This window comes from Leopardus geoffroyi, chromosome B3 (genome assembly GCF_018350155.1).
Source record: "Leopardus geoffroyi isolate Oge1 chromosome B3, O.geoffroyi_Oge1_pat1.0, whole genome shotgun sequence".
NCBI classification, from domain to species: domain Eukaryota; kingdom Metazoa; phylum Chordata; class Mammalia; order Carnivora; family Felidae; genus Leopardus; species Leopardus geoffroyi.
Genome location: NC_059337.1, coordinates 3,911,909 through 3,982,488, shown reverse-complemented (window position 1 = coordinate 3,982,488; position 70,580 = coordinate 3,911,909). Strand labels below are relative to the sequence as shown.

Here is a 70,580-nt window from a genome sequence, read left to right as displayed (position 1 = left end):
TCACAGCCTCTTCTTCCCCCAGATTGGCAGTCTTTCCCCCTTCTGTGATTTCCTCAATGATACCAACTGGCTTCTAGGGGCAGTAGTAAAACTCAGGGGTGCCTGAGTGGCTCGGTTGGTTGAATGTCAAGCCCCGATTTCAGGCCAGATCATAATCTCACGACTTGTAAGATAGAGCCCACACCGGGCTCTGTGCTGACAGCACGGAGCCTGCTTGGGATTCTCTCTCTTCCGCTGTCCCTCCCTCTCTCTCAGAATACATAAATAAACATTGAAAAAATATTTTAAGGGGTGCCTGGGTCACTCGCTCGGTTAAGCATCCAACTTTGGCTCAGGTCTCATGATTCATGGGTTCGAGCCCCACATCAGGCTCTGTGCTGTCAGCTCGGAGCCTGGAACCTGCTTCAGATTCTGTATGTCTCTCTCTCTGCCCCTCTCCATTCATTCTCTGTCTCTCTCTCACTCAAAAATAAATAAACATTAAAAAAAAATTGTAAAATATTTTAAAACTCAGGTAGCAAACAAACATTGGCTCGCTCCCTACCCCCCACAGAAAAAGTCCCCTACACAAAGGACTTGTCACATGGGAGGGGGACACTGAGGGGCGGAACTGCATTAGGATCTTGTCATCTCTGATCAGAACAATTCTGTGTAATTAAAGCCACAGGGCTACAGATGTGAATCTGAACCGATGCCTCATATAACCTGAAATGTTTTCTTGGAGCTTAAACATTTATGTAACATATAATAACTGTCACTAGCATCCACATAGCATCTTTCTTCACTTGAGCCTAAAGCACTTTATACATGCTAATTAATTCTTATCATAACCTCATGAGGAAGAGAAGCAGTGAGGACTATTATTCCCATTTTGCAGAGGATAAAGTCAGGGCAGGGAAACATGCTGACGTTCCCCCAGGTCTGAAAAAGTGAGCAGAAGGCAATCATAATTTAATTCTTGTTTAGGAACTTATTTATTGGGTTTCATTCATATGCTCGGCTCTGTGCAAGATGGTCAGTGTGCTTACGGATGGGGTGGGGAGGTTTGGAGTGCGGCAGGGAAAGGTCGTTTAAATAACACACTATAGGGGCGCCTGGGTGGCGCAGTCGGTTAAGCGTCCGACTTCAGCCAGGTCACGATCTCGCGGTCCGTGAGTTCGAGCCCCGCGTCGGGCTCTGGGCTGATGGCTCAGAGCCTGGAGCCTGTTTCCGATTCTGTCTCCCTCTCTCTCTGCCCCTCCCCCGTTCATGCTCTGTCTCTCTCTGTCCCAAAAATAAATAAACGTTGAAAAATTAAAAAAAAAAAAAATAACACACTATAAAGATAGAAAGACACAGGCGCCTAGGTGGCTCAGTGGCTAGTGGCTAGTGGCTCAGTGGCTAGGTGGCTCCCTGGTGTTTACTTTTTCACTTGTTCATCTTCCCCATGAGAATGGAAGCCCCCTGAGGGCAGGGCTTTTATCCTGATTCATGAATGTTTTCAGGGCCCAGAACAGTACCTGGCATCTAGTGTGTACTGAAAAGATATTTGTTAAACCAACGAAGAATGCCTGAGGTTCACAGTTCCAGTTCTGCCACTGACCAGTTTGAGCTTGGAGAAGTCATTTCATCTTCCAGGGCATTAGTTAAAAAAAAAAAAGTGGGGTGCTTGGGTGGCTCAGTCAGTTGAGCATCCAACTCCTGATGTCAGCCCAGGGCATGATCCCAGGGTTGTGGGATCGAGCCCCGAGTCAGGCTCTGTGCTGAGTGTGGAGCCTACTTAGGATTCTCTCTCTGTCCCTCTGCCCGTCTCTCTGCTCGTACGCTCTCTAAAAATAAAAATAAATTTAAAAATAAAAATAAATTCTTTAAACGGTGAGGAATGTGAGGAAATAGGTATGTAGCCCTGGCTGCACTTTTTGGTGTGGAGGCCGCAGGGGCAGAGTCCTGTCTTCCGCGGCTCCACATCCGTCTTGGAGCAGAAGAGTCTGGGCAGTGGCTCATGATGTGCGGAGTATGGAACGAAAAGAAAACTGTGTTTCACTGTGGAAAGAGCAGCAAGGCTTTCTGAATCATCACTGACTTGATCCAAATCCTGCTGCCACTTACAGCTGTGGCCTTGAACCAATTACATAACCTCTGGAGCCTCAGTTTTGTCATCTTTAAAGTGGCCATTGTCCCCAAACAGCCAAAGCAATCTTGAAAAAGAAAACCAAAGCAGGAGGCATCACAATCCCGGACTTCAAGCTACACTACAAAGCTATAATCATCAAGACAGTATGGTACTGGCACAAGAACAGACACTCAGATCAATGGAAAAGAATGGAGAACCCAGAAATGGACCCACAAACGTATGGCCAACTAATCTTTGACAAAGAAGGAAAGAATATCCAATGGAATCAAGACAGTCTCTTCAGCAAGTGGTGCTGGGAGAACTGGACAGCGACATGCATAAGAATGAACCTGGACCACTTTCTTATACCGTACACAAAAATACACTCAAAATGGATCAAAGACCTAAATGTAAGACAGGAAGCCATCAAAATCCTCGAGGAGAAAGCAGGCAAAAACCTCTTTGATCTTGGCCGCAGTAACTTCTTACTCAACACGTCTCCGGAGGCAAGGGAAACAAAAGCAAAAATGAACTTTTGGGACCTCATCAAAATAAAAAGCTTCTGCACAGCGAAGGAAACAATCAGCAAAACTAAAAGGCAAACGACGGAACGGGAGAAGACAGTTGCAAATGACACATCAGATAAAGGGTTAGCATCCAAAATCTATAAAGAACTTATCAAACTCAACACCCAAAAAACAAATAATCCAGTGAAGAAATGGGCAAAAGACGTGAACAGACACTTCTCCAAGGAAGACATCCAGATGGCCAACCGACACATGAAAAAATGCTCCACATCACTCATCATCAGGGAAATACAAATCAAAACCACAGTGAGATACCACCTCACACCTGTCAGAATGGCTCACATGAACAACTCAGGCAACAACAGATGTTGGCGAGGATGCGGAGAAAGAGATCTCTTTTGCACTGCTGGTGGGAATGCAAGCTGGAGCAGCCGCTCTGGAAAACAGTATGGAAATTCCTCAAAAAATTAGAAATAGAACTACCCTACAGTCCAGCAATTGCACTACTAGGTATTTATCCAAGTGATACAGGTGTGCTGTTTTGAAGGGACACATGCACCCCAATGTTTATAGCAGCACTACTGACAACAGCCAAAGTATGGAAAGAGCCCAATGACCATTGATGAATGAATAGATAAAGAAGATGTGGTATATGTGTGTGTATGTGTATGTATACATATATATATACATACATATATATATACACATACACATACACACACAATGGAGTATTACTTGGCAATCAAAAAGAATGAAATCTTGCCATTTGCAACTATGTGGATGGAACTGGAGGGTATTGTGCTAAGTGAAATTAGTCAGAGAAAGACAAACATCATATGACTTCACTTATATGAGGACTTTAAGACACAGAACAGATGAACAGAAGGGAAGAGAAGCAAAATAACAGAAAAACAGGGAGGGGGACAAAACATAAAAGATTCTTAAATATGGAGAACAAACAGAGGGTTACTGGGGGGGTTGTGGGAGGGGGGATGGGCTAAATGGGTAAGGGGCATTAAGGAATCTGCTCCTGAAATTATTGCTGCACTATAAGCTAACTAATTTGGATGTAAATTAAAAAAGTAAAATTAAAATAAAAAAAATACAGTGGTCATTGTCCAAGGTCACTCACAGCCTCTGAATGAAGGACTCTTTAGCTGCCAGGATTCCCCAGGGACGTCTGCTGGTGTATTTTGCCTCCAGATCACTGGGTCAACGTGAGGCTTAAAATTATGGGTAAATGAGGTTAATTTACAGAGCTGCTTGAGGAAAAGCCATTGAGATATAACACTAATAACAGAGACAACAAAAACGTCAATTAACATAGGAGAGTCTTTTCCAGATGTGTCAACAGGGCCAAGGACTTTACTACCCGGCAGAGCATAATAACGGATGCTGTGACAGTAAGCTTTAGTTGCCAAGCGTAGTTTAAGTCATGTCCCATTTGCTGTGTTCATGGCAGAGAAGTACTACGTTTTATGTACATTTCTATCAAAAGTGGTTCCAGTGAGGCGCACCTGGGTGGCTCAATCGGTTAAGCGCCCAACCTCGGCTCAGGTTATGATCTGACAGCTCGTGGGTTTCAGCCTCGCAACAGGCTCTGTGCTGATGGCTCAGAGCCTGGAGCCTGCTTAGGATTCTGTGTCTCCCTCTTTCTCTGCCCCTCCCCTGCTCACGCTCATGCTCTCTCTCTGTCAAAAATTAAAAAAAAAAAAAAAAAAAACTAAAAAAAAATTTTTTTAAGTGGTTCCAGAGAAAACATTTTAATGCTTAAAGGCTAAATGTCCGTTATCTGAAAAATTTCTTTTCATGGAAGAGATTATGCCCCAATGATGCCAGAAAATGAGGTATAAAACTGATAAAATATCAGACAGAATATAAGAAGACATTATGGGCAGAAATAGTCTCACTTGAAATTGGTCAGAATTATCTACAGTTCTTCCCAGAAACTCTCAGAAGCTTGGAGCTCCTAAGCGCTTACGAAATTAAAGAAATCACGCTCTTTCCGGTGCGAGTCCTCATTACCTAGAAGTAATGCCCTAATAAAGTCAGAAGGAAGGCAGCAAACTGCTCAACAGCCCTCTTTTTCCCAAATATCCTCCCTGCCTCCTGATACCAGGTGGGGAAGCAGTTTTCTGAGTTTTCCAACTGTGACATTGCTACCATGTATTTATTCTCATCTTTTCTTCCAAGTTTATATTTCCTATTCCTGCCTCCTAAATAGGAGTATTTCCTGAGGCGTAGGCCTTGGCCTTCTGCTCTTCTCTATAAATACTTTCTCTTTTGGAAAGATCATATACACTGAGGAGTTCAACTGTTGTTTCTTCACGGATGACTCACACACTCACATACTGTGCCATAACCTCTCTGTCTTCAGCCATCTCATAGTCTCCAAATCTGTTTGAGATCTGAGCTCATTTTCTGCCTTGAAACCAACTCACCCGAGGGGCACCTGAGTGGCTCAGTCAGTTGAGCATCAGACTTCAACTCAGATCATGATCACACGCTGTTCACAAGTTCAAGCCCCACGTCTGGCTCACTGCTGTCAGCGCAGAGCCCACTTCAGATCCTACGTCCCCCTCTCACTCCCCCTCACCCGCTTGCGCTCTCCCCCAAATAAACATATATTAAAAAAATTCAGGGGCGCCTGGGTGGCGCAGTCGGTTAAGCGTCCGACTTCAGCCAGGTCACGATCTCGCGGTCCGTGAGTTCGAGCCCCGCGTCAGGCTCTGGGCTGATGGCTCGGAGCCTGGAGCCTGTTTCCGATTCTGTGTCTCCCTCTCTCTCTGCCCCTCCCCCGTTCGTGCTCTGTCTCTCTCTGTCCCAGAAATAAATAAACGTTGAAAAAAAAATTAAAAAAAAAAAAATTCACCCTGTGGGCATTCAGTCTGGATTTCTTGGCTTACGGAACTGGAGTCCTCCCTGGTTGCTCCTAATCCTTTCCCCCCACCATCCACTCGGTCACTAAGGAGAGCGCTACTCAATTATTGCAACCTTGCTCTTTCCCCTCTCACCTTTACTATCCAAGGCGAGTAATGACTATCAGAGCTCCTCATCCATGCTGTCCTAGTCACTTTTACTAGGTCGGTGCTTCTAAAACATGGCCTGGAACGCTGGCAGCTCCACATTTGTTCTGCATTTACAGAGTGCTCGCTTTATACGAAGCACAGCGTCACACATTCCAGGATGCAGAAGTGATGGAGGTCTGTTTACAGTCTAGGAGGGGGAGGAATTGTACACACCGTTTTAATTCGAAACTACGAAGTGGTTAATAACTGAATGAATACGTGAAGAATGGTTTGGAAAGTATGATGGACATTCCAAAGAAAGGAAATTTATTTCTAGACGGCGAGGTCACTATGTGGCTTTAAACAACGGGCAGAATTTCAACAGTGTACGAAGATAGGGAAGGAAGAGTATTCCTAAGGAGAAAGAGCCAGGGGCAATCCTTAGAAGGTAAAGGGAGGTCGGGAGAGATTCATACGGTCTGGTTTCCCATCGACAAGGGAGGAGGAAAGGCGAACAGCAGAAAATCGTTCGTTTTGCATCCAAGTTCACAAATTAGGTCCTTAACCTACAGGCAACAGGGAGCCCATGACGATTTCTGATCACAGCTGTGCTTGAAAAGGACTACAGGGTTGGCAGGTGAGTGACGCTAGAGGAAAAGTACTGCGCTTGCTCCGTTGAGGGGACGAGACCCTCGAGGAGGTGCGGGCAGTGTGTACGCAGAGTGGCTGGATGCCACAATTACTGCGGACGTAGAATCGATGGCACCTGTCAACTGACGGGAGCAAGTACAGGGGGAAAAGGGCATCAATTGTGGACGTCAAAGTTTCCAAGGAGAAACGGGAGGTAATCCTGACAAAAGCGGGGCGCACAATTCCGAAAGCCAGTCGCGAGGGCGGGGGCGGGTCACGTCTGGGACACCCGGCACTGATGGAACCGCAGGGCCTCCGAGAAGAAAAGGTCACGGCGCCCGGAGGTAGCTGGGCCCTGACGACTTCACTGCTGCGGGGGAGGGGGGGGGGGGGTAGGTGTCGGGAAAAAACGGGCACCAACGGACTGCGGACACCTTACTACCGGCGCCTGGCCAGGCAGAGGTGAAAGCTGTGGCCTCGCCGCGGCGCCGCCCTCGCCTCGCCGGACCCCGGGAACAGGTGGCCGGAAGGGGCCTCTCCCTCTCCTCCCCGCACATTTCCTCAGCGTCCCCGCCCGCCACCGGCCCCTCGCTAAGGAGGCCTCACGCACAGCGGTGTCCTGTCCAGGGAGAGCGGGCCGAAAGCGCACGCGGGACACCGCCACCTCCGGCGCGACACCCGCCGCCCTCCGCGCGGGGCTGGGGAGATCGAGGAACCAGGAGAAACCTGCACGACGGTCCCGAGATCTCGCGAGACTTGGCAGGCCGGCCCCCCGCGCGGGCCCGCCGGAAGCGGAAGTCGGCTTGTGGCCCGAGTGGCTCCGTTACCTTGGAGAGCTGAAGTAGTGGGAGATCCCGTGGCCGCGCTGTGGGCCGGAGGTGGGTGCTCCTGCGCGTGTGGCCGGCGGGGTGCGGCCCGAGCTGGGCAGACGCAGCCCTCGGCGGGCGATCGTGGCCCCGGGGAGCAAGGAGCCGGGCGGGCCGCGCCGAGTGGCCTTCCCTCGCCCTCGCATCTGGGGAGGGAGCAGGCCTGCCAGGGCCGCGGGAGACCAGCCCAGTGCGCTCCGACAGCGGACTGGGAAGCCGGTGCGCGTCCCCCCGGGCAGCAGAAGCCCCCAGTGGTCATTCATCCCCAACGTCGCTCGCCTGCACCACTGCGCCGCGCGGTTTTACTTGTGCTCGAGACCGGTCCGAAAGGCTGAGCCCCTGCCTTCCACCGAGGGGCACGTACCTTGTGCCGGTCGTGCCCGAACCGGCTTCTGGGTCCTGAAGGCCCCGCGCTCTCCGCCGCCACTTGAGCGCTCGCGCTCGCTTTCCAGCCAGCGTGGCAAGTCTCCGGAGCGCTTTTAGGACAGCCCCTTCACTCACTGAGGCCCTTGTGTTCCTCGCCCTCCCCACCACCTTTTGAGGGTTTCCTTCCAGGGAATCAAGCGTTTTTCTCCCTTCCCCCAGATCGAAACAACATAAACATTAGACAGTACAACTGCCTCAAAGTGCTGGGGTAAGTAAAGCTCAGATCGATTAAAATTATATTTAAATTTCATTGTGAGTGACAATAGAGATTTTTGTTTACTTGTGAGAAGGGGACCGTAGGAGAACCTGGAAATAGAGTGGCATTTTTGCCTTGTCTTTTAGTTTCTACTCCCCATCTGGTTGGGTATGGGTCATCCTTCTGGTGGTTTCTGTGATTCCTATAGAAACCCAGGCATGATGGTCATTGGCTGAACTTATTATTACAAATCGTACCTTGGGTTTGCGAATTTGACATCTGAGAAAGTGGAAAGTCTGAGAGCAGCAGCCTAAGAAAGATTAAAACGTCTAGGTATTGCTTCTTGCATCCACACAGTAGTCTTGGTTTAATGTTGCTGGGATGAGGGTAGAATTATAAATATTTGCATATGTTTTGGGGGATTTGGATGAGAAACAAACTAATGAAGAAATTGTCTTCCACTAACACATGTCTTTGTCAAAAAGTTTTATTGTAAGTTGAAGTAATACAGTAAGAAAAATAATTGCAGGATGTCCAATTTGAAAGTTTTCGTATGATGTCACATATATCCCAAGTCATAAAACAGGTGTTAGGAGTCTTGAGGCAAAGAGTAGAAAGATGAAGTCTGGGTTAGGAAAGACAGGGATGGGAGTCCTGACCAGTATGTGGTCAAGGAAGACTGGGAAGGGGGCAGCTCCCTACAGCACGCTGATTGGCTGGCTTCCAGGTCTTGGATAAAGTTTAAAAGAAGCGAAGTCTTTGTCCCTTGGCGTCTCGAGGATGAGGCCTTTTGTCACCTAAGCCAAATCTTTTCTTAGAGGTAGAGGGCTCCCGGAGAATGTGGGTAAGGAAATACTACTTGAACGAGTCCAGAATGGGCCTGGGAAACCCAACTAATACAGATTTGTTAGACAGTGTCTATAGTAGTTTTCATTTGGTCACAGTACAGGAGCGCATTGGATGCCATTAGAAAGTACCCTAAACTTGAGTAGCTGTTCATTTAAATGCCTATTTGCCTTTCCATTTTTGTGTCTCTCCTGTATTTTCAGTCTTTCACTTTTTTACTGGTTCTTTTTTCTTTTCCTATAAACCTAACCTCAGGTACTTTGTCCTGGGAAAAATAGGAGATAATTTTCCAGTAACCCTTTAGCTACTGCCTTTTTCTCGTTTTCAGCGAAGCTTCTTGAAAACTTAGTCCGTAGTCAGTGTAGATTTCTACTTCCTTACCTTCCAGTTACTTTTCAATTAACTGCAGTCCTGTTTCAATCCCTAGTACTCTAAAATAATCACCTCCTAATGGCTAAACCCAATTAGTTTTCTCTTCTTGGTTCTATCATTGTACTGTTCAACATTGAGGACCATTCACTCTTTATTCTCTTGCCTTCTATGGTAAGCTCACTTTGCTGGTTCTTACCGGTTTTCTTCTTTATCTTCAACTTCCTTATACGTCGGTGTTCTCCAGGATTCTGTTCCTTGATACTCTTCTTATTCCACAATCTTCCTGAGGAATCTCCTCCATTCTGACAGCATTAACCACCACCAGAATTGCTGATGTCTCCCGTATTTATCATCAACTTGCTTCTCAGTCCCAAATAGGTAACTGTGAGCTGACTCTCCGTGTGGATGGGCATAACGTAACTAACTACAAACTCTTGTGTACCCTTGCCCACCCTTCTTCCTGTGGTTCCCATGGCACCATAGGCCATGCACTCATTTGGCTAGAAGCCTGGAAGTTATCCTTTGTCTCCCCTGCCACCCCACAACATCTAGTGAGTGATTAATTTCTCCTGGAATCTTACCTGTCCTCACAGTTGCTTCCTCAGACTGAGCCCTACAGCAGTGCAGTAAGCTGCCTTTGGTCTGTCCTCGCTGATCTGTGCTCTGCCCGGTTAGAAGAGTGATCCTTCTAAATAGTCGGCTTGCTCTGGAGACTTCTCTGCTTAAGCCACCTAGGACTCCCCATTTCCTACCAGAATAAGTGCACAGTTGTTTGTGTGGAATACACAGTTTTTCATAATTCGATCCCTGCCTATTTTTCCAGCTTCATTTCTTGACATTCACTGGTCCTCCCTTTATTACCACGTCTGTCTTACGCTGTAGACCAAGAGTTCTTTGGAGGTAGAGACCATGATATATTGTTCATCTTTGTATCCTGGGTGCCCAGTTAGTACATCTATATTACAGAAGTCAAGAAACACTGAATTGAATGTTTAAAACTTTCTGAAGTTTAAAAGTACACAAAGACGTTTATGAATACCCTGCCTAAAATTGTTCATCTCTTGGTTTTTCACTATCTGGTAAGATAATGTGACTTTTTAAAAAAAATTCTCAGAGCACTGTATTAAAAACAACAGAATTTCAGGATGACAGACGCTTCTGAAGCTGTTCCAAATTTTGAAGAGATGTTCGCCAGTAGATTCACAGAAGATGACCAAGAATACCAGGAATACCTGAAGCGCCCTCCTGAGTCCCCTCCGATCGTCGAGGAGTGGACTAGCAGAGCCGCTGGGAACCAGAGAAATAGAGGCAATCGGTATGTATCATGGGAGGACACCTGCGGAGGGCTGACGTGGGAGAGGACGGCTTTAACCCGTTAGCCCCCGAGGCCAGCGAGGGCAGGGACCGATGTTTTTGTTTGGTACTCCTGGTGCCGACCGCCTGCCTGCACGGAGCAAGCGGCCAGTAGACGTGTGCCTTAGTATTTTGTCGGCACCATGTATTTTGCCCTTGCTGTTCAGTTGTGTGTGTCTTAATGGTCTTTTTTAAAATGTTCTTCCTGTGGACATTTGATTTTCTTTGCAAATATACTTGAAAATCCCAGAGTCTTCTATAAAACTCTGTGTTAGATTCCATAGAGAAGGTACTGTCTTTGGCTTATACTTAAGAAAGAAATGTATACAATAGAAATTATGTCTATGTAATAATTCAAAATAGATGAATAGATGACCATACTGCTTTTGTACAATCGGATAGAATTCAGTTTGAGAACTATTCTGTTGTTTTGGGTTTTGTGTTGTGGTCTGCCTATTTCTCTGCAAAGCGTATCCAGTGTGATACTGGAAGAATGATTTAAATTTTGGGAATGTTTTGACTAACTGGTGCTATAACATTCTGCGGAGAAAAATGTTTTTTACCCCCTTGTGGACGGAATATTAGACTGAAATAAAATGCACTGGGATAGAGTTGTCATTTGTGTTTTTTAAAAGAGAAGTATAAAAATCTTTTTGTTTTGCTGTTGTAGGTTGCAAGATAACAGACAGTTTAGAGGTAGGGATAGCAGACGGGGGTGGCCCAGTGACAATCGATCAAATCAGTGGCATGGACGATCCTGGGGTAACAATTACCCGCAGCACAGACAAGAACCTTACTACCCCCACCAGTACGGACACTATGGTTACAACCAGCGGCCTCCCTATGGTTACTACTGATGGAAACAGCAGCAACTTTTAGTAAAACCATTACTCTGTTAACATGACAAAAGTTTGTATCTTCTGTTGGTCATAGTTTTACGTTTGATTTCAGAGAGTGGATTATTAACTTTTTGGCACTTCTGACTTTTTTTTTTTTAAATGAGATCTTACCAGAGACGTTATGGTTGCTGGGAATAAGTATGCCTCTAAAAAGGTTGTGGATTTATTACCTGACTTCTACCTCAGATTTCTTCTTTGTTTCATGACTTAACAGTCTTTGAACTTGCTGTGTGTTTTCTTTGTTTGACTTCCAGGAGTTCTGTCTTTGTTTTACACAGAAATAAAAATTTTAAAGTAGAAAATGCCTGATTTTACTTTTTTTTTTTTAATGTTTATGAGAGAGAGAGACAGAACAGGAGTGGGGGAGGGGCAGAGAAAGAGGGAGACACAGAATCCGAAGCAGGCTCCAGGCTCTGAGCTGTCAGCACAGAGTCCAATGCGGGGCTCAAACTCATAAACCATGAGATCATGGCCTGAGCCGAAGTCAGTCGCTTAACTGACTGAGCCACCCAGGCACTCCTGCTTGATTTTATTTTGTAAGATAAGGAAGTATCCATTTACTCGGATATGCTCATTCCGAAGTTTTTGCAGAGGTTAGTACAGTCAACTCATGAATGCACAGTTATGCCTACTTGTACTGTGTTGTATGTGACCTCAGCAGTTGAAAGGTAAAACAATTGTAGATACTTCTTTTGGCTTTTGTTACGACCGTGGTACTTTATAATTATTCCAGGTATGAGTCAGCTCCACAATCATTTTGGTCTCTTTTTAGAGGGATGTCAGGAATAAAGCTGTAAAATAAGGAAGGAACTCTTCTCAGTGTCAGTGTCTTGATCTAGTGGTGGGTGAGATTAGGGTACACGATCATTTCATACAAACTATAAGGCTTTTTGCCAACTTAAACAGAGCAGATGAAAACTCATGTTATACAAAAGTTTAGCTCTGTAAACCCTTTCTTTTCCAATGGTATGTATATAACGCTGCATCCTGACTACTTTCATGGTATGTAACGTGGACCGATTGAACAGTGTTCTATCCACTTCCAAATGTGCACCTTTGCTGCTTCCTCTTGTATAAAGTGACGCTGTAACTTGCTTTTACACTGATCGTTTTGTTTCAGATCATTTTAATGGCCACTACAATGGTGTTATTCAACTAATAAAATACTTAAGATGAAACAATTTCTTCCTCAAGTTTTGGCAGTTGATGTGATGAACCTTCTGGTTTTTTATTGCTCTTTCCTTCATATCTGTTGAAAAGTTTATTTGGCTTAAGAGTAATGTTAAGAGTAGAAGTTTCATCATAGGGAAAAGGAATTTAAAGGCAACTTCTTAAATCTTAAACTTAAAAGTTTAAACTTTTTAAACTTTAGAAGTTTAAAAAAACTTCTAAATCTGCCTTCTGCTGCCTTCTCTCTTAACACTCCACTCTAGGCCCTTGAGGTTGACTTCTCCATGCTCTGGAGCCAACTCTCCCCTCCCCCCCTTCCTGAAGAGCCATCCTTTCAGGTAACTTTTATTGGAAAGGATCTAATAAAACCAGATCTTCACATTCAGATGTGAATGAAATTTTAGCAATAAGGGTTTTCCCTGTACCCCTCTAATTACATCAATAGGCACAGTGCTGTTACAGCTTTATCTGGATACCACAGATACTTAGCCTAGAGAGTTAAGGACAGCCTCACAGCACCCCAAGATCCTGTCTGAAGGTAGATGGGTTATTAAAAATATCTGTCAACTGATAAAGCACAGGCACTGACTCACCCGGATAGTAACTGGCCACAGCTTTACAACAGGATCTCTGCCGTACCGGCTCCTGGCCCTAATTAGGGAGACCGATGGGCCCACGGGGCAGGGCTGGAGTGAGGGATGGGTCTCAGGAAGCTCAAAGGAAAGGTTATTTTCTAATAGTATTTAAATCTCTTAATCCTAGTACGGTAAGATCACAGATGGCCTGAGACTCAGCCCTGCTTGAAAACGGGAGTCCTTTTAACGCGAGTTATTTCTGCATTCTGCTAGAGTAGCCTATATGGTGGTGGGTTTTTTTCTTTTTTTTTAAACAGCAGTCACCATTAGCCTGTCCCCTATATGCTTAAAACTGAGAGGAAATAATAGACACGGTTTCTGCTTCATGTGGGAGAGACTGAAAGGAACATTTAAAAAAGGATAATTTAAGAGTGAGAAGAATTAAAATCGTGTCAAATGGAATTAATCTCGAATAGACCGTCTGTTGTTGACAGCATCTAGCATTAGCAGAAGGAGTCCCGGCTTCCAGTCCTGTTCTCACAAGGTGTGTGACCTTGAGAAAATCACTTACACTTGGAGCTGATTCGCTTCCCTGTCAGGATAAGGAGAACACTCACCCTGCTACTCTTCACAGGGTGATCGTGAAAAGAAGTGAGCAAACATACAAGGGCTTAAGGTAGAAATGAGAGCTTGTGACCATTACACCCCCAGTGATACGTAACCGGTACCGCATAAACGTTCGTTCCGTCAACGGGAGGGAAGGACGCGGTGAGTGGTGAATCACAGCACGGCTGTGAAGCATGTGGAGTAACTGACAGAAGATGGGGGAGAGCAGGAGACACTGCGAGTGAAGACTTGTGATTCTTATGTGAATTAATACACGAACTAGCAAAAGAAGAAATTATATGCTTCAGAAAATAACAAATTTCAAACATCAAATGTATACAAACATTAAGCTAAAAATTAGTAGCATTTGCTATTTGGAAATCCCTGATTTTAAAACGTCTAATGCTGATGATGGAAGCACATCAGGTTAATACTGACTGAGACCAGCTTGCTGGAGACTTGAGATGGAGGGGTTGTTTTTATTTTCTTTCTTTTTTTTAAATTTATTTATTTATTTATTTTAATTTTTTTTTTTTTTTTTTTTTACGTTTTATTCATTTTTGAGACAGAGAGAGACACAGCATGAACGGGGGAGGGGCAGAGAGAGAGGGAGACACAGAATTGGAAGCAGGCTCCAGGCTCTGAGCCATCAGCCCAGAGCCCGACGCGGGGCTCGAACTCACGGACCGCGAGATCGTGACCTGAGCCGAAGTCGGCCGCCCAACCGACTGAGCCACCCAGGAGCCCCTTTATTTTCTTTCTTGAGTACTAGAGGGATTTGAGGTTATCCAGAGTACTAATAACCATCGGCCACAGCTCCGAGTACAGTTTGAGTTCTTGAAACCAGATAGGAAAAAGAGATCTGGTGAGACTTCTAGCATGGTTTTGGATTTCAAAGCTGCCTTCCTTATAATGTTCAACAGACAGGATGTAATTTTTCCCTTTGTAATTGATTCGCCTAAAGGAAAACACAGAACTCCGTGACAGAATTGAGAGTAATGAAATGTCAGTTTTAAGTTTAGAATACTAAAATGGAAGGAAATGATTCTTGGCCCTGAAGATTATTGATATCATAATTCTGAACTCTAATAAAAGCCCTACACTTTGTTTCTAAAACTAATACAGTTATTTTAACACCTTTAAAATTTTCCCAGACCTATTCCGTTTGATTCATTTAACCCAAACAAGATTTCGCTGTGTATGGAAATCTGTACCCCTGGCCTTTGACTTCTTTTAATTAGCACTGTTTATAGTGAAAGGGAATTTTTTTTTTTTATTAGGAAATGTGGGAAATATACTCCCAGCTTGAGGCAACTTGTACCACTTAATAACTTCAATCAGTTGGAAAGATTACTTGTGAAAGTGCTTCCTTTGGTAATGTTAGACAAATTGAGTTATCACAAACCATTCACTGAAAACCTTACTTGGGATTTCTTTCAGTATCTTGTATTTTGACCAAAGAAGCATATTTGAGATAGATAAGGATTTTGAAATACTAAATAGGCTGTGGCTAATTCTGTGTGAAAAACCTAATTCTATGGGTCCCTCAGTGTCTTTCCTCTATTTATGAATTTAGAAATGTGCGCTTTTACAGTCCTCTGGCTTTTAATTTAGAATGAATTAAGGCCAACAGGAGTAAATACTCTTGACATTGGTAGGAGTTCGTGATGTTAGTTTTCAGATTACTACTTCAGAATTCACATATATTCTCTGTATTCTGAATTACCTAAACCAAGATTTCTCCTGGCTCCTAATTACAGAGCCAAATAAACAACTAGATTCAAATAGATTATACCACTGGACTCCACGGTAGACTTGAGCTAGTACTTCCTCCTTTCCAGAAGTCTAGACCTCTACTAGGACCAGCTTTTGAGGAAAATAGGGACAGTGACAGAGATCCTTGAGCCCGTGGACATTCTGGGAGAGAACGGCCCCGGGTCAAGCTGGCCGCATGGGTCTCATCAATAAGGCTACATGGTATCAGGAATGTGCCAGAGATGAAGAGGAATTAGCTTCAGCCCCTGGAACACTGTCGAAGCCACAAGGCGCAGTGATCTGGGGAGCTGGTTATCAGTGCCCTCAGTGCAGAAAAGTGGAAAAGAGATGTGGGTAATACCACCCCAGATCTTTAGATTTACGGGACAGTATGGCAGAAGCAGGTTAGTGATGAGGACGTCTTCCATCAAAACGGCTCACATGTCATCGGACTGCCCCCTCGCAGGACTAAGTGAAGGCACTTCCACGCTATGCATCACGGGGCTGGGCACATTGCAGGTTGTGAGTCCGTGTTGGCTGTGTGCCTCCAGAAGTAGTAGTGGGGTGTGGGGCACCTCTGGGCCGACGTGGGTGCAAGAGGTGTAGCTCGCAGGTCCTTCGCCAATGTCTCCATGGGCTGGCAGGCTAATTCGGTTGGTGTTTTCATTCCTGTCCCTAAGGGCCCACAGAGCCCTGTGTATCGATTACCAGCTAGATTTTCTCCGTGTTTCAGCAGCTTCTCTTGAGACAGCTTCAGGGCTGATGTGATGATGATCTCATGGTTTTTTCCACCACCCGTGCCTTGAGCTCCCTAAGGCCCTCCCGCCTTGCTCTGAATTACATAAATGAAGCTGCTCTCATTGCTAAAGGCCGGAGCTTTTTCATTTGAGTCTGTTTTTCTCATTTTAAAATTTCTTTCATTATATATGTTCAGTGTGTATACAAAATAATAAACGTTATAAAAAAGTGAAACACTACACCTAGGAAGGATCTGCGCTCACCCAGCGGTCATGGCCTGTTGTGTACACTTCTCTTTTATCATGCCCACCCAAATATATATGTTAGATATGTATTTTTCCTTTATTACAGATTATATGTGTGTGTGTGTGTGCGTGCACACACACATACACACACACACACAGACACGTACATTATTCTTTGTTCATGCAATATAGACATCGCTCCAGGTCAGTAACTATAGATTAAAGGCTAATTTTAATAGCATAATACTCTACAGTATGGATTTGCTGTTGATTATACGAGGAGTCTCCTACAGGCAGACACTTAGATTGTTACCCTTTTTTTGCCCATATACTCTGGCGTTTTTATGTGTTCTATGAGGCATTCTCAAAAAGTAGGATTATTAGATTAAAACACCTGTATTTTTAATAAGTGCCATATTTTCTAAAACACTGTAGCAATTCATATTCCCATTAGCAATGGGAGTGTACATGTGTGTGTCTCCCCCCTCCCTTCCTAGGCCTTCAACTTTTTGTCTAGATGGCCGTAGGCTTTTTTGTTTTTGAAGTCAGAGAACATTACTAGGTTGTATCTCCTTGTCAACCATTTGTCCGTATTTCCCCTGGGACACTGCACCTTTTATTCCTTAAATTCATATTTTATTTTTTCAATATTTTCTTCATTTTATCTTGAAATCTTTGTTCTGCTCCATTTTGGGGGGGGGGGGTTCTTTTTCAGGACCGCAGTTATGTCTGTTGACTGCCCCTTCCTGACTTCTAGATCTGACATTTTCCTTTCTTTGCTCACCTCCTTCTATCCTGCCCCCCAAATTCTATGCCGTATTTTCAACCTTTTTTGTGTTTCCAACGTGGCCTTTATTTCCGTGATGCTTTCGTTAAAAAAAAACAACTGATCAGCCACATTTCAAGTGCTCAGTAACCACATGTGCCTAGCAGCCGCCACACTGACAGCACAGCTTTGGAAGAGGGCTAAAGGCTTGGAGTCCCGTTGACATCACTCCCTCCCTTATTCTCCACGGCTCTCCAACCCACCCAGGTATCTCTAGAGAAACATAAGGCTCTGAAACCACGTGAAAGCCACTGTGACAGTAAAGCCACATCGTGGAGAAGCTTCATGTAGAAGTGACCACAGAGTCTATACAAACTGCTGCCAAGTTTGGGGTTCTCCCCCGCTGACTCTAACAGCAAGGGGACTAGATGGATCCTGTGGCACACGCCTAGAAAAGGATTAGAAAATGCTGAAAACCGTATCAGTTGAATTCTGAGGATTGTCTGAGGACAGCCCACGTGGGCAGAAGTAGGTGGTCTTCTCAGAGCCTGGAAAAAGGGAGCATCAGTGTCCAGAGTTGTCCCAGGAGAGGGGCTGAGGAGACAGAATGGGTCTACCGCAGATGGTCAGAGCTCCCTGCTCCGCCCTCCTCCCTCCCCTGGTTCTGATCCCAGGCTCTCCAAGCACTCTTCAGATGCTGACTGGCTTCGTCAAGAGACTTCCCAAAGTGACAGAATGTTCTCGCTGGAGGATCCCACTATACAGTCTGTTTGGCAGGTGTGTTCTTCACTCAAATTAATAAATTGGCATCTTGTTTCGAAATGAATTCCTTGCTGATTTTCCAGCCCAATTCCATTTTCAATCACCAACTAAATGGGATTTCTGAAAGCGGCAGATTTAAGGGAGACACTTAAGACCATGCTGACTCCACTAAAGCACTGAGCCAGACTCCTGAGTACCCAGCCGAGTAGAGGGCAGTTCACACACCCTGGCCTGAACTGAACTCAGGGAATGAGGGGATAAGCCTAAGAAACGTCTCCCAGACCAGACAGAAGAGTGTGGGACGCTGGCGGGCACTACGGAGACTTCCTACTAGCACTGCTCACTTCAGATTAACGAAGCGGCTTTCTGCCGCTGCATTATGGTGCCACCTCTTGGACGTAAACTGCAAATCCAGCTTCTTAAAATTTTTAGGCCCTAGTCACATGCATTTGAAAATTCTGTAGTGGGGGCCCCGCTGGGTTTTTACATTTATATTCTGCACTACAGTTAAGGAACCACCTATGTGTTTGGAACCTGAAACACCACGAGGGTGCCAACCCATCCTCTGGTTCTCCCCCACCCCAACCACCAAGGAGTGGGGGGAAGCCGAGCGGGGGCCCGCTCTTCCGAGTGGCATCTTTTCCTGCCGGTGGGGGGGGGGGGGGCGGGGGGCAGTACGTGGACGTGAGGCCTAGGGCTGCTGCCTTTTTGCCTCCAAGTGGGCACGAGGCCGAAGCGGGCGCTGTCAGCTGCAGTGGGTCCTTTATGATGACACTGAGCTGCTGCCTCTGGATTGCCAGGTATCGGGCCAGTGAATCTTTATCACGTAAGCCGGATGGAGTTGGGTTTCTGCTACTTGTTCTTAAGCCAAGGCCAGGTCCAAGGGAGACACATCTGGAGGCAGTATGACATAACGGCTTAGAAAAGAAGGCCGTGGAGTGGGACCCATGCTCTGCCATTAATACTGACCGTGACCTTCTCCTTGGTTCCTATCCACAGAGTAAGAGTTGACCAGATGACTGTTTCCCAGCCCTTTCACCATCAACAATTTTTATTATGGTTCCTTCTTTGTGGAATTTGTATTTTTAAAGATTCTTGTTTCCCCGTGCATTTTCTCAGGTACTTGGACAAAAGCACACAACTGCTTTGGTTCTGATCGGCAAAGGTAATGAAATTATGTACCTTTACCAAATCACTATAATTTGCATTAGAGATTTAAAAACAAGATCTTTATTACTCGCTTTTGAAGCTTGAATATACATATGATTTCTGACAGGCCTTTACCAATACTGAGAATAGCTGCCAGGTCCTCCTCTCTTAAGGCTCTCTGGAGAGTCTTCAGAAATACCAGATTTGAAGACTGCAGCTAGCATCCAAGGAGGACGAAAAGTCAGTGACTTCCCCGAAATTACAAGTCTTAATTGTTCTTGTTTACTTTTTCACAAAATGCTCCACAGAGTTTTAAAAAGACACAGAAAGCATTTTCGTATTTAGATACACCTTTTAAAATACAAACTAAGAGCACAAAGCAGTGTGACAGGTTTTCTTCTGTCACCTGTGAGCTGGACCTGAAGGCGATCCTCGGAACCCTGAGGTGGCTGCAGAAATAGCACTTTAATTCACAATCACGATGAACTGCATCCAACCAGGAGTCCAGGGATCGGGTTCCAGCTGCCACCCTGCGCCATGAGATCCCGAAGAACTCTCTCAACTTCGGGACATCCGAACCCCCATCACAGAACGAAACGGACTGAGTGAGGTCATCTTAAACAACTTTTCCAGCTCTCTTATTTTGTGATGCCACGAAATCAGAGTAACATACTCCAAGCTGGGGTCAGGGATTTTAGAATCTATATTGAACGTAGAGTACTTTTAAATTCCTATTTCTTGCGTTCTGTTGTTAAACATGTATTTTTTCCATGTTCTTCTGTGCACTGAAATATATTTTCTTACTTAACAGCCTCTCCATTAATAGCAAATAAAAAAGCTTTCCAAGGATGTGTTTTTCTCAAAACTGGCTTTTATTTCTTTTCCACTTGCTGCTTTAATTTCTCCAAGATCTCTTCTGGAGTTGTGGAGGCCAAAAGCTTCACCACTTTCTCACGAGATTTACCACCCTGGACCAAAAGGAGAAAATGGTGTCAGGATAACCCCCGAGACAGCAGACCTCAGAGGCACCCATCATGGCAGTGTCCTCATGGGGCCAGCGTGGTGGCCTGGGGCTGTCCTGACAGCTTAGCCATCGCTTTCTCCCGGTCATTTCTGATTTCAACACAGATTAGCTCAGATTCCACCTTCCTACCAATTTTTGCACTCTAGATCTAGGGATTTTACATTCATGTATCAATTTCTGTAATAATAAGAATTGGCATTACAATTTCAAAATGAATAGAGTCCAGATGTAGAATGCTCTATTTTTAAATAACTTCTTTGTCAAAATTAAAAGTTAAAATTATTTTTTAAATTACCAAAACGAATATTGCAATTTTATATAAACTTTGTGTAAAAATAATTCCAAACAAATTGCTCTTCTCTCTGTTCCACATTTCTGAAAACTCCAAACGAAAAGCAAATGCTATAATACTCGTTTTGAAACATCTTTTAAAGAGGGTAAAATGTGAGCAGGGATTATCTCTAGGGGTAGAAGTTGGACTAGCAGAGGAGTGGGAAGTCCCCTTCAGGCAGATGTCAGGGCACTGGCAGAGAGTCAGGAGTTTCCTGCAACACAAGGAGGATGTATGGAGGGTAGTGGCCTGATGGGAGAATTTTCAGATGCAGCCTATTAACCAAGGACTCTGAATGCCAGCTGGGACCTAGATCTAGAGAGTGTATCACGAGAAAACAAACTGAGCTTTAAGAAACATAAACATGGTTGGGTCTTACTCCTGCCAAGTCTATTTCGGTAAGTCTAGAGATGTCCAGGAACCTGTGTTTTAGAAATCAATGCCAGGTGATTTTGATATCTACCCCTAGAGCAGACCCGTCGTGTGAATAACTTCATCTGGCCTCTCTTGCTAATCAGCTTTTCCGGGGAGCAAGGATAACGTGGGGAGACCAGAAATACCTGACAGACTTGCTAATGGAGACGATAAGCAACAGGAACCCTTTCAGATTTTTAGAAGGATGACAAAAGAAGAGACAAAACCAATCTGCCAGCAGATACAGGAAAACATGTGGAAAGAGGAAAATGCTCGAGATGGTGGCAACTAAGGACTAGACATACAGAGCGTGGTCACTCTGAGTAAGGGCTGAGGCAGCAGGAATGGAGGAAACTAAACAGAATTCACATATTTTCGTGATGAAATGAATGAGAGTTTTTTCAATGATTTGGAAAAGAAAAATCAGCATTAACATAATAATATCTGACATGTAATAATCAAACTGTTTTGAGAGAGAGACCTACCTTCTCCAAAACCACATCGCTCTTGCGGAGTTCTAAGACCTTGGAAAGATAGCGACAGAGCTCGGCATTAGCCTCTCCTTCCGACGGAGGCGCAGCAATGGCCACACTCACAGCTTCAGGTGTCAAGTCTGGAATGAGATCAGTGTGGACTTGACCCTTAAGGAGTTGTTTTTCTTCAAGAGGTGAAGCTATTTTGTAAAAGAGTTTGCATTCACCTGGCACATAGTAGGTTTCCAATGAATAACTATTGCACGAAGAAATGAACGAGCAAACTACTCAAGCTTTAGGGAACACAAACATGATAAATAAGCCCTCACCACTTCGGGAAAGAAATCCACAGAAAGTCTACATCTACCCCCATCCTGCTGATCAAGAGAAGCTCAGAACCCCGGGCAGTGTCCTGGATGTAGGCTACTGGAAACTGCGTGGGGTGGCAGGACGAACCCCAAGGCAAGGTCAGGCTGGGTCAGCAGTGTCACAAAGGAAGCGGGACGGAGGCAGCTCACTGCACTGGACAAGGTTGTTCGGGGCTCAGGAAAGGAGAGGACTGGCCTGGTTCAGCTCACGTGAAATGCCTGTTTCATGTCTTTAAGGTGCAACATTTAAACATTTACACAGCACTTGCGCACGGTAACTTGAGGGCACACGTGTTTTAGGGACTTCACAGATATTAACTTGTTTAATCCTCATAAGAACCTCACGAAGAAGATATTCATACCATTATTATCTCCAGTTTACAAACGAGGAAACCGAAATCAAGATGTGCCCAAGGTCACCCGGTGATAAAGTGATGCTGTAACTCAAAGCCGTTTGGCTACATGCTTTGAACTCCAGGGCCAGTCTGCACAGTGGCCGTGACCCCCATCAGCACAGCCTCTATAAAGAGCGGCCCGCCTGCAGCCCTCCACTGTCCTTCCGAGAGCGGAGTTCTCACAGTAGTTCTCAAGTGGGCTGAACCTGGTCCCCCACGTAGGGATTCTCAGGCGTTTTCACATGCTTACGCCTTGCCTGTGTCAACCACACGGCCACAGAATCTCGTACAACAGCCCGCCTCCTGGCCTGTCACCAATTCTAATTCCACCGTGCGCTGCGTTAGTACCTTTCAAATCCAGACACGTCTCACAACGGACGGAAAATCAAGTGTTCGTACGGATTTTGTCTTGCTGGTACACAAAATACCTGTGTACCTTCTAGCTGATGGCATCTCAGACGCGATGAAACATGGTATGCTGACACGAGACAGGGTCCACAACAACTACTCAGAAAAGGCAGACCCTGGTGGGTGCGGCCCATGCACAGCCAGACTAACACGGCCACTAGCACAAACCACGGCCTAGCACCCCAATTCTGAGGTCTTGTTTTCAAAGTGTAAAAACAAAACAAAACAAAACAAAAAAACAAAAAAGAAGGAGCTTTAGAGGTAAAAAAGACCTTCAAAATAATTCAGATCAACAGTTTTCAGACTTCTCATTCGGAATACAGCCCTTCCCCGCCTCCCCGGCTCTGCACCCACAGAAGTTCCCCTGGGCTCCCAGCATTTAAAATAAATGTAAACAGAGCTGCCTGCTGGCCTCCCCTTGTCCACCTAAAACACCCCTGAGGCACCTTTTGGGCTCCAGGGAATAGCCTGAAAGCTTCCTAGTCCAGTATCTCCTCCCATAGATGAAAAGAACTGGGCCCAGAAAAGTTCTTTATTGTTTTAAAACAAGTCCACACAGGAGCTGATGATCAGGACTCTCAGACACCAGGTTTTCTCTTCCTCCTTGGGCCAATGGTCATTCAACTCGACCAAAATGTCTCTTCTTTCTTTCTCTGGCTAATGTCTCCAGTTTTGAAATAGGACAAACGCAGTAATTCTAGGCTGCACGTGTTTCCGCGTGTGTCCTTTTCAAAACACCGTATTTAAAAAAAAAGAAAATACACAACAGTTCATCTCACTTGGCATGCTGTAAATATCATATATTCACTTTTGACACTGGATTTACTTACACTTTTACATTAGAATCTAGAATCTTAAAACGGAGAAGCCTCCAATCACGAAAATGAAAACCCTGACTGTACAGACCAACTTTCCGCTAACCAAGGCAAAGGGAGGATGGAGGAGAACCCCCCCCCCCCAGCCCCAGCCCCTTCGTGACCCCCACCCCCGGGGCCAGATGTACCTGTTACAGCGTTTTGTTTGGAACCAGGTTTGGCATGGATGGCTACGGTGACACAACCTTTAGGATCAACTGCCACAGGACCTAAGGGAGGAAGTGGTGTCTCTGGCTCCTTGGTCTGGCTTTTACCCTAAAACGACAACGACCACACTACAACTTTACAAGCTATAAAATATGTTTCCGCACATCTGATCCTTCCTCTACTCCCTTTCACCCTTAACCAAGACGAATGAGTCGTGTCCAGGGATTTCTGGCCACCCGGAAAGGTTTTCCAAGCATTCCAAATCAATTCTTCCACGAAGCCCTCCAATCAACCCAACGGAGTGTTTTGTTGCTGCCTTGGGGGGCCGGGACTCTGGCTTCCACACCTGAGTGCTGGTTCCTACCGTCTGCGCTGTATCCCCCGTTCTCCAGGCGCAGACACCACTTACTACTCATCTCTGCATCCCCTGCAGCCCGAGGTGAGGACCGTCCGCGACCAACTAGGCCGGAAGTGTGTGTGTGTATTGGGGAGAGAGGAAGGGACGACGAAGGTAGCTCTCTAGCACAGCCTCCCATGCCTGGACCGGGGCAGCAGGTGCGCAGCCGGCTGCCCGCCAGGAGCGCAGCCCCCGCCGCCCGGGACCCAGAGCTGAGGGCGGTCGGGCCGGGGGCGCCGCCGCGAGCCTCCCACGCCGGGTGGCGCAGGCCGGGCGGGGACCGCGGGGGCGCCTAGCCTGCGTGAGGGGCGGGCCCCCTGGGAGCGCGGGAACCCGGCCTCAGAGCCGGCAGACGGGTCTCGGGGAGCCGCGAGCTGCCGGCGGCCCTCGCCCACCCGCGGGGCCCGCCTCTCTCCCACGCGCCGCCCACCCTCCCCTGCCACGGGGCTTGCCACTGGCCTTGTTCGTCGCACCAGCTTTCTTGGGCATCTCCGCACTTAAAGGGAGCCGGCCGGAGTCTCCAGCCCCGCGTCCCGACCCGAGCCGCCTCAGCCCGCGGCCCAGCCGCAGCATCCCCGCGGGGAAGCCGGGCGGAGGCGGAGCGGCGCCGGAAGAGCGCTCCGCGCCTGCGCGCGCGGCCGGCGGGAGCGACCCCACAGGCCCGCGCCTCTGCTCCGGCCCGAGGGCGACCCCTCCCGGCCGGCGGGAGCACGACCCCTCATCCTGGAAAGTGGCCCTGGAGACGGAGACCAGGATCCCGCCCCCCTCCGGCTCCGCACACGTAGCAGGTAGGTAGGCTGTGTTACCTCTGCTCTTCTCTTTCCTAAGAATAAAGGATCGCAGTGAGGCAAGGAGTGCACCGGGGCAGGTTTCTTGTGGCTCCCGCTGCCACCACCATGCGGACGCTGCTTCCCATGGCCCACAAGTGGACGTGGAGCCTCGTGCGGCCTCAGCCCTGGGGTGTATCCCACGTGCCGATGGAGCACCTGCCTTGTGCCGGGCGCTGAGGATTCCACCGTGTCAGAGGCGAGGAAATCACATTCTGGTGTGGGATGTGCGAGACTGGAGAAGTGGGCAGAGGCAGGGCTGGCGCAGGCCAACCCGTGGTGTTTGGGAAAGACCGCGGGCTGCAGCGTGGCCCGTGGACGAGGCGCGGGACCTGCCGCGGACATGCCAGACGGCAGTGGGACAGCGAGCTCACGGCGGGTCAGGGCACGGATATTCGGGAGGGAGAGACCTGGCTTTTCATCCTGCCTCCCCCCTTACCGACCTTGTTAAACGTGACATTTCCCCGCCTGTGAAGTGGGTGTTAGTACTTACCGCAGCCTGACGCGAGACACAAGTGAGAACGTGTGGCAGGGACTCAGCGCAGAGCCTGGCACACGGGAATCACTCTGGTAGCTGCTAGTGGTACTACCCAGCGGGGACTCAGTCCTCACACGACAAGTCTTCCTTCTCCCCCTCCCGAGATTAGAACAGGTGAGAAAACCCTGAGGCCAGTAAAAAAGGTCCAAGAAGCACAGAGGCAACAGCGGTCATTGCTGCGGTTCCGACGCATTGCTTTAAGGCAGCAGCAAGGCGCTCATATTTTGTGCTGCAATAAATACCTCCATTCCTTACAAATAACGTTAAAACCTCAATTAACTAGAAACCTTGTTCCAGAACGCGGTTACACTCAACTTTCGGAAGAAAAAGACAAATGACCAAAAAATAAATACAAGGATAATATTTATTTTTTAAAAATTCCAGGGGATGTCCCAGATCCGTAAACAGTTCCGGTTCTTGTACGTTCTGTAGCACCTTCAGTTACAATCCTTGTTCAGTGCAACGTACCTGAAAAGCCCTTGAAATGCCTCTAATGTCAAAAACCATGAACTTACTTACCTATTCCACACTTTAAGGTGGAAGTACTTTCCATAATGTTTACTACAGCTGGTTAATCTGTGCCTGCTAGTTAATCTGTAATTAACCAGAACGACACATTCCATAGATATTCCAGTTAACTGAGGTTTATGTCCATATGATCATGTTACCAGAGAAAAATTTCCCTTCTTCAGCGATTTTGAGACCTCTGCCACCGACACACATCACTACCTCCTTGAAAATATAAAATGAAGTACTATTTTAGGTGAAATTTTTTGTCCTAATTACTATTATTTAGAAAAAATTCTTTTTAAGCTGTTACTTAAAGAATTGTGATTTTTTAACCATCTTCCCAAACTATGTGATAGATCTTAATTACACATAGGGTGTTTTTTTTTTTTTTTTACAAGATAATCGTTTTCAAGGGAAAAAGATGTTATTTATATAAAAATTCTGCTTTATAAAAAAGTATATAAATGTTATTCTGCCAGGTATACTTCCTATCCCCTCCCAAAACGGCTACAACCTGTGACACGAAGGAGGTATAAACATGAAACATATCTTACTTCCTGGGTAGAACTGTGTCGGTGACAGAAAGTACACTTTTCAGCAGGAGTGATGCTGTTGGAGATCTTTAAAATTTCAAAGTAGTTGTCAGAAAGGTTAGTATTTTATTCAGTTTCCTGTTGTGTTAGATTATCGCCACAATGTGGAACTGATGCCCGTGTAGCCAGTCACCATCTCAGTCTCGGGCATCCTCAGGACCATCCCCCGGACAGCTACCAACAAGTGCAGTGGTGCACCTTAGTGATAAAGAATCCAGTCCTAGACTATACCTTTAGATCCTCTGTTTATATCACATTATTGTGAATTTGTACCAACTCCCATTTATAGTTTAAAGCTGTACTATGTAACACATGACTATACTATTATAAAATATCCTTTTTTGTAAATGCATTGAAAATGTTCTTGGGCATTTATTAGGCCTGCTTCTAGAAATATTATGAATGCTAACAACCAGATACTTCAAAACTCCAAATATAAGGTCAGTTTTCTTAATTTTCTGAAATCAGTTATTTGAATTAATAGGAATTCTGTAGGAATACTGACCCGTCTCATCTCATGTAATCTTCAAAATAGATAAGCCTAGAAGTCCATCTCATCTAACCCTCACAACAGTTAAAACGACGACACAACCATCTGTCTAAAACAAGAATCTTTCAATTATAAAACTGTGGAAAGACCATGAGTCAGCTCATCTATGAAATTATACAAGATAAAGCTGAAACAGCTTTTTTAAGGTTACACCCAGTTCTCTTTTTCCCTAAGGTTATAAGAAAAAGGAAAATCTGCTTTTAAACCATGCAGAGATTTAAATCAATATTGTTCATCTCCTCTAAGAAACCAAAATGTTTCTTATCTCACAATTATAAATATTCATGACATTCAGACTATTTTTTGTGGCCAGTTTTATAGGCCTTTGAGACTAGACTGTATGGTAGTCTTCAGCCAAGATGTATCAGAATGCTGGATTATGTATAAAATATGATTTCTGGTATCTGTCCATCTTCTATCGAAGTGCCGTTATTATTGCCCGGGGAACTAAAAAAGAAAAAAGCAGTCTTGCCAGCAGCAGGTGCCTCATGCACGACTTTCTTCAATCCTTTTGTGCCATAGTGGGAATCTGGGCCCTAAATGAGAACAAAAGGTTCGTTAGTAATTTTCATTTAACAAGCACTCAATTTAATGTGGTGTTTTAATTAGGTTCATGATCTATTGTATTTCATTACTGTTCTTGTATGAAATTTTATGCTATGTCACTTCATGAAAAATGGAGTTTTTGCTACAAAACTAGTTAATGATTAAAAATAATGTAGAACTCCGCTTTTAGAGAACAGGGAAATGGTTTTAAGAAAATAATTATTTTATCTTCTGTCAAACATTCAATCTCCTACTCAAGCAAAGGGCTACTGCTTATAAAGAACCATGTCAGAGCAGAGCTTCTTTTCTCCAAGCAGTGGAATATTTCAGCTCCCAGCTTCCTTCTTTCCCTTCTTCCTGAAGGCTTTATTGTCTGTGACTCTCCGTTTCTATGGAGAACACACTCTCTGTAACATGGGAGAGGAAACCCACCAGTTCACCGTCGAGAACATTCCGGAAGGCTCTTACTTTGAGTGTGGCGCATGCTGTGTAGCACACATTGGGCAGGATCTCTATAGGTTCTTTGAACATGACCCTGAATGTGTTAGCAGTCCCATCACAACTGAATCCGGTATCATTCTGTCCCAGGGTTTGTTTTTTTTCATATTCAATGATCTGTAATTTTTCAAAGACAAGTTACACTTAAGCGAAATCAACTGAAGCAAAGTTTCACAGAAAAGCCCACGGAGCCCTTAGGAACAGTAGAATGTAAGTCTTGTCTACTTCTCTCTAACCACCAGAGATGGCTGGAACACGTGGTCGGGGTGGGGGGCGGGGTGGAATGCCAGCTAACCGCGACTCGGCTGCAGGACACAGGGGCTTGCCCAGGAGACACCAACCCGGGGAACCGGTTTTTAGAACACCTGGGTTTTAGATACCTGAGGAAAACAGGCCTCTCCTCCTTGCTAGCCTGTGTCTTGCTGCTAGGAAATTCCCATAGCATTTCCTATGTCTAAATGTTACTTACTGAAATTAAAATGACCTGAAATGCAGTATTCAGGTATGTAGATATTAAAAATGTGAAAACCCCATTTTTTCAATTTAGTTCCATAATCTGTGCCAGACACTGAGGGTCACGCCCTCAAGGAGCTTCCAGTCACTAGACACGTGTCCAGCGACAGTGCAGTGCAGAACTGGCAGGAAAAGAGCAATGCAGAAGATGAGAATTTTATTTTGCCAGGAAGGAGTGAGAGTTGGAAGAGCTCCAGCCAGGGCCTACCGGGTTACAAAGGTACAAAGGTACAAAGGTCCATGAGAGGGAACATCACGTGCAGAGGCAGAGGCTCACAGACCTGTCTGTTCACATACATTAGATAAAAACAGTAACAGTAAAATAGGCCAAAACAATCAATGCTGTGCCAGGTCCGGGCAGAGATCACCTCCGCAGGGACAGTGACTGGAGAAGACCACAAGGGGGCTCCCGGGGCGCTCTACCGGCCTGTTCCTTGATCGGCTGCTGGCTACACAACGCACTCCACTTGTGAGAAGCGAGCCTTACGCACCATGTACAAATATGTGCACTTTTCTACATGTATATCACAGTTCAATAAAAAAACTTAAATAAAAAAATACAGCACAATGGTGTCCTGGGATAAAGTAGGGAGACCCAGGATTTGGCTGTGGAAATCTAATCCATGGCAAACCGCTACACTTCTGAGCTGCAGTTTTATTGTTTACTTTGGGGGAAACCTTGCTTTGCCTTCTTCCTCAGGATATTGTAAAAATCAAATTAGAAAATTTCAGCAATGGGGCGCCTGGGGGGCTTAGTCGGTTAAGTGTCCAACTCTTGGCTGTGGCTCGGGTCATGATCTCACGATTTTGAGTTCGAGCTCCGCGCCAGGCGCTTATGGTACGGAGCCTGCCTGGGATTTTCTCTCTCTCCCCCTGAGCTGTCAGCACAGAGCCTGATGCGGGGCTTCAACTCAGGAACTGTGAGATCATGACCTAAGCCGAAGTCGGACACTTAACCGACTGAGCCACCCAGGCACCCCGCTAATGATGAAATTTGCACACAAAGTTCACCAAGGTTTTTGCTGTTAAAAATAATATGTTAGGGGCGCCTGGGTGGCTCAGTCAGTTGAGCGTCCGACTTCAGCTCAGGTCATGATCTCACAGTCTGTGAGTTCGAGCCCCGTGTCAGGCTCTGCACTGACAGCTCAGAGCCTGGAGCCTGCTTCAGATTCTGTGTCTCCCTCTCTCTCTGCCCCTTCCCCGTTCATGCTCTCTGTCTCAAAAATAAATAAAATCATTAAAATAAATAAAATATTAACGTTTTAGAGAAGGCAGTGTTTTTCTACCGATAAAAGTTTGAAATAGTGTTTACTTCCTTTTCTATTCTTTGTGTTTTACTATAGAAGCACAGTATTGTGTATGTACAGCTTGTAAACACAAGTCCAGCACAGACATGTTTCAAAAACAATTTTACTAACTGGGGTGGACTGTCAAAATAGTGGGAGAATACTGGTCTACTGAAGGGAATGAGAGAGGTATTTAACGTTCTTCCCGATTAAGAGCTGAGGTGGAACAGATCTAAAGACTAAGGCAGGGTATAGTCAGACAACTGGAAATCAGAAGGTGTTCACAGTAGTTTTGAAAAATTAGACAGCTTCAAGCCCTAGAGTTCAAAGTGCCAGGAAAAACAGCCTGCAGATGTTTTTAGACAGTCAATGCGCAGCAGAAGGGAGTGACAGAAGGGGTTTCCTGGAGAAGGGAGGCTCCTTGTGTGCTAATGCTTCTGTGAAGGACCCCAGGAGTCCCGATTCTCTGAAACTGCTTTTCATCGGTTGTGAAGACAGAACTCTCTAGGCCTTCTGATGCCTTTGATAACTATACTGAAATTTGACTTTGTCAAAATGAGATCTTACTATAAAATTACCTTTGTTGTATTTCGAGACGATAAACAGTGAGGAAGAACTGTACCTGTATATTCACTTGATAATCCGTGGGTCCGTGGATAGATCCATACAAACCAAATCCGACTATAGAGATTCTTCTATTAACTGTGAACCTGAGAGAATGAAGCCAAATATAAAATAATATACATAATTCATTAAGTATTCATAGTCTGAAGGCCTATAAAATTTTTAAGTGCTACCTGGAATAAATTTTGCTCATAAAAAGGAAAACTGTCATAAATTTGATATCCTTGGAAGTGTCATCTGCTTACCAAAAAACTCTTTCTAGAAAAAAATTTAACTTAATGGGAACTTAAGTAGAAGTTGTTTTCTGTACTGTACATTTTTGAGAGTCAAAGGAAATTATTTAACCTAAATGCCCACTTTTGTTGTAATGACCATCTTAATGATGTCTTAGTCCAAATGTCTGCACATCTTCATGATACAAGGGCCCAGAGCCCAGCAAGTCCAATCTGTAACAATTTACCAGTTCTATGAATACTTACTAGGGGCCTGTCAGTTAAATACTGGGCACCACACTGCGCTTAGAGCCCAAAGGAGGACATGAATAATAAAAAAGTAAACAAAGGGATCAGTCAACAACCGTAGGCTGGGGTAAGAGTTGTGAGGGGAGCTGCTGTAACAGAACACTGGTGGTGCAGGGCTGGGGCCAAGCCCTAACTTACACAGATGGATCAGAATGAGGGTTCATACTAGAACAATCAGCAGGAACAGTTTGGTCATAGGAGGTAAGAAACAGACCCATCTTGCTCCACTTTACCAATGTAGGAAAACTGACCGAGAGTACAAACAGCATGCGAGACGTAATCAGAGATAATCCGTCACATCGAGCAGTCACCCTCCACATGTTCAGCAGCAACTTCGATGATCAATATTGTTACCGCCACGCCGAGTACTTCCTGTGCCGGGCGCTGCCCGGCCATCTTTTCACATGAATTATTTCCTTGAATCATTGTAATGGCTGGATAGACTAACACAGTGTTGTTCGTACCCCTGGTGTTTACAGTGGAGGCAACTGAGGTTCAGAGAAATTAACTTGCCTGGGGCAAGAAGTGTGGCGGGCCAAAGGGCCCGCACTCCCCCACCGCTACGCTAACACTCCCAGCACAGGGCGAAGACCACCTTAACGTTTTTTAAATAGGTCATTCGTAATATAGTTTTTCCTTATTTTAAAAAAGCAATATATTCTCTGTGGGGGGGAAAAAGGGTAGAAACGCAGCGAATCAAATAAGGAACATTTTAAAGCATCTCCAAGTCCCATGTAGCTTTTGGTGCTTTCTCTTTCTAGACTCAGTTCTATCTTTTAGCAATGGGAAAATAGACTTCTTTTCTATGAACATGTTCTTTACAAATCATCTCAGTTGTATATATGTGTATAAATACTTCTTTTTCATTTAAAAAGGTAAAAGATTCCTACTGCTCCACTAGGTGTGATTTCTCATTATTGGATAATCCAGGTTATTTGCAGTTTTTACTATGTGACAGTGCCATGAGGAACAATCTTGCAGCTAAATCACTTTGCGGAGCCTTAATTATGTCCTGAGAATAAATTCTTAGAATTGCTGAGGAAAATGAAAGGCGTGTTCTTAAGGCTTTAGATAAACGTTATCAAACTGCTTTCCGGTGGAAGTGTTCACCCCACAGGGAACGAAGATCGTTTCTAGCTGATGCTGAGCAACCGTGAGTATTTCTATGTCTCTGTGCCACTGACAAACTGATGACTGACAAATTCTATTCTTTTTTCTTGGATTATTAATGAGTTAAAACATTTGCTCGAATATTTACCGTCTACTGGATTTTCTCCTTAATAAAATACTCATGTTCTTTCCCCATTTTTCTCTGCTGCTGAGTGTCTCTTTCATGTGGATCTGAAAGACCACGTTATATAGCTATGCTCTGTCAGTAACTATCCATTATGGCAAGCGTCCTGTTTGTCATTTACTTATTGACTTCATGGTGGCTGTGGACACAAAAACTTTGGATCACCTGTAGTCGTATTATGACCCCTGCCAAGTGGAGAGAGGCCTATCTCCTCTGCATCACAGTCACGTGTTCTTTTTTTTTTAATATTAAATAAATGGATAAAATATTGGCAGATGATATCAGCAGGGAATCAAACTGTATTTTCCCAGTGGTTGATCCTTTCCTCATCTTCTAAGTTTCTCCCCTCATATTCTATGCTCATTTAGGTCAGTCTGCTTCCTGGACTCTGTAGAGTGTCCTATACGGCACGAACTTACTTTAACTTTACAGTAGTCTTACATTTGATCCATACTGCTGTTTTAAAAAGAGAAAATTTACTCTTCCAGCTTAATTTTAGAGTAACTGGGCCAAGCCAATGCTCCCTGCCAAGAGCACGTCACTCCTGCAGGGAGCTGCAGTCCACGCACTTAGCTTGGCAAGACAATGGCTACAGGCAAGGTTCTCCGGTTCTCCGGTTCTCCATGAAGGTGCTGTTCTGTCTGCTTCCTACGGAATCTATTCCTGCTCCTTTATGTTGTCACCATTGTAAGTGAGATCTTTTTTTTTTACTTAATATTGTAACTGAAAATCTAAACATGTTTAAATTGTATCTTTTTGCTGTGGCAAAATATGTAACAAAACGTAACATCTTAACCATTTTTAAGTGTGCAATTTAGTGGCACTGAGAACATTCACATCGCTATACAACCCTCACCACCATCCATCCGTCTGTGTAACTGAATTCTCAGGACATACAGGACCATCACTGGGATTTGTATATACATTTCACAAATGGCCACTATTCTCTTTTATTGGTTCTAATAGATTTTTACTGATCCTGAGGTCATCGGGATGGATCAACTGTTCTCAAAAAGAGTTCCAGCCCCACGGAGACCATGCTCTGTTTCCCACAAAGGCTCAGGGGTTCCAGTGGCAGCAAGATTTACTGCAATGATCAGGACGGTCTCTGAAAACAAAGAATCCCAGCCAATTTTCAAGTGTCCTGTCAGAATTCATGTAGGTGAAAAACTTGTTTATAACTACAAGCGCTCAACCTAAGTCCACTTTATTGACAAACTACAGATTTCGGCATTGTTATAAAGCAAGATTACTCCTGCAGACAGTGTGTGTCTTCCGTCTGAGCACAGGAAGGAATTAAGGGATTACACTCAACCCCCAGTTCTCCTTGCAGAGCAAGGGTCCCCGAGTCTTCAGCATCGCACAGTGTTTCAGCACAAACCAATAATTTTTATGGCAATTTTAATATTCAGTGACTTTTACAAGATGTTACTACCATATAAGTAGAGGAAATATTATACAGTCAATTCTCACTATTTGTAGTAATTATATTCTATAAAGTTGCCACAGATACTAAACCATTGCTCCTACGAGGCGGGAACATGTGTACACACGTACCCACACACCCCCCTCTCACATGGGTTGTAACCTTAAATCCCCCAAACAACTCATCCTCGGAGGTTCCATCTTATTTTACAAAAGAGAAAACAGGAGTTCAGAAGTGTTGAGTGACTCGCCTGAGGCCACCCCCAACAGGTGCAGGGTTAGGGGTCAGCTGCCCAAATGGCCCCGGGGCCAGTGTCTGGCTCTACACTGCGCTGCCCCTGCTGTCTCCGTTTCCTCAGGAGCGGGTCACCTGTGCGACCTCAAATAGGAACATACCTCCGGGCAACTCAGGTCTGTGATAAGGAAGCGCTGCAATGCAAGTATTGATTTGGGAGTACAGAGAAGCTTTAGTGAGCAGGCGAGCTGCAAATCTGGAAACTAAACAAACAGGATTGACCGTACTGTTTCATTTGAAAGCTTTAAAAAAAATGACATGATTGGCAGCAACGCTGCTCACGCTTTTTGACACGTTAACATAACACACGTGCCCCGGCAGCCTGTGTGGCACGCACACGGGTGCTTCCGGCTGCCTCCTGGTGTCCTGCTCAAGCATCTACGTACTGAAGGACGGGTTTTATTTCATCTCCGTTACGTTTACTGCTCCGTTACATTAGAGCTAGGTCATTATGTTGACCAAAAACAATGCGTGAGGTATACAGTCTATGAATTTCACCGGGTTACTAAACAGGGAGCACAAAATGTTTTATTATAAAAAAGGGAAAAGTGGTACTAATGTAGATAATGTCATCTGCAAATTCTGAAAAAGACTTCTTCCCTTCCAATATTCAGGGTTCTAATTTCTTTATCCTTCATGACGACGTCACCCAGAATTCTAAGAATGCTGCTGAAGTACAACGGTGCCGGCCAGCATCCCTATCCTGAGGTTTCAACAGTGAATCGCGTTCAAGATCTTCTAGACCTAGTCTGTTAGTAGTTACATCTGGAATGAAGGTGAAATTTCATCAAGTCTTTCCGATATCTACTAATACATTTTTTCAATCTTCAAATAAACCCTGTTTGCTCAGTTATTATTTTTCTGAGGTATTGCTAGATTTAAGACACTGATACCTTACGTAGAAGTTGTTCTTCTCTATAAATGAGATTGATCTAGAAACTTCCTTGTTTTATCAAACTCCTGTATAAGGGTTATGCTTCTTTCAATAACGAACCAAGAAGTATTTTCTTCTTTTATTGCTCAAGGACCTGTTCCTTGAAGGTTTGATAAAACTCACCTGTAAAAACCACCTTGTGAAGGGACAGTTCTTTGATAACTTTTAATTCCTTCCATTGGTAACTGGTCTATTCAGGCTTTCTTCTTCAGTCAATTTTGATAATTTATATTTGCCTATAAAATGATCCATTCCATCAAGATGTTCAATTTATTAGCACAGAGTAAACTCAGAATTAAAATAAAAACTGCCTTAGTATATGATTATATTCCCATTATTATTTCCAAATGTATGTTTTCTTTCTTTACTATCTCTGCCAGAAGTTTATTTATTTTATTGATCTTTTTAAGGAACCAACTTATGGATTTAATTCTATTTTTAATTCATTAATTACGAGATTTATCTATTTCTCTTTTCTATTGTTCTTTTGGCTATTCGTTTTTTAGCTACTTGAGTTGAATGCTTAAACCATTTATTTCTACTCTAGTTTATTCAGTAAAAGTAGATCATTGTTACTGTTTCTTTGTGTGACACTTTGGCCTCATCTCATAAATTTTCATATATGATATTCTCATTGTGAGTAATTATTAAATAGTCCACAAATGCATTTTAAATTTCCATTTTAACCCAACGTTTCTGAGTTCTCGCCCCCAGAGTTGTTTTTTAACAAGCTTGTTATTAGCTCCTAGCTTTATACTAAAGTGCTATTATAAATAAGTAAAAATCCAAAAGGTATCTTTTATGGAAACTGAAACATTCTATTTTGACATTTAGCCTAAAGAAAACAAGGTAGGGCAACAGGATTATATACACACGTCTCAAGATTCTAGATTTTTCACTCTTTTATAACCGTACATAGAACTATCTCCCGTGCAATATCTTTGCAAACAAAAAGCTCACATTAAACACAGTAGAAGCAAGTGTGATTAATGAAGGTGCAGACCCTGGTCTCCAGCAGTAGAGATCCAAACGGAATCTGTGCTGTGGAAAACCCCACCCGGCCCTAAGTTCACTTGTTTCCTGAGAGATCCCCTCACTCCCAGTGCAGCGAGGACACTGCTGTATCTTCCTGACTCTGGACTCCTGTAGCAACTCAGAAATGTACTAAACAAAGCAGAAAATAAAACGTGGTCAACTGTCTCCCACGACATGAGGACAAAAGAAAAATGCTAGGTGCGGCCCCACGTCACCCCCGCGCCTGCAACGCGACAGACACCTGATTCGGTCGCTCGTGCCGCTGTAGCCCCAGCGGCTCTCCACTTGCTGGAACCTACGGATACAGCACTCCTTTCCTCGCAGGCAGCACCTTGGCCGGTCGATGTATTCCACTCGGGGCTTGGGATTGACCGTAAAATGGAGAAAGAGATTTACCACCTCCCGATCTGACAAAATTCCGGACTGGGCGGGACCTGCAGAAATAAAAATGTGACCTTAGTAAAAGCGACTGGATTTCGATCCCTAACTTTGTAACACTCCAAACGAAGTGAATTCAAATCTGGAAGAGGTAAAGTAACAATGAGGCAGAAAATTTTGAGCATGTATTTAATTGTAAGGATTTCAAAATCCATTTGAAGTTAACCTAACAGGTCCTAAGTGTGAAAACCATTAGTAAATAAATCAAAGCTTAGATGAAACCCTGAAATCGCAGAAGGATCTCTGGATTTTTCTATCCACCCACCCCCTGTGCACCACAGACACCTGTTCACCAGGAAGAAGAGTCATTCCCTACGGGGGCAATGCTCACGTGGTAGCCAGAGCTCTCGCTACCTCTCTACACCCCACCTAGAGGGGGAAATACATGGGATGGTGCTTGCTTCTGGCGTTCAGAAAGCAGAGGGCAGAAGCTAAGACTGGATGAGCTGTGCAAGCAGCACGTCACGCATGTTACAGTGTTCCCATTCACTGCTTCTGAAAAAGCCCGTTCAGTTTAAACTTATCCAGGAATAAATGCCACTCCTAATAAAAAGATGCCAGATCCCTTACAAGACTGGTAAAAGCAATCTAAATAAGAGACTGCACAACACTAGAAATTTGGTTTAGAAGTCCTAAATTCAGACAGTACTGTAAAACCCCCTGATTTTAAACATCAGATTAATCTATCAACCTGCCAGACCTGGCCCCAACAGTGATTTGCAGCCTCTGGATGAGGAAAGAGTGTAAAAAAGGAAAAAAAAAAAACAAAACAACTAAAAACTTAAAACCTGCATTTTAGTAAAAAGAACAGAACTGGGAGTGCTAATATCAACAGAGATGGGGATGAACCCATGTGACTTTCTCAGAATGACGAGGACTAACATAACACAAAAGAATTAAAATGTTCCAGGTGAGGAAAAACGATAAAAAGCAAGGACACACATACAGGTCACAAGTGTTCCTGAAGAACTAATAATAAGAAATAGGACGCAGGGGCACCTGGGTGGCTCACTCAGGTAAACGTCCAACTTGGGCTCGGGTCATGATCTTGTGGTCCGTGGGTTTGAGCCCCGCGTCGGGCTCTGGGCTGACAGCTCGGAGCCTGGAGCCTGTTTTGGGTTCTGTGTCTCCCTCTCTCTGCCCCTCCCCCACTCACGCTCACTCAAGAATAAACAAACATTAAAAAGAAAATTAAAATAAAAAGACGATGTAATAATTCAAAACTATAATAAAACTTCCTTAGTTGAAAAAAGAAGTCTTCGAATCAGGAAACTGTTCTCAGATATGAGCCATATACCTACTGCAAGGAAGTAATCAGATACGACCTAGTATGACCTAGAACCAGGCCCACCACAGTTGTGTCACCGTAACGTGTTGTGTGTGTGTGTGTGACCAGTCACCAAGTGGTCTGCAAAGGTTGAAAGGAATAACACACCACTGTAACCTTCTTATCTCCAACAGGGATGAGCCGTAAGTATTGTTTTATTGTGAAATGGAGAATTAAGAAAACTGAGGGGGGGGGCGCCTGGGTGGCGCAGTCGGTTAAGCGTCCGACTTCAGCCAGGTCACGATCTCGCGGTCCGGGAGTTCGAGCCCCGCGTCAGGCTCTGGGCTGATGGCTCAGAGCCTGGAGCCTGTTTCCGATTCTGTGTCTCCCTCTCTCTCTGCCCCTCCCCCGTTCATGCTCTGTCTCTCTCTGTCCCAAAAATAAATAAACGTTGAAAAAAAAAAAAAAAAAAAAGAAAAAGAAAACTGAGGGGGGAAAAATTAACACAGAATTTCTAATTTCCAAATCTAGACAGGGAAAAAAAAAAGCAAACATACTCAACAGCAAAATAGATAAAGGGAATTCTTCATAAAAACATTTTTAAAAGCACAATACAGAGGTAATATAGGGAAAAGAATATGCCTAACAGCAAAAGAAACATTATTTGACTACATAAAAATACTAAGGAGTGTGGTCTGTAGGATGGAATCATCTACATCACAGAACAACTATGGATGAAATACATAAAATAGCTATTTTTAAGTTGACAACAGCTGAGGCAGTCAGTGTTTGAGAAGGGAAATGTGTTGAGATGAAGCCATATATTTGTCACTATTTCTTCCTCTTGGGATATTTGCTGATCTGCTTCACAGGGCATAAATGCCAAACAGAAACAGGCAACCTAGAAATCATGTAATCCTCACTGGACTGAGGAGACAAACACTGGAATTTAAAGCTACCAAAGCAGCCAGACAACAATGCTGCAGAAAGGGGGTAAGAGAGGTAAGACCAACATTTTCTGCACAATTTCTCCAGGAAGTGTTTGCTGATTCCTAAGCTATGATAAGCAAGGGAAAATTATGAGACCAAGAAACCAAGCAGAAAGAAACTGCTAAGAAACTAAAGATTTAACAGAAATTTCAGGGGTCTTAAAATGCTGGGGGGAGAAGTCCCCAAATATTTGAAAATTTGGCTGATATCATGGGTCATAAAGAAGAATCACCATGAAAACGAGAGAGTATTTTTTATCAAATGATAATGAAAATACATATCAAAACGTGTGAAGTGAAGGCCACCTGGGTGGCCCAGTCAGTAAGCGTCTGATGTCGGCTCAGGTCATGATCTCGCGGTCCGTGATTCGAGCCCTGCACTGGGCTCTGTGCTGACAGCTCAGCTTTGGATTCTGTGTCTCTCTCTCTCTGCCCCTCCCTTGCTTGCACTCTGTCCATCTTTCTCTCTCAAAGATAAAAATAAACATTCAATAAAAAAAAGAAAGAAAGGAAAAAAACCCACAAAGACTGACAAAATAATCCCTAGCAAACCAAAATCAAATGAAGGAGATAATAAAAAAGCAGAAGTTAATGGAATGGAAAACATACATACAATAGAAAATATTAATAAAGCCAGAAGTCGGTTCTTAGAAAAAATTAATAAAATGTATAAACCACTAGGCAAGGCTGATCAAAGAAGATACAATATACCAATATCAGAAATGAGTATGGGAGGGGCGGGTAAGGGCTCAGTCTGTGAAGCATCCAACTCTTGATTTCGCCTCAGGTCATGATCTCACTGTTCCTGAGTTTGAGCCCACTTGGGCTCCAGGCTGACAGTGTGGAGCCTGCTTGGGATTCTCTCTCTCCCTCTGCCCCTCTGCCGACTGCTCTTGTGCTCGCTCTAAAATAAATAAACTTAAAAAAAAAAAAAAAAGGAAAGAAATGAATATAGGGACACAATTTAGACTCCACAGATGTAGAGATAATAAAAGGATATTATAACATTCATGTTAAAAAAATTAAAAGGCTAGAGGCAACGGTTACAAAAAGAAATAGTGCTATGCTACTCTATCTAAGAAATTGAATCTCTAATTAAAAACCTTCCACAGGGGCACCTGGCTCACTCAGTAGTGTGCAACTCTTGGTCTTGGGGTTGTGAGTTTGAGCCCCATGTTGGATGTAGAGATTACTTTAAAAAAATTAAAAAAAAAAAAAAAAAAAAGATCTATTAAAAATGTTCCATAAAGTAAACTCTGGATCCAGATAACTTCACTGGCAAATTTTCCTAAACATTTAAGGAAAAAAACAACACCAATCTTACACAATCTCTTGAACACTGAAAAAAAACAAGCATTTGTTAAGTTTTGGATGAGACCAGCATAAATTTGGTAATCCGCATCTGACAATTACAAGAAAGGAAAATTATAGACTAATTTCTCTCATGAAATAATCATAAAAATATTTTAAAATTTAGCAAATTGCATCTGGTAACATAGGATAAAGCGTGACAACTAAGTCTACCTTACATAAGAAATCCGAAATAGGTTTAATTTGGGAAATCAGTCTAGTTCACCAAGTTAAGAAAATAAAGCAAGGAGCATCTCTCTACTTGCGAGATGGGATGCTGCCCAATTATGAACCGCTTAGTAAGGCCAATTACAAATAAGAAAGAGAAAATAAAGGGGAAAACTACTGTATCATGACAAGATGAAGAGAAGTATTTGATAAAATTCATTATAAAACTCTTAGCAGACTAGTAACAGAGAGAAACTTGCTTAATCCAATACGAGGCACCTACAAAACATTTACAGCAAGCCTACTCTGGGGAAATAGTAAAGCTTTGTGTGTAACACTGGAATGAGACGAGACATTCGCTACCAGCACTGCTATTCACTAATATGCCAGAGGTCCTAGACCACATAATAAAGCAAGAAAAAGAAATAAAATGTCTAAGGATTAGACAGGAAGAAGTAGAATTATTACTGTTTGCAGTGGCATGATTGTACATGTACAATCTACAGTGATCTACAAATAAATTATTTGTATCATGTACAGTGATCTACAAATAAATTATTAGAATCAGTGAATTTAGCAAGTTCACTAGATACAAGGTCAATATAGAAAAATCAACTGTATTTCTATCAGTGAACAATTGATTATAACATGGAAATTTTAAAGACAATCATTTACAATAGCATTTAAAAAATGAAATATCTAGGGGCGCCTGGGTGGCTCAGTCGGTTAAACGCCCAACTTCAGCTCAGGTCACGGTCTCACAGTCTATGAGTTCCAGCCCCGCATCAGGCTCTGTGCTGACAGCTCAGAGCCTGGAGCCTGCTTCGGATTCTGTGTCTCCCTCTCTCTCTGCCCCTCCCCTGCTCATGCTCTGTCTCTCTCTGTAAAAACAAAAAAAAAAAATTAAAAAAAAAAAAATGAAATATCTAGGGGCGCCTGGGTGGCTCAGTTGGTTAAATGTCCGACTTCAATTCAGGTCATGATGTCACAGCTTGTGGGTTTGAGTCCCGCATCGGGCTCTGTGCTGACAGCTCGGAGCCTGGAGCCTGCTTCGAATTCTGTGTCTCCCTCTCTCTGACCCTCCCCAACTTGTGCTCTCTCTCTCTCAAAAACATTAAAAAAAATAATTAAAAAAAAAAAAAAGTATCTAGGTTAGAATAAACCTCCCAAAAAGCATACAAGACCTCTACCAGAAAACTCAAAATATTACTAAAAGAGATTTTAAAAGACTTAGATAAATATTGATGGATTGAAAAACACAGTATTACAAAAATGTCATTTATCCCCACACCAATCTAAGTTCCAATCAAAATATGATAATTTGCGGGGTGGGGGGTGCAGGGGAGAGGTAGAAATTGACAAGGTGATTAAAAAATTTACTTATATGTGGGGCACCTGGGTAGCTCAGTCTGTTAAGCATCCGATTCTTGGTTTCAGCTCAGGTCATGATCTCATGGTTTGTGCCCCGCGTCAGGCAGGCTCTGTGCTGCCAGTGTGGAGCCTGCCTGGGATTCTCTTTCCTTCTCTCTCAAAAAATAAATAAACTTTAAAAAATACATTAATATGAAAATGCAAAAGACCAAAAATAGCCAAGATAATCTTGAAGAACAACAAAGCTGGGGAGTTTTCACTATCAGATTTCAAGATTTGGTGTAAAACTATAGAACTAAAACTATGCAGGATTGGTACAAGAATAAACAAATGTAACAGTGGAACAGAATACAGACACTCCAGAAACAGATTCATTCACACAAAGTCACCTGATTTACAACAAAGTTGGCCCTGCAGTGTATGCGAGGCAAAGACAGTTTTTTAATATATGGCTTGACAGGGAAAAAAATGAACTTTAACCTTAACTTTTTTTTTTAATTTTATTTTTTATTTCTTAAAATTTACATCCAAATTAGTTAGCATATAGTGAAACAATGATTTCAGTAGATTCCTTAGTGCCCCTTCCCCATTTAGCCCATCCCCCCTCCCACACCCCCTTCAGTAACCTTCAGTTTGTTCTCCATATTTATGAGTCTCTTCTGTTTTGTCCCCCTCCCTGTTTTTATATATATTATTTTTGTTTCCCTTCCCTTATATGTTCATCTATTTTGTCTCTTAAAGTCCTCATATGAGTGCAGTCATATGATATTTGTCTTTTTCTGACTAATTTCACTTAGCATAATACCCTCCAGTTCCATCCACGTAGGTGCAAATGGCAAGATTTGGCATGCAACGGAAATGTTTACATATGTCTCCTAAGTGACATGTGCAAGAATGTTCTTAATGGCCACCAAAGAGAAACAACCCAAATGTTCAACAACAGTAAAATGCATCAATAAATCATGGCACATTCCTATGACAGATTATACAACAGTGAAAACACTACCTCAAGGATGAATCTGACAGACATAACGTTAAGAGAAAAAAGCCAGGGGTGCCTGGGTGGCTCAGTCGGTTAAGCATCCAACTCTTGATTTCGGCTCAATTCATGATCTCACAGTGGGTGAGCTGGAGTTCCACATCAGTCAGCACAGAGCCTGCTTGGAATTCTCTCTCCCTCCCTCTCTCTCTGCCCCTCCCCCACTCACGTACACACTCTCTCTTAAAGATAAACTTTAAAAAAAGAAAAAGCCATATACAAAAGAGCACATACTGTATGTATGATTTCCTTTATATTAAGTTTAAAATACAGAAGACATGAACAGACATTTCTCTAAAGAAGACACAGAGATGGCCAAGAGACACATCAAGAGGCTCAACATCACTCATCATCAGGGAAATGCAAATCAAAACTACGAGATATCACCAGAATGGCTAAAATCAACAACACAAGAAATAACAGGTGTTGGCAAAAATGTGGAGAAAAAGGAATCCTCTTGCACTGCTGGTGGGAATGCAAACCGGGGCGGCCACTCTGGAAAACAGTATGGAGGATCCTCAAAAAGTTAAAAATAGAACTACCCTACGATCCAGCAATCACACTATTAGGTATTTACCCAAAGAATACAAAGACACTAAAAAAAAAGAATACAAAGACCCTAACTCAAAGGGATTCATGCACCCGTATGTGTATAGTAGCATCACCTACAATAGCCAAGATATGGAAACAGCCCAAGTGTCCATCAATTGATGAATGGATGAAGAAGATGTGGTGCGTATGTATGTACACACACACGCACACACACACACACACACACACACACACACACACACACACACACACACACCCAATGGAATATTAATCAGTCATAAAAAAGAATGCAATCTTACCATTTGCAATAACATGGGTGGAGCTAAAGAGTATAATGCTAAGTGAAGTTCGTCAGTCAGAGAAAGATAAATATATCATTTCACTCATATGTGGAATTTAGGAAACAGATGACCATAAGGGTGAGAAGAGAGAGGCAAACCAAGAAACTACAGAGAACACACTGATAGTTACCAGGGGGAAAGGGGTGGGAGGATGAGGTAAACGGCTGAAGGAGAGTTGGAGGCCCAGGCCGTCAGTTATGGGATGAACAAATCATGGGAATAAAAAGTAACAGCACAGGGAATATAGTCCATGACACCGTAGCAGTCTTAGGTGGTGACGGGCGGCTACACTTGCGGTGAGCATACAGCCCCGTAGAACAGAATCACCACCTGTACACCAGACACTAACGTAACACTTGTGCACACTACAGCCCCCACCCAAAAAAGAAGAACCTAGTGCACATATCAAAACAAATAACTAACTTACAATGTTATCTTGAAGGGCTACCAGAAGTAAAGGAAATTACACACACCTCCATGTGTCATGTGACTAGAGCTCAGTAAGTACCAGCTTCTTTCCCTCTTTTGCACAGGGAGGCTGGCTGACTGCCTGTTGGCATAGTTTCACACAGATTTTGGTCAAGGTATAGCCCTACCTGCTGCAAACTCTTCAATGGTCATCAGTGGAAACCGGATCAAGGACAGTGCTTTTCCTAGAACTTTCTGTTTGTTTCCAAAAGTCACAGGCAATTGTTGTCTTTGACATTCCGCTTCTGCCCATCGTACAACAGCTCCAAAAAGTCGACTCTCTCTAATACTAAGTGTGTCTCTTTCCAGAACGGCACAGAGTGTGTCTACAGGGAAAATACAAGAATAAATCAAATTAGGAATATTTTGATCTTTAACAAAACACCAACAAACAGACTTACATTAAGTTTTCAAATCTCAATTAAAAAAGGCGATTAGACACTTAAAACTACAGCCCCTATACTTAAAAATATTAAAGAATGAAAACAATTAAACAGCAAAGTTTTCTTTAAAACAGTGCTATAAAGTGTGGTGCCTGGGTGGCTCATTTGGTTAAGCTTCCGACTCTTGATATCGGCTCAGGTCATGACCTCACGGTTCATGAGATCAAGTCCCATGTCGGGCTCTGCACTGACAGCACAGAGCCTGCTTGGGATTCTCTCTTTTTCCCTCCCTCTGCCTTTCCCCTGCTCACGCACTTGTCTTTCTCTCTCTCAAAATAAACATTAAAAAACAAAACAAAACAGAGTTTAGGGGACGTCTGGGTGGCTCAGTCAGGTAAGCATCCGACCTCAGCTCAGGTCATGATCTCACAGTTCGTGAGTTCAAGCCCCACGTTGTGCTCTATGTTGACAGCTCAGAGCCTGGAGCCTGCTTCAGATTCTGTGTCTCCCTCTCTCTTTGGCCCTCCCTCGCTCATGTGCTCTCGCTTCCTCTCAAAAATAAACGTTAAAAATTTTATTAAAAAAAAAAGTTTAAATAATTGCTATGAAGTTAATATTCAACTTTTTCTTTACCATACGTGGAAGCTTAGGTACAGTATCTCCTTGTATATTTGTGCCATTTATTAAGCAAACTCAAATACCCAGAGTAAGATTAATTATAAGTCTGAGAAAAGGGCTTCAAATTAGTGACATACATAAATCTATAAAGACTACAAGTAACCATTCATTCGTTCCCCAAATATTCCTTATTAAGCACTCACTGTGTGTCAGGCACTGTTCTAGACGCTAAGCATACATCACTGAATAAAAAGTTAAAAATAAGTCCCTTGCCTTTATGGAGCTTACATTCTAGTGGGGGTTAACATTAAACATAAATAGATTTAACAAGTTAGATGCTAAGTGTAGGACAGACCGTAGGGTGAGAGGAATCCCAAGTGCAGTTTAAAACAGGATGGCTTTGGGGCACCTGGATGGCTCAGTCGGTTGAGCGTCCAACTTCAGCTCAGGTCATGATCTCACGGCTCATGAGTTCGAGCCCCACGTCGGGATCTGTGCTGACAGCTCAGAGCCTGGAGCCTGCTTCTGTGTCTCCCTCTCTCTCTGCCCCTAACCCACTTGCATTCTGTCTCTGTCCCTCTCAAAAATAAACATTAAAAAAAAAAAAATTGTTTTTAAATAAATATATTAATTAATTAAAAAAACAGGACGGCTTGGGCAGCTTGTCTGAGACAAGACTTGACGGGGGGGAATGGGGGAGTCAGCCAGAGGCCTAGCCAGAAGTGTTCGGGATGTCCAGTGTGACGGCTCTCCCATCAAAGTGTGCCTGGCATGTGTGAGGACCAAGCCAGGAAGCCAGTGTGGCGAGACTGCAGTGGGCAAGAGGGAAAAGTGGTAGGCGAGGAGGCCAGAAATGCAGGGAAATGGGGTACAATCTTATAGTACCCTGTCAATCATCTGGCTTTTACTCTGAGTACAAAGGAGAACGAACCCCTGGAGGATTCTGAGCTGTGACATTTTATGTTCTAGAAGGATCACGCTGGCAGCCATGTTGAGAGGAGACTCTAGTGGAGGTCAGAGTGGAAATGAGATCAGTTAGAAGGCTCCAGCTCTGATCCACATCAGAGGCGATGACGGCCTGGACCAGGAGGAAGTGGTGAAAGACCATCAGATTCAGGATATACTCTGAAGGAGGACTCCGTGTGATGTCCTAACAGACTGAATACTGGGGGTGATAGGAGTCAAGGGTAATTCCCGGGTTTATAGTCTAAGCAACAGACAGACAACAGTGGCATCAACTGAGATGGGAAAGCCTACAGAGGCGGCCTTGAGGGATGGTGAGAGGGGGATCTGGAGTTTCGTTTGGGACATGTGAAGTGTGAAATCCCTATCTGACGTCCAAGCATAAACGTCCTGCCCAGAACTCAGGCCCTCACTCAGAACCTTTCTCCTTTAATCAGAGGCAAAACTCGAATCCGCTCAGCTTTTCTATAGTAGACCAAAAGCAGGAAGTCCAGAGACAGGCCATAGAGGCCAACAGACCAGAACAAAACGACAGGCTGCACCCAAACAGAGACAGAGGAGAGAGGGAATGTGTGACAAGTAGATGGAAGTGCTTGAAAAGCATCACAGTCCAAAGGGTCTTTCTGAAGAGGAAGACTGAAAACCCAAGACAAACAAAAAACACGTCAGAGGCCTGAGGGCTTCGCTAATACAATAACTGATACTCATAATAACGACACTTAATAATCACAGGATTCAAATAAAAATGAGGATGCCGTACTTACATACATTCACTATGCTTAAATTACCCAGTAATACACATCTAAGAAAAATTTATTTAAAAAAAATTCGATTCCGTAATGGTCTACACATTCATACTACATCCAAACATTTGGTCAGTATTGAACCACAGCTATCATTCGAGCAGGTGTCAACACAGGGGCTCAACATTATGTTAAAAATGAGTAGATTATACATAATTTTTTTTTTTAAATCAAGTTTTTCCTTCTCTGGTAGCTGAGCAGATGAATACAGAGTACGGTTCCATAAAGCTTTTCCACAGGTAAATGAATGTAAACCAATATACCTCAATATTCTGTAGGATTAGGAATATACACTGACCAAAATTAATCATTCAGTGGGAAAACAGACAACTTTGGATCCACATATCTCTACTTTGTATGCTAATAAACTTCAGTAAAGATAAACAAAGAACCTTAACATACCAGCGGGGGAAAAAACACATTATACTGGCCTTGGCATAATGTAAATTTGCTTTTTTCTATCAATGTGACACAGTACCTTCTTCCTTTAGCAAAAAGCTCTAAGAGAGAAACAGCATCTCTCTGGAGGAAGCATATCCCTCCAGAACGTATATTCAAATCCCAGAGGAGAAAAAGCTTCTCTAGAATCTAAAACTATAAAAAGAGCTCCTGGGGTGTCTGGGTGGCTCAGTCAGTTGAGCATCTGACTCTTGATTTCAGTTCAGGTCACGATCTCATGGTTTGTGAGCTCAAGCCCTGCGTCAGGCTCTGTGCTAACAATGTGGAACCTGCTTGGGATTCTCTCTCCCTCTCTCTGACCCTACTGTGAGCTCTCTCTTTAAATAAGCAAACAAACACACATTTAAAAAAAAAAAAAAAAAGCTCCTGAAGCATGGCCCAACCTTCTTTCTCTCAGCTCCTAGACTTCTCTTTCATCCCAATTTTTTACAAGTACACTTGAAGCAAACTGGACTATGGTGTGAAAACACACAGGTCTTCTATTGGCAGATATGTTATAGTAAGAAATTACAGCTGAGAGCCCAGTAAAGATCATTAAAAACAGCTAAGATTATGTTTTGTACACGTAATGCAAGACTAGATTTTAATATAAGCAATGGTGAATCAAATCAAATCAACAAATATTTCGAGTATTTACACTGCACAAGGCACCTACTTCAAGACCCCCAGGCTCCAATGGCACGCCTAACATAGGAGCTATTTACAAAACAACTTCCAGGACAAGTCGCTCAGATGCAAGCAATGCTATTTCAAACATAAACTGAATTACAAATGGAGTGACAACCCCGTAGGGGAAGAAAATTAGGATTAAGCAATGTGTCCCAGCAATGTGGGCAGTGCCTGGGGCTCTCAAACATCCAGTCAGAGGATATTATGTATAGTGGGGAGGACCCAATCTAGCCCCTGCCCTTCAGGATAATTAATGCAAGATGATTGTACATCCTTCCCAAGGTACAGTGCAATAGACAGACAAACTCACAATGGGATGTGGTTATAACAGAATACACTAAATGTCATGGAGGAGGGCAAGGTGTCAATTCTTAAGAAAGAAGTCACTGCAGAAGTATAATTTTAGCCAAGACATTAAAAATGAGTGAGAAGTAGGGGCACCTGGGTGGCTCAATCGGTTAAGTGTCCAGCTCTTGATTTCAGCTCAGGTCATAATCTCACGGTTAGTGAGTTCAAGCCCCATTCGGCTCTGCACTGACAACGCGGAGCCTGCTTGGGATTCTCTCTCTTCCTGTCTCTCGGTCCCTCCCCTGCTCATGCTCTGTCTCTCTCTCTCTCAAAATAAATAAACATGAAAAAAAAAAAAAAAAAAAAAAAAAGGTGAGTGAGAACTAGCCAAGGTGGGAAGGAAAGGAAACATTTTAGACACAGTCCAGTTGGTCAACAAATACTAACTGAACAGGTACTATGTTCTACTGTCTTTAGTGTTACAAATACAGTGGTAACCCAACAAAATCCCTGCCTTCAAAGAGTTTACAATCAGGGTGCCTGGCTGGTTCAGTTGGTAAAGCACGTGATTCTTGATCTCGGGGTTTTAAATTCAAGCCCCATGCTGGGTGTAGAGATTACTGAGAAATAAAATCTTAATAGAAAAAAAAAAGCTTACAATCTAGGTGGGGAAGGTAGATAACCATCATAAACATACACAGACAAATACACAGACACATACAAAAATACCTACTTAAGAATTTCAGATAGTGAAACCTACTGTGAGTAAAATAAATCAGAGTAACAGAAAAGGATTGTTTAGGGGAACATAGTGTCTACTTTGACTAAGGTCTGGGACAGCCTCTCTCAGGTCTCATCTAACGTGGTATCAGAATGATTAAAAGGAGGAAGCCACATACAGATTCAAGGCAAAAGGATTCCAATTCGTGGGAATAGTAAACACAAAGGCTTAAAATAGAAATAACCCTGGCTAGTGTTTATGAAACACAGTGAATAATGGGGAGAGTGAGAGAAGACAAGGTCAGGTACAGAGACAGGCAGTGAGTACTGGCTGTTTACAAAACATCTGTTTTCTCTTCTTCTTGAGATGTGACTTGTAGCTCCTAGCTTCCTCTGAATTTAAGTGGGATAATGTTACTGAATCCTAGACAATGAAGTAAGAGCCAAAATGAAGGTGCCATACCGAGGCCAAAGCTTTTAAAACGTGGGTGTTTTCCCTGCCCATACTTTTTCCTGTCTACTGGCAAGACAGATAATAACATAATAATACACAACAGATAACTAATATATATTTTATGTTCATCATGATGAAGAGAATATTTAAAGCCATAGGCCTAGATTAGCTGTCTCCTCTCCTGCAATAACAACATTCAGACTCCCCAGCCTCATCAGATGGGATGTGGTTATAACAGGATATACCAAATGTATTTAATATACAACCTGGTTTACCCTGCCTCGATCTCACACACACTTCCTCATGGGGCTCCACCTGCTTCGAATGTCGCCCTCTCTTCACTCCCCAAATACTACCCATTCTTTAGGGCCCATGGCAGAATCTCCTGTCAAGACTTTCATAACACTACTCAATTTGAGGTAATCCCTCCATATTTTGGATTTGAAGAGTAATTACTTTCTATATGTGTAGCTTAGAAAAGGTAAAAATCACATTTTACTGTATGTTACCCAGATTTTTCTATTAAATCTTAATTTTTACATGCTTGTTCCTTGATTCTCCAATTAGATTATAGTTTCCTTAAGAAAAATCACATCTTACTCCTCTTCGTATTTTTTTTTAAATAATTTTTAAAAATGCTTGTTGGTTGTGGCTCTTGGGTGGCTTAGTCGGTTAAGTGTCCAATTTCAGCTCAGGTCATGATCTTACAGTGGATGAGTTCAAGCCCCGCGACGGGCTCTGTGCTGACAGCTCAGAGCCTGGAGCCTGTTTCGGATTCTGTTGTCTCCCTCTCTCTCTGCCCTCCCCCACTTGTACTCTGTCTCTCTCCCTCTCAAAAATAAACAAACATTTAAAACAACGTTCGTTTACTGATCGATTGACTGACTGATTGGGCGGGGAGCTGGGGGGGAGCAGAGAGAGGGAAAGAGAGGATCCCAAGCAGGCTCCACCGACAGTGTGGAGCCCAATGTGGGGCTTGAACCACAAACCATGAGAGCATGACCTGAAGTGAAATCAAGAGTCAGATGCTCAACTGACTGAGCCACCCAGGCGCCCCTCTTCTTTGTTTTTCTGAAATGATCCTACTATAATGCTGTGCACATGGTGCATTCAGTGAATATTTATTTATTTATTTTTGAATGTTTATTTTTGTTGAGGGGGGAAGGGTCAGAGAGAGGGGGGACAGAGGATCAGAAGTGGGCTCTGCACCAACAACACACAGTCCCACTCAACCACTGAGCCAGCCACACAGGCACCCCGGTGAATATTTATTTGATTTGACATTTTGTAAAAGGTGATAACGTAGAATTTATCACCAAAATAAAGAAAGCAAAAATTTTTAAATGTAGACTTATTTAATTTGGAAAAACCACTATTTTAAAAACAGCCCGTTCACCAGAAAGGGTGACTGTTAAGGTGTTACCGTATTTAAACCGTATGATCTGGGGGCACCTGGGGGGCTCGGTCGGTTGAACATATGCCTTCAGCTCAGGTCATGATCTCACGGTTTGCAAGTTCGAGCCCCACATCGGGCTGTCTGCTTCAGATCCTCTGTCCCCACCTCTCTCTCCTCTCCCCTGCTAGCTCCCTCTCTCTCAAAAATAAACATTACAAAAGTAAATTAAATAAACGGCACAGTTGGAATCCTGGAGGACTCACCTATATCGATATCAGTAAAGCCCTCTGCACTTATCGCATCCATCGTGCTTTTGTCTATCGTGTCCAGGCAGAGACTAGCCAGCTGAGGTTCATCAAATAATCGGGCCTAAACATACAGAGAGACGGTTATTTTATTCTCAGTTATCTTACTTTTAGACAGTACATATTCAGTTAATGCTGTAGTTACAATTGGTAATTATGTAAAAACACCAACTTAAAATACCATTATAATGTGTATATATTCTTAAAAGTTTCCCTTCCACAATCAGAAATGAAAAGCTAAGAGCACAAATGCTCTGCTTAGATAACAAATACACACTGATGACCTGTTATTTTCCTTTCCATCTGCTCATATACACACACTGCCTGGTTTCTTATACACTACTTATTTTGATCCTTAACAAACGTTCTAGGTTAGATAAGGCAGACATGATTATCCCATTTTCCAGATGTGGAAACAGGCTTAGAAAGGTGTGCTGACTTGCCTAATATGATCTGGCTAGTCATGCTGCAGAGTCTTTATTAAATCCGAGTTATAGGATACTGTCACTAAGTTATATCAATTGTCAAGCATACAGTACAAACAGATCAGATTTATTTTCTTCCATTTTCTGTCTTGATGTGGGGAGAGAATGAAGTACAGGAATTTCAGAGCACGAAAGCTCTGGGAACCTAAGCAAACAGCAGGCCAACAACTGAAAAGCAAATAATAGACACACGACAATCTTATACGACAGTGAGGATGATCTACAACTACATACAATATGAGTGAAACCCACAAACACAATGACAAACAAAAGAAGCCATGGTATAAACTGAGCAAAAAAATATATACTGTATAATTCCAATAAAGCTAATCTTGGCTTTAAGAATTCAGAAGCCAAGCTTATGATACGTGATTAATCAGGATGCGTATTATAATTAAAAAAAACCAAACAACCCAAGTTTAAAAGCCAGGCATCGGGGAAGGGGTGGGAGGATCCAAACTCAAATGAGACTTAAAAAACTGTAACACTGAAAACAGATGTGATGATAGGTGTGCCAGGGACCAAGCTTTCATTCTGGCCTAGTATCAGGTCCATTTACATTTAACAGTATGGACAAACACAAGACACACACAGGTATTCATGCTGGCAATCATGCAATTAATTAACCATTATTTGGCATGGCTGATGACTCTTATTTGTAAAGTAAAATTCATTTTCAAAGGATTCAATAACTCAGGTGCTACTGACCTATTACGTTAACAAACATCCCTAAACTAAAGAGTTATCTTGTGTTTTATGGGGGAGAAAAGACAGCAATAAACACACTGGAATGAATTTAAAATAGATACACACATTACAGATGATATGTAACTGTACTTACATGTATAAAATATGCATATATTTTTAAGTCAGTAGAACATTTCTTAAAATTATGCAATACTCAAACATGTCTGAAAATGCTCTTCTTGAGGCCCTTGGGTGGCTCAGTCAGTTAAGCATCTGATTCTTGATTTTGGCACCGGTCGTCATCTCGTAGTTCATGGGTTCGAGCCCCGTGTTGGGCTCCGCACTGACAGTGCAGAGCCTGCTTGGGATTCTCTCTCTCTCTCTTTCTCTCTCTCTGTCCCTCCCCCACTCTCTCTCTCTCTTTCCCAAAATAAACAAATAAACTTAAAAAAAATTGTTTTTAATGTTCTTCTTAGATTATATATTGGGCTTATATTAATTTGCTTAGTCAAAATTTTCCAAAAAAAATAATATAAAATCTGTATTTAGTAGAATAAAATTAACTCTATTCCTTGTTATTTTCCCTTAAAATGTTTTTAATTTAGAAATAATTTCAAATTTGCAGAAAAGATGCAAGTAAAAAGAACACCCATATACACCTTTACCCAGATTTACCTATCTAAATGTTATTTATCTAATATTTCACCTCTTTATCATTTGTGCTCTTTATACACACACAGGCGTGCACACACACACACACATTATATATATATACGCATATATGTATGCATATATATGTATATATAAGTGGGAAAATAATGTATAAGAAAACAGACAATGTATAGTGAGTGTGTGTGTATTTGAGGTGAACTATTCAAGAATAAATTACAGCACCATAGCCCTTACCCTTAAATACTTGAATATTTCTTATATAACCATAGTAATTAACTTTGATAAATAACCATACAATATTTTTATCTCATCTACTGTATTTCAGTTTTGCCAACTGACCCAATTTTTTTTTTTTTTTTTTTCCAACGTTTATTTATTTTTGGGACAGAGAGAGACAGAGCATGAACGGGGGAGGGGCAGAGAGAGAGGGAGACACAGAATCGGAAACAGGCTCCAGGCTCTGAGCCATCAGCCCAGAGCCTGACGCGGGGCTCAAACTCACGGACCGCGAGATCGTGACCTGGCTGAAGTCGGACGCTTAACCGACTGCGCCACCCAGGCGCCCCTAACCCAATTTTTTATAACACTTTTCCTCTTAGGATAGGATCCAGTCTAGGATCACAGTCTAATGAATTTTTAAAATATGAAAAACACATTTTTATCAAATGAAACTCTAGACATTTTAACTGGCAGATATTTTAACTGGCCAACTCAACTATATTTCCAGTGTTCATGCAAAAATTGATCTTTCACTCTAAGAAAAACAATTTTTATAAAAATTATTTTATTCAGAACAGCAATATTTCAGTGACTCTTCAGTTACACAGGCAGTATCAAGTTTCCTAGGGAATCTATTGTTGCTCCTTAGAGTAAAATACATCCTTCTCAAAATTTAGTTTGAGTCTGGCATCATCTCTGAAAAAAATATCACTTCCTAACAAGCGTCTCTTCCCGGTCTCACTCATGCTGGTACAGCACACTGGCCTCCTGTTTCAGCGTGAAGCTGGCAAAGGTCCTCTCAAGTAATTGACATGCTCAGTGCAAATGACTCACTTGGCAGGAAGAAGAACTTCACATGACAATTCGTGGGCTAATTCACATGACCCCACCAGTGAAAAATGTGCAGTAAAATTGGGTTCTCAGACCAACCACACACTGAAAAGCTCCTTTTCTTTCTCGTAGTGACAGCTGTTAACCCTTACTACTCAAAGTGTGGTCCAGAAGCACTGGCATCGTCTGAAAGCTCATGAGAAACGTAGACTCTTAGGTCTCACCTTGGACCTGCGGAACTAGAAACTGTATTTTAATTGTCAGAGTTTAATTCATTGGTTTCTGACTTTTTCCATAAGCTTTTAAAATAAACGTAATTAAGTGATCCCCTCCACATACCTTAAAACCCTTGGACGATAAAGAATCTTAGGAATATCAACTTTCCATAATAGATTTTCATCACAAACTCAAAAGAGGGGGAAATGCAAGGATATGCTGCTTAACAGTTCTATGACCTTGGTCAAATTGATTCATATTTCTGCCTCTGTCTCCTTACCTGTTAAGTGGGGACAATAAGAAAACCTAGAACACCTACCCCTCCCAAAGTTACTGTAGAAGATTAAATGAACTAATGCAGACAAAGTCCTGACACACAATCACCACTCAAGACATTCTGCTATCATCCTTACTATCAGTATCACCACACCTTAAGAACGACTGGCTGAAGGTTGGGATCTTAGGTTTAGCACCTGCTGTCTAATGTGAAGTAAGATATTTACCCCTTTACACTTCCATTGCTTCATCTTTAAAATGGGGACAACAGTAAATAGCACCACAGAGCTGCAATGCGGGCTAACTGTGATAATACACGCAAAGTGACTAGCTTAGTGTCTGGCGCACCATGTCCAGAATGGAGTTCGGCGATTATGTCCACGAGGTGTCATCGGTGTGCTCCTTCTTCCCTAACCTCAAATATTTGTTGACAGATGACTGAACAAACAACAGCAACAAAAGGTGCCATCATACAACTTCCATATGACAAAACAGACGCAGAGCCGGGCAACCCGAGCTCTGGGCCCTGGCCCCAGCCAGCCTGCTGGGAGCCTTTGGGCAGGTAGTCCATTGGACCAGGTTTGAGTTTTCCAGTTGGAAAATGAAAGAGGTGAACTAGGGGACATCTGTGACCGGTTCCGGTACTAATAGTCAACAGGATTATATATTATCAGCTTACAATTGTTTTCTCCTCATTTTAACTTGCTTACCTCTGTAAAGACCCTATCTCCAAATAAGATCACATTCTGAGGTTCTGGGAACTGGGATTTCAACACATAAATTTTGGAGAAACAATTCAACCCTTAGCACATGGTATAGGCTGGCTTGGAACTTTTTAAACAATTCATACAAGGGTATTATAACTTGGTCTAAAAAGAAAAACAAGTGATTTATTTATATCTGAAGTAAAGCTCAGATTACAGGCGTTTAACAAATGCTAAATAGTATGATATAGACTGGTTAATAGTTCCACAGATGTGTTCAGTTTGTAAAAATTCATCAGACAGAGTGCTTAAGATAATGTGTACTTTTCTGCATGTATACTATATTTAGTGGAAACTTTTAAATATCAGAGAAAGAACATTTCACATACACCTGAAATTCTAATTCCTCCAAGCTTTCAGATTAAGTACAAAGACAGTAAACCTTGGAACTTATCTGGACTTAAAAAGTCCAGATCCAACAAAAATCTTTATTCCAGATCCAACAAAGATTGAGACAAAAGACGTCCAGAAAACCCTATGCTATCACATGCTCAATCGCAGCAGGAACAAACTGGATCCCAATTCCAATTCCAATCCTAAACATCCGTGTGACTTTGAGTCACAGCAGCCTGCTTACATAAAGCCTCAGTTTCTCACATGATACTGCATTGACTCTAATTTGCTTTTCTAAAATCATATGAATCTGATATACTTCCCTGAATGGTACCATAAAAATAATTACATATACTTTAAGTTAATCTAGAATTCTCCAGGAAATACTTAATACTCATGTAGTTATGAGGATACCGACCTTAGCTACATTTACTTACCTGAGTAAGTAACATAAAGGCATTATCTGCCCTAAGATGTTTGGTGAGAAATTCCACACAGTGTGCTTCCAAGGCTGGGACTGCATATTTCTTAGCAGTATAAAGAGTGGTCATAACCGTCTCTGGGCCAATCTGAACTTCATCTGAATAGAGAAATCTGGAAAGCAAATGGGAAATTACAGAGATGGCCATTAGTATTTTAGAGAAGCAATCCACCAGCGTGAAACCTCTGAGGAATATTTTCAAAGATAATGAGCACACTGAAAAACCACCTGAAATTTACACCCAACTTTGCAGGGCTACAGGGCCTTTGCACGTACATCATCTCATTTTATTCTTACTCAGTCCTCAGTAAGGCAGTGTCTCCATTTTACAGACAAAACTGAAGTGAAGATCACAAGACAGACTCCTCCCTCTTAAGCCAAATTTTCAGAGGTCTTTTAGCAGCTCAGGACAGGAATCGTTCACTTATCTTTCCGTCATCAAAGGACGTTCATTTAAACAAATCTACGGATAGCTGAGGTTCATACCTCTAGAGGTCAAACACTCATGTATTTGCTGATAATGGTGTCTTGTTATTCTGGGTATCTTTTAACCTTTTATTATTATTTCCAAATTAGCAAAATGCCCACAGACGATCACTGGGGCTTTGGAGGAATAAACAATTTAATAATATCTTAAATGACCCCTGTTATGTGCTTTTGGGTATTTAGGTCCAATGTTCTCTCAAAACACTATCAGTCCAATACTGCCTCCTCCCAGTTTGCTGCTGCTAACTGCCAGATCACTAGATAGATCAGCTTCATAGAACTGCGAATAAAGCATACGATTCTCAGTGAAGGCCTGCGCAGTTCTTGTTGAACTATCCGGGAGATTCTACATATCAACTCTAGGCCCCTGTTGTGGCTCCTCAGAGACCCTGCACGGACTGTCCAGTTCCCAACCACACGCAGGAAAGTCGAGGGGAGAAGCATGGCATTAAGAACAACTGCATTTGAGAGATACTAAAGACGTTACAATGCTTATTACACGTATATTCCTGGGCCCCAAGTCCTAAAACAGGAAAACCTGTTAACATCTTTCAGAACCTTCTATGCCCCGGGAGTCCACAAAGAAGGGAGGCTCTACCCTCCGGCTTTCCAGTTCCTCTCCTTTCATTCCCGTGTCCGTAGTCACCACCCAAGGTGAACCGCTAGCCCCTCACCTCCCCGCAGCCTCTCGCCACAACCAAACACCGGCGCTCCCCTCATAGCATCACCGAGCTTACAACTATCCCAGGTGGAGGCTGCTCGTGCTCATCCTCCTCCATAGCTCAACCTTGACAGTGAAGGCTGCTGTGTTTCAGGATTACACCGTTTCAAAATACCATATTCTTTTTTTCTGGGGCGCCTGGGGGGCTCAGTCGGTTAAGTGTCTGACTCTTGATTTCGGCTCAGGTCGTGATCTCACAGCTCCACGAGTTCGAGCCCCATTGGACTCCGCACTGACAGCACGGAGCCTGCTTGGGATTCTGTTTCTCCCTCTCTCTCCCTGCCCTTCCCCTCCTCTTTCTCTCCCCAAAATAAATAAACTTAAAAAATATATATATTTTTTCCAAAAACCTCCTTTTAGAGACTCAAGTCAACATTCTGTATTACCCTTATACTATTTAGCTTAAAGTTACGTGCCACACTTTGTGAAGAGCACAAGGAATTAAAAACCAAGTAAGGCACAATCACTTACAGTCGGGGGGAAAGGGATGAACAAAAGGAAGAGAGAAAATGAACATTTGTTGAGTGCCTGCCATGGGACAGGTGCCAGTTCATGTAATCCTCCCACAAGGAAGGCAGGTGCTGTTACCCGCATTTAGAAGACGAAGAAACACAAAAGCTGTCTAACATCAACACCCCCTTTCTGCACCGTCTGCCTCCAGTGCTAGACTGTCATGCCCACCAGGTGAGCACCGTTTTATCTGTGTGGCCTCAGGAAGAGATGGCTTGGGTCTGGGCCTGTGCCACCACCTGCCAGCCATGTGACTTTAAACAAACTACCATCAGTGGTGCTCCCTTCTGAAAAAGAGAGGAGAGTGACAGTCTCCCCTTCATAACGTGCGCATGAGGATTAGTAGAAATTATAATACGTGAGGTGTTTTAAATAGTGCCTGACAAATACTTAGCCTCAGCAAACGTTAGCTATTTATTTTCACGTTGCTTCATTATTTTATGTCCGTTATTTTCCTCTGTTTTAGAAGATCTCCTTGCTGTTGTCTTCCGGCCCTTCTGTTTTTCTTCCCAGCAATCACATGCTCACATTTCTAAGAATTCTTGCTTCCTAGTTGTCCTTTTTCACCTCCACAGCATCATGTCTGTTTTATGGATGCAAAAATGTTAAGTCTCCAAGATGCTATTAACCAATGTTTTTAAGGTTCCTTTCCATTTCCTGAATGATCTACTTCCTCCAGGATCATCTGTTTCCGTCTTTGTCGTTCATGTTCTCATTTTCCTCACATGTCAAATGCCCAGTGGTTGCCTCCAGTGTGGAATTCTAGTAGCAGGCTTTCTCTGTGTCTGTAGATGGGCCTGTTTTCCAGCTAAAACCATCCCCCAAATGAACAGGCCAGCTGAGCGCTCTGCAAGTGGGGGCTTGCCGACCGGCACCTTGCATGGGAGTGGGAAAGGAGCAGGGGCAGGGGCCGCCTCACGCCATTACTCTAGGGTCCCTGAGCTGTCCCAGGCAGTTTGCTCCGTTCATTTAAAGAAGAGCCTGTCCCGAGGTCATCATCGGCAGTTAGTCTGCAAGAGCTGGCCAAGGATGTAGTCTGTAAGCCAGTTTTAAATTTGACTCCCACGTTATAGCTCACCTTCTCATTTCCCCCCATCCTCACTACCCACCTGGGCCTCGAGGGCCTCGAACTGGGCCTCGAAATGCGCGGGGGCTGAGCCAGGGAAGGCAGCGCCCACCCCCGCAGCCCCCAGGCTCTGGACTCTGGGCTCCAGTCATCTGCTTGCTTTCATTACCAGCACACTTTCAACTGCTCTGCCCCTCTTCCACACTGTTGGCTTCCAATCCATTTCCCTTCCTCTCTTTCCATGAAGGGATTTATTCTCTTTTGTATTTTCTTACAGTCACTTGAACTGGGAGAGAGATAAAAGGCTGACTGCAAGCTCAGTTCCCCTCTTGAATTAGAAACCTATGACGTTTTAATTTTAAGGGCAAGGTAGGAAGAATCTTTACGTCTATCTGCTTTAATTTTTTTTTTTCAGGCAAAAATTACTAGAGTTACAAAATAAAGAACTGAAATGTGGGGCCTTTATTACCATTTGCCTCTGTATGTGAGTAGATTCAAACTTCAGGACACAAGTACATGGCTCTGTAAGCATCTACAAGTGGGGGCTTTGACATCTGCAAAAGCCCCCTAGAGAAATTTCTACTTGAGGGACGATCTAAAAGATGACCAGAGGGCGGGAAGAACACGCCAGCAACGAGAGAGAATTGCGGTTTTAGACTATTCTATTTGAGACACACACACACCCCGTTCAATTTGCTTTTATTAAGTTACAATTTGGTATTACACCTTCGGCTTACATCAAGGAATATTTTAAAGAAACATGTATATCCAAAAACGCGGATTAAGGACACTGTTCATTTCAGTAAAGCCTTCTTTATGAGGAAACCTCGCCAGGAATTTTTTCACTCGTCTGATTATCAGACAGAGCTGTGCATCCCTAAGCAGGTGGTTTGTCTGCAACCTGACAAATACTATGTATGAATTATAACTGACCAGCTAGGTTTCTTGTTTTGCATTAGCTGCTAAAACAATTAAGGTGAAATCTGTAGTTTCCCGATAGCATGCATTTTTGTGTTAGCTTCATCTTGGCTTTATTTATCTTTGTGTTTTTTGGTAAGACGTTCTAAATTCTTTCTGTTGCATGTAAACAACAAGAAAAGGAACTCTATGCTTCTTGTATTTCCCCCCAACATCTTTCCTACAATACCAGGCACAGTGTAGGCACACGGCTAACCCTTAATATTTACCTATTACCTGACTAGACAACTCCATACAAGCTTCTATGTAACACAGCAAAGGAATCATTTTCATTTCTAATGAGAAAATAGGCTATTTAAAAATCCAGGAACTATCTTGGTTCATATTTTACTTACATGTTTTCTTACATTCTATTTAATTATTAAAATTGCTAGAATATGAAAATAAGCCAAGCCTTACAAAATATAATTACAAATTAATGATATTACCACAATTCTTTTTATTTTAAAATGAACATTTCAGCCCTCATTTACTACCTTTAAGGACAAAGCCCTCCCAAAGACTAAAGGTTTTCCCAAAAGAGAAAACTCAGTATTTAAGCAAAAGTTTTTAAAAGTGATGGGGAAAATATGATTTTAAATTAGAAAAATTATAAGATTTTTATTATTTGATTATAAATAAGAAAAATTATAAGATCGCGCATACAAAACTTTGTATCACCACTGACTCATTCATTTTACTCAAAAACATTTACTGAGGGACTATAATACCAAGCACTGGGATAGGTCTGAGAAATACAAACCTGGGTAAGACAGCCCTGCCCGCAGAAAGCTTACGGTTTGGTAATGAAATGATTAAAGAGTAGCGTCACAATTACAACAGAATTATTTATCAGGCACAGTGTGATAACTAATCTCTAAAGATAGCCCGAATCCATCATGCCTTCTATTATCCATGGCCTTATATAGATCTGTCCCATAATAACCTGAGCTGGCCCTGTGTGATTCCCTTTAACCAACAGAATGTGGCAGAAGGGACACGGTCCCCGTCCGCGGCCTCCCCTCGGAGGATGTCTGGCGGCTTCTGCTTCTGTATTCTCAGAAGCCTGGAGCTGATATCCAAGAAGTCGAGATCTCCGGCTGGAAAGATCAGCTGGAGAAGCCACGCAGGGAGGAGAAAGGCTCAGTCACCCCAGACTCTGCCTCACACCTCCAGGGGACTCCAGCTCCACTGCCATAGGACTATGACTGCAGGGGGACCCAAAGGAGACGTCACAGAACCACACAGCTGACCTCAGTCAACCTGCACAACTGTGAAAGATAATAAAACTAGACTTAAGCCGCTAAATGCTGGAGTGTTTTGCTCTACAGCAATAGATACTAAACTTGCTATGAGAGACATTAGAGGAGGCAGTGCTCAATTCTGCCTTCGGGTGGGATTATGTTTTACAGAAGAGGTAAAGCCTATGTGAAGTCCATCTGAAGTGCAGTGATTGTGGAGACCTTCTAGCAGACAGGCTGAGAAGTACAAAGGCCTCAGAAGGTAGGCATTAAAGGGGCGCCTGGGGGGCTCAGTCGGCTGAGTGTCCGACTCTCGATCTCGGCTCCGTCATGATCTCACGGTTCATGAGATCGAGCCCTGCGCTGAACTCCGAGATGACACTGTAGAGCCTGCTTGGGATTCTCTTTCTCTCTTTCTCTCCCTCTCTCTGTCTCTCTCCTTCCCTCCCTCCCTCTCTCTCTCTCTCTTTCCCCCCTGTACTTCCCCCTCCCACCCCAAAATAAATGAATAAACATTAAAAAAAGAAAAAAAAGAGGGGTGCCTGGGTGGCTGAGTTGGTTGGGCGTCCAATTTCGGCTTAGGTCATGATCTCACTGCTTGTGGGTTCGAGCCCCGCATCGGGCTCTGTGCTGAAGGCTCGGAGCCTGGAGCCTGCTTCAGATTCTGTGTCTCCCTCTCTCTCTTCCCTTCCCCCACTCACTCTCTCTCTCTGTGTCAAAAATAAACATTAAAAAAAAAAAAAGAAGGCAGGCATTAAAATAAGAAATGAGAGGCAATTAGAGTCGGGGCACTGAGTAGTGGAAAGAGGAAAGGGAAGATACAGAGACCAAGTCACAAAGGTCTTGTGTGTCCCCTAAGGTGCTGACACTTCATCCTGCAGGCAAAAAGTCAAAGACTCAGGGGAATTACATGAGACTATATGGACATTACAGAGATAACCCTGTTAACAATGTAGAAAGTGAAGACAGCTTAGACTAAAGGCATGGTCTGGTTGAAGCAATGCAGGAAAAAAAAATTAGGAGGAGGAAGTGGAACCCTCAGGAATGGTCCAAAAAGGATGAGAAACAGGTGGGGCAGACTGGAACCAAACCACAGCTTGGAGTCAAGCCCACTGAAGTCACTTCCCAACTGACCCACAGAGTGAGAATATTCATGGGCAGGAATGTTTTTGAAGTCCCCCAACACCCTAGGGTGCGTTATAGCATTACTGTGGCAAAAGCTGGCTGATAAAAGAGTGTAATAATAGGAGTGTCTGCTCTGGGAGCCTGGCTGGCTCTGTCGGCAGAGCACGTGACTCTCGATCTCGGGGCTGTCAGTTCAAGACCCACTTTGGGTGCAGAGATTATTAAAAATAAAATCTAAAAAAAATAAAGAGTACCCGCTCAAAGACTGTGGGAATTTAAGTGCACATAAGGTACTCAGCAACAGTAAGTGGCACGGTAAACACTCACTAAATGTCACACTATTCTTATCATTTCCATGTTCACCTGCATGGGTACTAGACATTCATTTGTGAATGTGCGGCTGGAAGTGGGATTCTAAAACCGAGTGGAAGTCTGGCAACATAGCTGGGGGAGTATATAAGGCCAGGAGTTAACAGAAAGGACGAGGGCAGCTGAAGACAGAATCCGGTCACCACTCCGTTTCTGTTCCTTTCCGCCACACAACTCCTTGAGAGAGCTGTTGAGAGCAGCCATCTCCAGTTCCTCACCTCCTATTTTCTCCCCAACCTATTCTAATCCAGCTGCTAAAACCACTCTTGCCAGGGTTATCAACAGCCTCCGTTTTGTCAAAACCAATAATCGATTCGATATCCTCATTTCACCCACATCTCAGCAGCATTTAACAAGGCTGACCAGGGGCGCCTGGGTGGCGCAGTCGGTTAAGCGTCCGACTTCAGCCAGGTCACGATCTCGCGGTCCGGGAGTTCGAGCCCCGCGTCGGGCTCTGGGCTGATGGCTCAGAGCCTGGAGCCTGTTTCCGATTCTGTGTCTCCCTCTCTCTCTGTCCCTCCCCCGTTCATGCTCTGTCTCTCTCTGTCCCAAAAATAAATAAACGTTGAAAAAAAAAATTTAAAAAAAAAAAAAAAAAAAAAAAAACAAGGCTGACCACTCTCTCTTTATCGAAAGGCTTTCTGCAACTTGAGTTTCAAGATATCCTGCTCCTTGCTTTCCAGTCTAACTCCACTGGCAGCGGTCCCTTGGCCTCATTTTACTCTCCCCCCTGCTACGTCTCTCTAGGTTGGAGGCTCCCCGGGCTCATCTTCATACCTGTCTTCACAACCCGCATTCCCTCCCTACGTAACCTCATTTGGGTTCATGGTTTAAAGACCAGTCATTCACTCTTAGCTTTCAGATTTATGTTCACCAAGAAGCTCTTACCCAAACTCCGGGTTCGTATTTCTGGCTGTACTCTTGCCCTCCTTGGATTTCTTAGAAATCTTCCTGGTTCTACCTTCAAAATACAGTTGACCCTTGAACAACACAGGAATCAGGGGCGTGGCCTCCACTCCCCATTCCCCTCCCTCCCTGTAGTCAAAAACCTCCATATAACTTTTGACTACCCCCAAAACTTTACTAATAGCCTACTGTTGACCTGAAAACTTACTGATAACATATAAACAATTAACACATATTTAGTATATGCATTATATACTATATTCTTACAATTGAGGAAGCTAGAGAAAAGAAAATATTATCAAGGAAACCGTAAGAGAAGAGAAAATACATTTACAGTACCGTACTTTACTTGTTTAAAAAAAAAAAATCTGGGGCGCCTGGGTGGCTCAGTCTGTTAAGTGTCTGACTTCGGCTCAGGTCATGATCTCACGGTTGGTGGGTTCAAGCCCCGCATCGGGCTCTGTGCTGAACGCTTACTCAGAGCCTGAAGCCTGCTTTGGATTCTGTGTCTCCTTCTCTCTCTGCCCCTCCTCCACTTGTGCTCTGTTTCACTGTCTCAAAAATTAATAAATGTAAAAAAAAAAAAAAATCTGTGTACAAGTGGGCCCACGTAGTTTAAACTCATATTGTTCAAAAGTCAATCACGTATCTGCAGCCTGACCACTTCTCCCACCTATCCCCACCACCCTGGTATAACCCTCCACCATATGTCTTGCCTGGACTACTGCAAAAGCCTCTTAGTTTAACTCTCTGCTGCCCATTTTACTCCCTCTGCAGTCTAATCCCCGAACAACTGCCAGAATGAGTTTCTAAAAACGTAAATCAGATCACATCACTTCCTACTGAAAACTCTCCAAAGGCTTCCTTCCTAGCACATACCCACGTCCTTCCCTGGCTATACAGCCCTGCACGACCTTGTCCAGCCTATCCTCCTGACCTCATCTTCCACCACTTTCCCCCTTATTCACTCCGTTCAAACAGCACCGGTTGACCCTTGCAATTCCTGCAACAGGAAAAATCTAGGGCCTTGAACACGCTCTGCCTTGCTTAGAATGCTCCTTCCCTCACGGCTTGATCATTTTTCCTCAGCACACTTATCAGTACTTGACATTACATCTTTGTTTCTCCTTACTAGATTATGAAGTACTTGAGGGCAGTGACTTTTTCTTCTTCACTGCTGCACCCAACATCTAAAACACCAACTGGTGCAGGGAGGCACACAGCATTTCTCAAATGAACAATTGAAGAACATCACTTAAAGGTCAGGCAGATCAAAACAAGTAGTTTCTTATAAGGTTAACTGATTCAATTTGTAAACGTAATAAAAATAGGCCAAGCTAACCTGTTGTCCCCACTCAGCAAGTACTATGGGACACCTGTTTGTCACACAACAACAAGCAAGGACGGCATCTATGTTTCACAGGTGGCCAATACCTTCCAGTCCAGATATCATTTCACAATAGAACAAGACTGGAATCGGGGCACCTGGGTGGCTCAGTCGGCCAAGCGTCTGACTTCAGCTCAAGTCATGATCTCACGGTTCGCGGGTTCCAGCCCCATGTCGGGCTCCCGTGCTGACAGCTCAGAGCCTGGAACCTGCTTCAGATTCTATGTCTCCCTCTCTCTCTGACCCTCCCCAGCTCATGCTCTCTCTCTCTCTCAAAAATGAGTAAACATTGAAAAAAAAAAAGAACAAGACTGGAATTTGAAGGACAAATACCATAACCACACTGAAAAGAGGAAAATTTCAAAGACTTTACAGTTAATTCACTTATTTTCTGTTGATAGGAAAGGACTAACGGCTTCAGTAAAAATACGAGCTAATAAGCATTTTTCCCTCTACATTCTTATTTACCGATCTCTATTTTTTTAAAGGAAAAAACTCCTCGGCAATATTTTTAGAGCAGGGGCTCTCAGATTTAGCTGGTATTAGTATGTCGGAGAGTATTAAAAGGGCTCTCAAGGTCCCACCTCCAAACATCACAATATTTTAGAGAAGGAGGAAGGGATCTCGAATTTCACAAGTACTCAAGGAGATTATAATGAGGTAGACCAACAAATCACTCTAAGATACTTATAAACGAGCTACAACAATCCTCTCATCAAGTTCAAACCAAAATCCAAAATGACCCAGACCTAGGTTTTTAGCTAATTTTTCTCTCTCTCTTCATAACTGTAATTTAACTAAATTGCAGAAAACATGGGAAACAAAGGAAAAAAGAAGAAAAAAAAGCATTACCATTTTACCGGTCCAATACAACTTTGGTTAGCATTTTGTTATGCTTCCTTCCATCCATGTCACTATGTATATGTTTGTTCTATTACTTTTCAGTTTTATTCACCGTGCGCAGTTTTCAGGGCTATTTATTACACGCGTTTCTCGTGTTCACATAACCTAGTCTTCATCAGTACCATGCTCAGTGGCATTAATTCCATCTCATGCACCCAACGTTGTTTATCTAACCATTTCCTCCAGCTGACTACTTCCATACTACTATAAATAATCCAGCTGTAAATATTTTTGTACACATTTTTCAGTACTTCAATACTTCGTAGTGGGGGAGGGAATCTGTAGTGCCAAACTGTTTTACCATCTTCGTCACAGAGGGCTTCTCCAATATATATATTTTTTTAATTTATTTTTGAGAGAGGGGGAGACTCAGAATCCGAAGCAGGTTCCAGCCTCTGAGCTCCCAGCATGGAGCCCTACGCGGGGCTCGAACTCACAAATGTTGAGAACATGACCTGAGCTGAAGTCAGACGCTTAACAGATTGGGCCACCCAGGCGCCCCTAATATTATCTTTAAAATACTAGGAATTTAGTATTCGCTTCGCGTTTAATTTTCACTTCTTTAATTACTGAGGTTAAACATTCTTTGTCAATTAGTTGTAATCTTTTCTTTACCTAAGTTATCTATCCTGCCCTTTACCATTTGTTTATGGGATCTTGCTATTTCTTTTCTACTCGTTTTAGCTTTGTACTCAGTTTCCTACTGATCTTCCCGGTTGAGCTGTGAGCCTTTTGTGGGCTATTTATCGTTCACTGACCTCTTTTTTTTTTTTTTGCCTCAGTACCACCCAAGACTCTGCTCCTTTCCGAAGAACCCACTGTGGTCAGGCAGCTAAAACCATCTACATATAATAAAATACACATGGTCTTCCCTAGGAGTTTGCTGTTACCTCCGCCAGTCACTGGACTTTTCTGGGCCCCGGTCCCATTTGTAAAAGTGTGGAAAACAACACCTCCTTAACTGGACTTCTGCGAATAAAGGCTATTAACGTCAAACGATAACGTTATCCAATATTAACGTTATCCAATATTAATATCCAAAATTAACCAGAAGTCGATGTATTATCGACTGAAATAGGCAAAAAAGGAAACTCTAACACCCGCGGCTGGATTTGGTTTTTAAGCAAATGTGACGTTGTCTGCAGAAACGCCGAGCCAGGTAAAGCCACACCTACTTGTTTTGGCATTCCCTTTCCTGGGTCCCGACAACTAATACACACACAAACGAAAAAGGAGTCAGAATTTAAAACAAACCAACCAACAGGGGGAAAAAAAAAAGCCGTCGGTCCGCCAAGTCTTCTCACCTCTTCCCCTCTCCCCCAACAACAACAAAAAAAAACCCTAAAACTTTGCAAACTGGCCATCAAGACAACCTGGTCCACACCCGTTCCACGCCCGTTCTCTAGTCCCGAAGGTCGGGTGACAAGGCCGGACTGGAAAGGAAAAGCGCTCGCTGAGCGGACGCAGACTGAGACCGTGACCCCGACGACCGGCGGTCGGCCGTGCGGCCGGCAGAGGGGGAAGGGGACCCGCCGCGCGTCCCTGACCGGGGAGGAAACTGAGGCCGCGGGGGAGGCTCGCGCGCAGGGGCAGGCCGGGCGCCTGCCGCTCACCTCAGCAGCGCCAGGAATGCGGCGGGCTCCACGTCGGGCAGCTCGATCTCGGCCGACGTGGTGGCCATGCCGCCGTTGAACATGGCGTCGAAGACGGCGCTGCCGGCCGCCAGCACGAAGCGGTGCGCGGGGATGCGCTGCGGGCCCCCGGCGGCCGCGCCGCCGCGGCCCTTGCCCAGCACGAAGCGCACATCGCTCAGCAACTCCGAGTTGAAGAGGAAGGCGAAGCGCTCCTTCAGCGACGCCTTAGTCGCCTGCCAGTTGTACAGTGGCTCCCGCTGCAGGGGGAGCAGGGGCCCCAGAGAGGACGGCGGCGGCGGAGGAGGAGGAGGCGGAGGCCCCGCGGCGCCCGGCTCCGCCTCGGCTCCAGAGACCTGCTCGCCCGCAGCGGCCGGCCCGAGAGAGGCCATCCTCCAGCGGCGCGGCTCCTCGGGCTAGGCAGAGAGCTCCCGCCGCCCAGCCGCCATCGCCGAGGCCGCCCCCGGAGGCCGGCGCCGCCTCGGTGCCTTCCGGGAAAGGCGCTTCCGGCGTCCGGGTGCCTCCCCGGCCCCGCCCCCGCCCCGCTCCGCCCCGCCCGCAGCGGCCCGGAGCGCGTGCCCGCCACGCGGGGATGCGGGGGCGCGCACGGCCGCCCGAGCGGGGCCGCGCGGATCCGCGTACCGCGCTGCTGGAAGGTCACCCTGCTCACCTTGTGCGAGCCCCGCGCTTGCAAGCCCCGCGCCTCCTCCGGCCCGCGGCCAGTCCTTCTCTCGGACCCCTCCTCACCAGCCGCGGCGCTTCCCACGTGTACTAGGGGCAGGTCTCTAGGCTGTCCCTCTTGGAGTTTCCTGCCTGCGTGGTGGGGGACGGGGGCAAGGCCCGGGCCAAGGCCCAGGGAGCACGTTGGAGGGGACGACAGGATTCCCCTGGGCTCCCTTTTCCCCATCAGTGTCCTAGTCACCACTCCGGAGGGGAGCGGAGCTTTCGACCCCTTCTGTGTCCAGCAGCCCACATGCGTCCTGTCTTCTGCCTCTGTTTTTTCCAGTATCACTGTGGACTCATGGAATTCTTTTTGAATATGTTACAATCCGTTGCTAAAAATTAACAATATTTTAAATCTCCAGGGGTGCCTGGGTGGCTCAGTTGGTTAAGCCTCTGACTCTTGGTTGGGGGTCAGGTGGTAATCTCACTATTCATAGGCTCAAGCCCTAAGTAGGACTTCACGTCACGGGGGGGCCTGCTTGGGATTCTCTCTCCCTCTGTCTGTCTGTCTCTCTCTCCGCCCCTTCCCCCCAAAATAAAGAAATAAACCTAAAAAAAAAATAGATCTCAAAAAAAACTCTCAAATGTATCAGAGCAAAACTAATAGAGACCACATTATCTGGTACCGAGCAATGATAATAATTTAATAGAAAATATGAGGACGCTGCATATCAAGACTTATGGAACGCAATCAAACCTGAGTTCAAGGCTAAAGTATAGCCAAAAACACTCCCTTTGCCAAACTGGAAATGATAAAATTAAATGAAGTAGGGGACTCTGGAAGGTGGCAGAGAAGGAAGCAGGAATCTGTCTCCCCTCCTAGACAGCAGCAGCTGGCAGGATCTGTCTGATGTGGCTATTTTGGAGCTCTGGAGCCTGTTGAAGGCCTGTAACGTCTAGGGGAAGACTTGGACAAGAAAACTTGCTGTTAATTTCCACCAATGTCAGCTCTTTGCACAGAAGGAGCTACCATGCCTCATCCTCAACCACATGGAAGGCAGATGTACACATGTTCATGGAGCAGGTGGGCACTATGGTGGGCAAAAGGAAATTGTCCTCCAAATATCTGGGCCCTAGGCGCTGATTCCTGCTAGTAACCAGTGTCCAAAGAGGCAGGTGGCATTGTTGTTGCACTTACCCCTTTGTTGCAAGTATCTCCACCCTCCAGCTAAAATGACTTCCCAGGTATTTAAAGGGTCAGCACCCAATTCACCCTCCTTCATTTTTTTTTTTTTTACCTTTTCCCTTTTGGCAGCCAGACATTAGAGACTAGTACAATTGAAACAAAAACAAAAAAACAAAAGTGTGCAATGGGGCAAATTAGAAAATGACCATCCATACCCAAGGAAAGGCTGAGAGATGACCTGGGAAGACATTAAGTTTACACCCCAGGCTGATCCTGGCACAGAGACAATAATCCTACAGCAACCAAAAAACAAAACAACAAAAAACAGCAAACGCTGGGGAAGCGGGAGAATCTGATTTCCAGAGTCATCACATTACTAGATTCAAATATCCAAGTGTTCAACAAAAAGTCACAAGGCATACAAAGAAATAGGAAAGTATGGTCCATTCAAAGGGAAAAAATAAACAGAAACAGTCCTTGAAAAAGACCTAATGGCAGATATACTAGATGAACTTTAAAACAACTGCTTTAACGTTGTTCAGGGAACTTAAGGAAGATGTGGAAGAGACCAAGAAAACTATGTGTGAACATGGTCGGACATGTAAATAGATAGAAACGCAATGGACATGTAAATAAAGAGATAGAAAGCTTAAAAAGAAAGAAAGAAACAAACAAAATTCTGGAGCTGAAAAAAGTATAACAAAGTATAACAATCAAAGTGAAACATGCACTAGGGGGATTCAAAGGCAGAATTGAGCAGACGGAAGAAAGAGTCTGCAAACTTGAAGATCAGACAATAGAAATTATTGAGGCAGAGAACAGAAAGAAGAAACTTAGAGGAAAAACAAACAGAGCCTAAGGGAGCTACTGGACATCATAAAATAGATCATCCTACACATCATGGGGGGCCTGGAAGACAAGAGGCCGGGGAGAGAGAGAAAGGGGCAGAGAGAATATTTGAAGAAATAATAGTTGAAAACTTAACAAAGCAAAAACTAATAGGATTGAAGGGAGAAACAGATCTACAAAGAACAGTTGAAGATTTATTGAAGATCCCGCTCACAATAATGGATAGAACAACCAGACAGAAGATAAATAAGGAACTAGAGGGCTTCATACAATAAACCGTCACATTCTTGGCACACATTCTTGCCAAGGGCACATGGGACATTTTCCAGGATAGACCACAGATTAAGTGCCAGTAGATTTAAATAGATGGCATACAAAAGATCTTCATGGGCCACAAAGGGATGAAATTAGGAATCATTAACAAAAGGAGAACTGAAGGGGTGCCTGGGTGGCTCAGTTGGTTAAGCATCTGACTCTTGATCTCAGCTCAGGTCTCCATCTCAGGGTCATGAGTTCAAGGCCCACATTGGGCTTCACGCTGGGTATGGAGCCTACAAAAAAAAAAAAAAAAAAAAAAAAAAAAAGGAGGGGCGCCTGGGTGGCTCAGTCAGTTGAGTGACCGACTTCGGCTCAGGTCATGATCTCGTGGTTTGTGAGTTGGAGCCCCGCATCGGGCTCTGTGCTGACAGCTCAGAGCCTGGAGCCTGGTTCTGATTCTGTGTCTCCCTCGCTCTCTACCCCTCCCCCACTCATGTTCTGTCTCTCTCTGTCTC

The 70,580-nt window shown here is 43.8% G+C and overlaps 3 protein-coding genes and 3 long non-coding RNA genes across 11 annotated transcripts; 3 read left to right on the top strand and 3 right to left on the bottom strand.

Annotated features, from left to right (window-relative positions):
* Positions 1–5,806: 5,806 nt before the first annotated feature.
* Positions 5,807–6,290, top strand: LOC123582438. Its single transcript, XR_006704381.1, has 3 exons — positions 5,807–5,886; positions 5,965–6,075; positions 6,200–6,290. It is a non-coding gene; the product is annotated as an uncharacterized LOC123582438 (long non-coding RNA).
* On the bottom strand, positions 5,934–6,979 carry LOC123582435. The gene is made up of 2 exons (XR_006704377.1): positions 6,868–6,979; positions 5,934–6,627 (listed from the first exon to the last, which is right to left on the bottom strand). It is a non-coding gene; the product is annotated as an uncharacterized LOC123582435 (long non-coding RNA).
* A 42-nt stretch (positions 6,980–7,021) lies between these two features.
* Positions 7,022–12,315, top strand: RAMAC (RNA guanine-7 methyltransferase activating subunit). 4 transcript variants are annotated; one of them, XM_045448607.1, is made up of 4 exons: positions 7,022–7,135; positions 7,709–7,757; positions 10,100–10,278; positions 10,987–12,315. In XM_045448607.1, exons 3-4 carry the CDS (start codon positions 10,109–10,111, stop codon positions 11,171–11,173), a joined length of 357 nt encoding a protein of 118 aa, XP_045304563.1. In that variant the 5' UTR covers positions 7,022–7,135; positions 7,709–7,757; positions 10,100–10,108; the 3' UTR covers positions 11,174–12,315. The 4 variants fall into 4 exon arrangements, with proteins under 4 accessions (XP_045304563.1, XP_045304565.1, XP_045304564.1 ...); XM_045448609.1 differs by having other exon boundaries at positions 10,078–10,278; XM_045448608.1 differs by having other exon boundaries at positions 7,028–7,135; positions 10,108–10,278.
* A 2,004-nt stretch (positions 12,316–14,319) lies between these two features.
* CB3H15orf40 (chromosome B3 C15orf40 homolog) lies at positions 14,320–24,429 on the bottom strand. Of its 3 annotated transcripts, none has more exons than XM_045448605.1 (4): positions 24,273–24,427; positions 23,398–23,524; positions 21,236–21,363; positions 14,320–14,524 (listed from the first exon to the last, which is right to left on the bottom strand). In XM_045448605.1, the coding sequence occupies exons 1-4, from the start codon at positions 24,384–24,386 to the stop codon at positions 14,483–14,485; spliced, it is 411 nt and encodes a 136-aa protein (XP_045304561.1). In that variant the 5' UTR covers positions 24,387–24,427; the 3' UTR covers positions 14,320–14,482. The 3 variants fall into 3 exon arrangements, with proteins under 3 accessions (XP_045304561.1, XP_045304562.1, XP_045304560.1); XM_045448606.1 differs by lacking the exon at positions 14,320–14,524 and adding an exon at positions 16,841–17,952; XM_045448604.1 differs by lacking the exon at positions 14,320–14,524 and adding an exon at positions 19,043–19,949 and having other exon boundaries at positions 24,273–24,429.
* Positions 18,452–34,636, top strand: LOC123582434. Its single transcript, XR_006704376.1, has 4 exons — positions 18,452–18,462; positions 32,452–32,800; positions 33,080–33,271; positions 34,448–34,636. It is a non-coding gene; the product is annotated as an uncharacterized LOC123582434 (long non-coding RNA).
* BTBD1 (BTB domain containing 1) lies at positions 25,525–67,626 on the bottom strand. Its single transcript, XM_045448602.1, has 8 exons — positions 67,092–67,626; positions 55,764–55,920; positions 50,802–50,907; positions 43,914–44,111; positions 36,044–36,236; positions 30,297–30,384; positions 27,846–27,992; positions 25,525–27,367 (listed from the first exon to the last, which is right to left on the bottom strand). The coding sequence occupies exons 1-8, from the start codon at positions 67,499–67,501 to the stop codon at positions 27,209–27,211; spliced, it is 1,458 nt and encodes a 485-aa protein (XP_045304558.1). The 5' UTR covers positions 67,502–67,626; the 3' UTR covers positions 25,525–27,208.
* Positions 67,627–70,580: the final 2,954 nt, after the last annotated feature.

Excerpts from the sequence above, each read along its gene's own strand:
- RAMAC (XM_045448607.1), top strand. The coding sequence starts at position 10,109 with ATGACAGACGCTTCTGAAGCTGTTCCAAATTTTGAAGAGATGTTCGCC. Across the intron at positions 10,279-10,986 it reads CAGAGAAATAGAGGCAATCG|GTTGCAAGATAACAGACAGT; the intron begins GTATGTATCATG and ends TTGCTGTTGTAG.
- CB3H15orf40 (XM_045448604.1), bottom strand. The coding sequence starts at position 24,386 with ATGCTGCGGCTGGGCCGCGGGCTGAGGCGGCTCGGGTCGGGACGCGGG. Across the intron at positions 23,525-24,272 it reads AAGCTGGTGCGACGAACAAG|GGTAAAAGCCAGACCAAGGA; the intron begins GCCAGTGGCAAG and ends TTGTCGTTTTAG. Across the intron at positions 19,950-21,235 it reads GCGATGTGGTTTTGGAGAAG|GGTGGTAAATCTCGTGAGAA; the intron begins GTAGGTCTCTCT and ends CTTTTGGTCCAG.
- BTBD1 (XM_045448602.1), bottom strand. The coding sequence starts at position 67,501 with ATGGCCTCTCTCGGGCCGGCCGCTGCGGGCGAGCAGGTCTCTGGAGCC. Across the intron at positions 30,385-36,043 it reads GGCACGAGCGACCGAATCAG|GTTCACAGTTAATAGAAGAA; the intron begins GTGTCTGTCGCG and ends TCATTCTCTCAG. Across the intron at positions 27,993-30,296 it reads ATTATCAAGTGAATATACAG|ATCATTGAATATGAAAAAAA; the intron begins GTACAGTTCTTC and ends GAAAAATTACAG.